The 67,228-nt window shown below is 41.7% G+C and overlaps 1 protein-coding gene across 2 annotated transcripts; it reads left to right on the forward strand.

The window, feature by feature from the left end:
* Positions 1-32,073: 32,073 nt before the first annotated feature.
* Positions 32,074-58,193, forward strand: YBX3 (Y-box binding protein 3). Of its 2 annotated transcripts, XM_069585675.1 has the most exons (10): positions 32,115-32,830; positions 36,644-36,707; positions 37,730-37,763; positions 40,550-40,639; positions 42,626-42,748; positions 45,702-45,905; positions 51,463-51,560; positions 54,678-54,849; positions 55,689-55,788; positions 57,623-58,193. In XM_069585675.1, the coding sequence occupies exons 1-9, from the start codon at positions 32,551-32,553 to the stop codon at positions 55,752-55,754; spliced, it is 1,131 nt and encodes a 376-aa protein (XP_069441776.1). In that variant the 5' UTR covers positions 32,115-32,550; the 3' UTR covers positions 55,755-55,788; positions 57,623-58,193. The 2 variants fall into 2 exon arrangements, with proteins under 2 accessions (XP_069441777.1, XP_069441776.1); XM_069585676.1 differs by lacking the exon at positions 45,702-45,905 and having other exon boundaries at positions 32,074-32,830.
* Positions 58,194-67,228: the final 9,035 nt, after the last annotated feature.

The following is a 67,228-nucleotide window of genomic DNA, read 5'->3' on the forward strand; positions in this document are numbered from 1 at the left end:
ATAACTATCAAACCATAATTTGGGACATAGATTTCAATGATTTTTCAAAATACTTAAAGATCAAAATTAGAAAATTCTGAATTTAAACATACAATATCTGTACCTCAACCTGCCCATTTCAAGAATGGATTGTAAAAATTAAAATGTACTTTGACCATAGATCAAATAGCAATACACTTAACACGACAAAAGTTTCATTTAAATTTGACATACAGAAAGATGTCTGACTGAAGGTGGAATTACTGACTAAAGTTGGAGTCATTTACAACAAACGCATCTTTCCTGGAAAATGATCTTTAAATAATAAGATGGATCTAACTATTTAATATCTTGATTAGAACCAAGTTAGTGAAAAAAATGTAAGTGACACTCTTAGGTTGTTAGCAACCAACACTTATTTTATTTAGTAAAAGGAAAAGGAAAGGTACCAATTCATTACAAATGTGCAGTACTATCAGAAGCTAAGTTAAATGCAGTTTATACTCTATTTTAGTGATTTTCAAACTGTAACACACTTCAGAATTGCTTGGATTTCTTCTTAAAACAAGAAAGGCTGTCTGCACCTCCTTCTCCAGTTTCTGATTCTTTAAGTTGGTCTAGGGTCTATACTTTATAATTTGCATTTCTAAAAGTTCCCAGATGGTTGTTACTCTTTGAAACAGGGTTACTCTTTGAAACCTCCTGCTCTAAACTCAAGAGTGAAGAACCATTTCTTCTCCTTTCCCTTCTCCTTTCTTTTCTTTTTGTTGCCTTCTTCCTTCCTTTCTTTCTTGTGTATTTTTTGGTGTATGTGAAAACATGTAAGTTTTCCTCCCTTAGCACATTTCACCCATCCAATAATGCTGTGTGTCTGACTCTCTGTCTGACTTCATTTAGTATGATAACCTCTGGGTCCAACCATGTTGCTACAAATGGCATTATTTCACTCTTTTTTATGGCTGAGTAGTATTTCATTATGTATATATATACCACTTCTTTTTTTTAATGTGCTAATTCATCTGCTGACTTTTTTTAAAAAGTCAAAACCTTGTTGGCTGACCTAATTAGGGAAGACTAAGATGTGGGGAAATTTTGTTTTCATAACCTAGTCTCCATCTTTTTCCCACTTTGCTTGAATAATTTTTTAGTCCTTCTGCTATTAGATTCTCCTCCTGGGGTAGGAGTGGGAATCTGATCCTGAACTTTTATAGCACCGTTGCTCATCTTCTCTGACTCTGCTTTATAAAGGAGTCTGTTTTGTAGTATAAGGTAGTCTGTGTTGTGTTGTCAATGATTTAAATGATAACAACCCTCCTCGGCTGTTTGATCATCTGCCTTTGAATTGTTCTTTTGATTTTTGTTTGTTTGTTTCACTCTTCATTTGATTTTGCTTGGGCACCTGTATATTGCTCCAGGAATTATGTCCCCAAATAATAATAGTAACTTATACCTTTACTGGGCTTCCCAGGTAGCTCAGCTGGTAAAGAATTCATCTGCAATGCAGGAGACCCCTGTTCAATTTCTGGGTCAGGAAGTTTCCCTGGAGAAGGGATAGCTACCCACTCCTGTATTCTTGGGCTTCCCTGGTAGCTCAGACAATAAAGCGTCTGCCTGAAATGTAGGAGACCTGGGTTCCATTCCTGGGTTGGGAAGATCTCCTGGATAAAGAAATGGTTACCCACTCCAGTATTCTAGCCTAGAGAATCCCCAAGGACAGAGGAGCCTGGCAGACTACAGTCCATGAGGTCACAAAGAGTCAGACATGACTGAGTGACTAAGCACACACACATACCTTGACTATCACGATGCTCACATGTAATATTGCATAAAGCTCTTTATTGCTTTTGGAAGGTAGATCTTCAGAACACCCCTGTACTCTACCCTTGATATTCAGAGACTGCTGTGCTGTGTGGAACAGAGATGCCCTATCATTACTAACTTAGTTTTATGAGGTTCTCCTAAGTTATTGAAGTCTTGTCACACTCTTTTACAAGCTACTCTCGGAACAATACTGAGAAATGGGTCAGCACTGTCATGACGTTTACCAGATTGGAAGAAGAGACCTCCATTTAAACGTTATTTTCTGATGGATTGACAACCAACAACAAAGTCTTTTTTATAAGCAGATTTTAGAATCTCTTTTGCCTTTTGGTCAAGAGCACTGTAACTGGCCAGAACACATTAATAAGATAATTTTTTTAGTATTTTTGGGGGCTCCAAGATCAATGCAGATGGTGACTGCAGCCATGAAATTAAAAGACGCTTACTCCTTGGAAGGAAAGTTATGACCAACCTAGATAGCATATTCAAAAGCAGAGACATTACTTTGCCACCTAAGGTCTGTCTAGTCAAGGCTATGGGTTTTCTAGTGGTCATGTATGGATGTTAGAGTTGGGCTGTGAAGAAAGCTGAGCACTGAAGAATTGATGCTTTTGAACTGTGGTGTTGGAGAAGACTCTTGAGAGTCCCTTGGACTGCAAGGAGATCCAACCAGTCCATTCTGAAGGAGATCAGCCCTAGGATATCTTTGGAAGGAATGATGCTGAAGCTGAAACTCCAGTACTTTGGCCACCTCATGTGAAGAGTTGACTCATTGGAAAAGACTCTGCTGCTGGGAGGGACTGGGGGCAGGAGGAGAAGGGGACGACAGAGGATGAGATGGCTGGGTGGCATCACTGACTCAATGGACGTGCGTCTGAGTGAACTCCGGGAGTTGGTGATGGACAGGGAGGCCTGGCGTGCTGCGATTCATGGGGTTGCAGGGGGCTGGACATGACTGAGGGACTGAACTGTACTGAACTGGACTGGAATTTACTTAAATCTCCACATAGATCACAGCTCAGACACATAGTAAGATGGATAAGTGACACAATATGCCAAATGTATCATGTGTTACTATTTATATTTATCTGCAATGTATTGTAGATTTTCATTTGGTGCTTGGACATGTTAAGATGCTCACATCATGCTCCTCTCCTCATCACTCTCACTTTGACCCCTTCCCCACCCTGCCCTGTGGCCATAATAATCATAATCAGTTACAAAGATGCCATAAGGTCTGTTTCTACACCGTCTCTTCCTTGGTGCGCCCTGAGGACCACTCCAAGCTCTCCTTGGTGATGTCTATCTCTGTGGTTTTTCCACAGCAGTTAATAGATGAATAAATTTTAAATTATTTTAAATATATTTGATTTTTAATGACAGAAAAATATATATGAGTGTGTGATATATATATACAAACATTGAAAATGTATATTAAAAACCAGAGAGGATAAAAAGCATGTCTTAAACATTATTTTAACTTTTTTTAGTAGATAACATTTCAAACATTCAGAAAGGTTGCAACTATAAGAAAAACACAAAACTAATCCATGTACTTTCACTCAGATTCACTTAATAACATTTTATGCCCATTTGCTTTGTAAATCTCTCTCTTTTTGCCTGAACTGTTTCAGGATAAATTACATACATCATGACCTTTTACCCCTAAACTTTTCAGAGTGTATTTCCTAAGAATCATGACAATCTATTAACATGACAATAACCACAGCACACTTATCAACTTTAGCATAAAGTCATTTAAATTTTATATTCATCCTCATCAATTCATTCAGTCTCATATTATTAATTCTTGTCCTGCTTGAATCAGTTTTTCCATTACAGTTCTGAAAGTTCTTACCCAATTCTGTGGCATGATCTTAAAGTACCAGAAACTGTATTATAGAGTTCTTGTCTGAATTTTTTCCATGATTCTCTGAAGATAAAGCATTTTTGCAAAAGGATAAAACAATAACTGTCTATAAATAACCAAAAGGCTTCTAAAATGGCTAAGTTCAAGATCTGATAGGAGTTCATTTGATAAGAAAATTCAGTTATTTTTATGGCATACAATAATTTAAGACAATAATTAGACAATGAGGGTACTGATATATTTCTCTGAACTTCAATTTCTGGAATACGTACCTATATCAGTAACTTACATCCATACACATATAATCTAAGATGTATTATCACTTCTTATTTGACAATGTTTCCCATGTCATTTAACATGCCAAATCCAAATAAACCTAATTAGTTTAGCATTTTCTTTACAGAGTGAGAGACAAACCTTTCGAGAATTTCCAGGGGCCGTCTGGGAAATCACAAAGTTAGTTTGAGGTCAAAAAGACTCCATTTAGATTTGATTTGGGAAGTCGTTAAAAAAAAAGACAGAAGATTGAATATGCAATTAAATAGGATCACAGGTCATGAAATAATACTTAATTACCTATTTAGTGAAAGTGACAATAGAAGATATTAAAGGCAAATATGGAAGGTTACATCGGAGAAGGCAATGGCATGCCTGGAAAAATCCTATGGGCGGAGGAGCCTCGTAGGCTGCAGTCCATGGGGTCGCTAAGAGTCAGACACGACTGAGCAACTTCACTTTCACTTTTCACTTTCATGCATTGGAGAAGGAAATGGCAACCCACTCCAGTATTCTTGCCTAGAGAATCCCAGGGATGGGGGAGCCTGGTGGGCTGCCGTCTATGGATTCGCACAGTCAGACACGGCTGAAGCGACTTAGCAGTAGCAGCAGTAACGTGCAAAGTTACATAGCGGTGAACAAAATTTAGCTTTTTTAGTATTGAGAAGACTCATTTTCTAAGGTAATCAAAGATCTAACAAAGATAACAAGAATCACAGGAAATTATTTTGTTAAAAACACAGAATCTTTGCTTTCCAGGCTAAGTATCCAAAAGGCAACAAAACAAAAACAAAAAGCTTTTAATATCTTTTAATCAGAGAAGATAGTCTACCAATAAAACTGCCTTTTTAACAGACAACGCTTTAATCGCTCAGTAACCCCTTGGGCTGTAGCCTGCCAGGCTCCTCTGTTCGTGAGATTTCCCAGGCAAGAATACTAGAGTGGGTTGCTTCATTCCCTTCTCCAGGGGATCTTCCCGACCCAGGGATCAAACCCAGGTCTCCTGCATTGCAGGCAGATTCTTTACCATCTGAACCAGGGAAGCCCAGAAACAAAAACGTATACTAATTTTGTACCCGTGTACTTTTGATATTTTGACCAGTACTTTGGCTACCTTATGTGAAAAGCTGTCTCATTGGAAAAGATGCTAATGCTGGGAAAGATTGAAGGCAAAAGGAGAAGGGGGCAGCGAAGGATGAGATGGTTAGATAGCATCACCAACTCAATTGGTATGAATTTGAACAAACTCTAGAAGTTAGTGGAGGACAGAGAAGCCTGGCATGCTGCAGCCCATGGGGTCACAAAGAGTCAGACACGATTTAGCAACAAAACAACTTTTGATATTAAGGCTCATTCTTTAAAAACATAATTCCAATCATAGCCAGGTTTACCACACATAAAATTCATTTCCAGGATTCCTTTCCCACAAACCTTCTATGAAGTTTTTTCTATGCATTTACGTTTTGTCCTATATTGTCCTTTCTTTTCTCTAATAACCAGTCATTCTACTTCTGAACAAAATTTCTTCCTTTTTCTCTTAAAAAAGTTCATTCTTCTTAGCTTTCCTTATTCTAAAAACGTTCTACTTTCCTTACCACTTTTTGTTCTTAATATTTTTATTCATTTGGCTACACCAAGTCTTAGCTGTGGCATGTGGGGTCTCTAGTTGCGGCATGTGAACTCTTCATTGAGGCATGTGGATTCTAATTCCCGGGCCAGGGATCAGACCTGGGCCCTCTGCATTGGAAGTGTGGAGTCTTAGCTCCTGGACCACCAGGGAAATACCTCCTGACTTACTTTTTATACACAGTTGTTTTCTTTCACTATTATTACTTCTAGTATTTTTAATTAAATGTATCAATGAGCATTCTTAACCCTTAGAAACCTTACTTTCTAGTGAAAACTGAAAGGTGAGCAATAATGGACTGGTTGTTACACCAGCATTCTGGGCACTGGCAAACTTATAAATACTGTTAATAAATTCTAGAAATGGAGTCTTTTCAGTAAACTTTTCAGTGTGGCAGATGTGTTTACTATTAGACCCAAACATCTTTAATTCTTCTATACTAAGAATCTCAAAGTAGATAAATGTATATTCAGTTTTTAACATTTCAGCGTTTAATTTGGAAAGGATCTAGATATTCAAAGACTATCCATCATTTAACTTAACTCAGTGTAACTATGGGCTTCCCGGGTGGCCCAGTGGGGAAAGAACCTGTCTGTAATGCAGGAGACACCAGAGATACGGGTTTGATTCCTGGGTGGGAAAGATCCCCTGGAGGAGGGCATAGGAACCCACTCCAGTATTCTTGCCTGGAGAATCCCATGAACAGAGGAGCCTGTCCATGGGTTCCGTGAGTCCATGAGGTCACAAAGAGTCGGACACGATTGAATTCACTGAGCACAGCACAGCACAGTATAACATTTCAAGCTAATGAAAATATTTTGGAAACTATCTTTAAGCAATTATGTTTAGATTACTCTGGAAAATTTCGCAAGACATTTAACAGCTAACCATCTTCTTTTTTGCTGACAATTCTGAAACGGTGATAACATAAGCTTTTTTGACTTTAATAAACTTGAGTAGGATGAAAGTTCTGTGTCTGCATTGTGATGTTGACAGCTCTGAGGACATGTTTGCTTAAACTAAATAAACAAAACTTAAAGTAGCTTTTATTTATTAACGATTATCCTTTATCGCTTGAATTTGAAAAACATTTGAGTACTTTCTATATTTCTGAGAGGACATATTTGATTTGTATAAGCACTTACTTTTCTCCAAGCTGATTAGATAGAGCTCCTTGACAAATTCATGTTGGCAAACCCTCTACAGGTAGAAAATTAATCTATCTATATCTATATAAATATATAAACACACAGAAGGATACAAAGATCTTGCAGCTTTAACTTTTAAATTTTAACCAGGAGACAGGTCCTTTTATTTTTTTTTTTCCAGATCAAGATCATCTCCCTGAAATTTGCATTTCAAACAGATGGCTCTGGATTCCTAGAGAAGACAGGGTCAAAATTTACACCTCAAAGGCACAAAGAAAAGACTTTTTCTCCAAGAAAGAGTTTTGTTTCCAATGTCCTGATCCTTTACAGTATCTGCAAGCTTCCTAAGATGAATGGGAAAGGTTTGGGGATTTTGTTTGTTTGTTTAATGGATTGGTGGGCTTTGAATTGTTTCTAGTGTTGCATTTCTATTATTGTAAAACAAAATACAGTTGTTTCTAATTCCTCAAAGAATTGGGTTGCAACCTGAAAGCTAGCAAGAGGCTGATTCAAACATTCAACTTGTTTCTTTATATCAGGGAGAAGGTTTCCAATAAAGATGGAAACCAAAAGAATCCTATGTTCTAGAGATGGAGCTGTGTGTCTTTGGACTGTTTTACTAAATCCTTTCACAATAATTTCAGGGTGTTTTCTTTCCTTCTGAATACATTGTTCCATTTTAGCTTGGGAAAGAAAACCTTAAAAAGTTTCTATCAAGCTCTGAATATCAGTTTCCATCATCTGATCATAAAGCTAATTTTATATTTCACATGATCATTTCATTGTTGATGTCCAGTATTAGTAACACATAAGACATCTACCACATTTTGAATCAGATTAGACAACACTGACGTAGATGCTGACGGACGATTCATCTTGTAAATTGATGATGCAAACTTACAGTATCAATAAGCACAGTACAGTACTATAGAAAAAATTTAAAAATTCTTTCAAATATCTTATTATCTGGTTTAGCCAGGACAGACACTAAATATTTCTGGCTGTAATGAACTTCTTAAAGTTTTTTTGTCCTTTTAAACCAAGGGCATACTCATAAAGTGACTCACAACCAAAACCAATAAGCCTTTTATGAATACAAGAGGTATCCTCAAAGAAGCCTGGAAAGTTACCTCTTCCAAGATCCAGAACCACTGCCAAGGATAACCAAAAGAAAGCAAAGGCTTAGACAATTCCCATGAGAGTGGGCTACGGTCAGTAGGATGCCACTGCAAGTGGGGTGCAATCCACATTTCTATCCAGCCATATTCTTGGGGCCCCAAGCCTGTTGGTTGAGCTGCCCCCACACACAAGAACTGACCACCTACCTCCCTCTCTTCCTCTTGACCAAGCACTACAGACAGAGATCCAGAGGACTGAGTTCGGAAAGAACTTTTGCCCCTTGTCAGCTTCTGCTGGTTTCCCTAGGATCCCATCTCCAGGCTCCAGAGTAAGTAGAGTTCCCTCTGAATGACCAGAAAGTGTATGAGAAGAAAAATACCACCCTTCTGGGTTCTTGGCTGAGAATCACTATTCTCTAGAGCACCTCATAAACAGATAAGCTTATCTAGGTTTAAAGTTTTCCACTGTGGCTGCTATAATTCAAGATTATCTTTCATAAGATTAACCTACTTATTCAAACAAACACAACTTCTGGACCAGTAATTTTTATTCGTAGAGTTAGCCAGAGACCCAGATGGAGGAGACCCAGATACTCTGGATTTGAAGGAACCCATTTTTTCTTCTTCCTCTTAAAAAAAAACAAACCAATATATATTTTTAAATTAATCTGAGGCCTCACACCTTGGAGGTGGGTAACTCTTCACCCAGATAACCCATGTAAGACAGTAGGCATTACGAGAGGGCATCAGAGGGCAGACACACTAAAACCACAATCACAGAAAACTAGTCAATCTAATCACATGGACTACCACCTTGTCTAACTCAATGAAACTAAGCCATGCCCTCTGGGGCAACCCAAGACGGGCGGGTCATGGTGGAGAGGTTTGACAGAATGTGGTCCACTGGAGAAGGGAATGGCAAACCACTTCAGTATTCTTGCCTTGAGAACCCCATGAACAGAGTGAAAAGGAAAAATGATAGGATACTGAAAGAGGAACTCCCCAGGTCAGTAGGTGTCCAATATGCTACTGGAGATCAGTGGAGAAATAACTCCAGAAAGAATGAAGGGATGGAGCTAAAGCAAAAACAATACCCAGTTGTGGATGTGACTGGTGATAGAAGCAAGGTCCAACACGACAAAGACCAATATTGCATAGGAACCTGGAATGTTAGGTCCATAAATGAAGGCAAATTGGAAGTGGTCAAACAGGAGATGGCAAGAGTGGACATCGACATTCTAGGAATCAGTGAACCAAAATGGACTGGAATGGGTGAATTTAACTCAGATGACCATTATATCTACTACTACGGGCAGGAATCCCTTAGAAGAAATGGAGTAGACATCATGGGCAACAAAAGAGTCCAAAATGCAGTACTTTGATGCAATCTCAAAAATGACAGAATGATCTCTGTTCATTTCCAAGGGAAACCACTCAATATTACAGTAATCCAAGTCTATGCCCCAATCAGTAATGCTGAAGAAGCTGAAGTTAAACTGTTCTATGAAGACCTACAAGACTTTCTAGAACTAACACCCAGAAAAGATGTCCTTTTCATTATAGGGGACTGGAATGCAAAAGTAGGAAGTAAGAAACATCTGGAGTAACAGGCAAATTTGGCCTTGGAATACGGAATGAAGCAAGGCTAAGGCTAATAGAGTTTTGACAAGAGAAGACAGTGGTCATAGCAAACACTCTCTTCCAACAACACAAGAGAAGGCTCTACACATGGATATCACCAGATGGTCAGCACTGAAATCAGCTTGATTATATTCTTTGCAGCCAAAGATGGAGAAGCTCTATACAGTCAGCAAAAACAAGACTGGGAGCTGACTGTGACTCAGATCATGAACTCCTTATTGCCAAATTCAGACTGAAATTGAAGAAAGTAGGGAAAACCACTAGACCATTCAGGTATGACCTAAATCAAATCCCTTACAATGATACAGTGGAAGTGAGAAATAGATTTAAGGGACTAGATCTGATAGATGGAGTGCCTGATGAACTATGGAATGAGGTTCGTGACACTGTACAGAAGACAGGGATCAAGATCATCCCCATGGAAAAGAAATGCAAAAAAGCAAGATGACTGTCTGGGGAGGCCTTACAAATAGCTATGAAAAGTAGAGAGGCGAAAAGCCAAGGAGAAAAGGAAAGATATAAGCATCTGAATGCAGAGTTCCAAAGAATAGCAAGGAGAGATAAGAAAGCCTTCCTCAGTGATCAATGCAAAGCAATAAACAAAAACAACAGAATGGGAAAGACTAGAGACCACTTCAAGAATATTAGAGATACCAAGGGAACATTTCATGCCAAGATGGGCTCGATTAAAGGACAGAAATGGTATGGACCTAACAGAAGCAGAAGATATTAAGAAGAGGTGGCAAGAATACACAGAAGAACTATACAAAAAAGAGCTTCACGACCAAAATAATCATGATGGTGTGATCACTCACCTAGAGCCAGACATCTTGGAATGTGAAGTCAAGTGGGCCTTAGAAAGCATCACTATGAACAAAGCTAGTGGAGGTGATGGACTGCCAGTTGAGCTCTTTCAAGTCCTGAAAGATGATGCTGTGAAAGTGCTGCACTCAATATACCAGAAAATTTGGAAAACTCACCAGTGGCCTCAGGACTGAAAAAGGGCAGTTTTCATTCCAATCCCAAAGAAAGGAAATACCAAAGATTGCTCAAACTACCACACAATTGCACTCATCTCATACGCTAGTAAAGTAATGCTCAACATTCTCCAAGCCAGGCTTCAGCAATACGTGACCGTGAACTTCCAGATGTTCAAGCTGGTTTTAGAACAGGCAGAGGAACCAGAGATCAAATTGCCAACATCCGCTGGATCATGGAAAATGCAAGAGAGTTCCAGAAAGAAAACATCTATTTCTGCTTTTTTGACTATGCCAAAGCCTTTGACTGTGTAGATCACAATAAACTGTGGAAAATTCTAAAAGAGATAGGAATACCAGACCACCTGACCTGCCTCTTGAGAAACCTATATGCAGGTCAGGAAGCAACAGTTAGAACTGGATATGGAACAGCAGACTGGTTCCAAATAGGAAAAGGAGTACGTCAAGGCTGTATATTGTCACCCTGCTTATTTAACTTATATGCAGAGTACATCATGAGAAACGCTGGGCTGGAGAAAGTGCAAGCTGGAATCATGATTGCCGGGAGAAATATCAATAACCTCAGATATGCAGATGACATGACCCTTATGGCAGAAAGGGAAGAGGAACTAAAAAGCCTCTTGATGAAAGTGAAAGAGGAGAGTGAAAAAGTTGACTTAAAGCTCAACATTCAGAAAACGAAGATCATGGCATCCGGTGCCATCACTTCATGGCAAATAGATGGGGAAACAGTGGAAACAGTGTCAGACTTTATTTTGGGGGACTCCAAAATCACTGCAGATGGTGATTGCAGCCATGGAATTAAAAGACGCTTACTCCTTGGAAGGAGAGTTATGACCAACCTTGTAGGTAGCATATTCAAAAGCAGAGACTTTACTTTGCTGACTAAGGTCCATCTAGTCAAGGCTATGGTTTTTCCAGTAGTCATGTATGGATGTGAGAGTTGGATTGTGAAGAAAGCTGAGTGCTGAAGATTTGATGCTTTTGAACTGTGGTGTTGGAGAAGACTCTTGAGAGTCCCTTGGACCGCAAGGAGATCCAACCAGTCCATTCTAAAGGAGATCAGCCCTGGGATCTCTTTGGAAGGAATGATGCTAAAGCTGAAACTCCAGTCCTTCGGCCACCGCATGCGAAGAGTTGACTCATGGGAAAAGACTCTGATGCTGGGAGGGATTGGGGGCAGGAGAAGAAGGGGACGACAGAGGATGAGATGGCTGGATGGCATCACTGACTCAATGGACATGAGTCTGAGTGAACTCCGGGAGATGGTGATGGACAGGGAAGCCTGGCGTGCTGTGATTCATGGGTCACAGAGTCGGACCTGAGTGATTGAACTAAACTGAACTGAGGCCTCACAGTGGACTCAGTCTGGTTTTAAACAGACTCAGTTCAACCCCGGACCCTGTCGGGTTTAAGCGGGAGCCAAGACAATTTCAGGCACAGACCAGTAAAAAGAAGGAGTCTGAGAGCCCATGATGCAGATGTCACAGAGCTCATGTATCTTGCATGGACCTGCCCACAGCCACTCTCATGTTAGTGGAGGTCACATTCAACGACACCTCTTCTTCTGGACTTAAAACCCGTTTACTCCACCTTCTAATGATCTAATTTCTGTGCCTATGAATCAAATAGCATTAGCTCTACGTGCTCAGAAAATGGGTTATTCTTTGTTACCAGGTAAGTTCTCTTCACTTACTGAGAAAGCAGGGAGTAGTGACTAACACACGCAATGAGCTCAGCACGTACCCATGCCTACTTGCTGCTCTTTGCTCCTGAGGGCTATTGTAGGTGTGTGTGGGGATGGCGGCCTCCTTCAGATCCCACAACTGACATCAGAACTGTTAAAAGATACACTGAGGTAGATTAAAAATGTTCAGAGTTTATTTGGCAAAATTCAATTCAAATTGGGCAGTGCTAAACCAGAAATGGTTAGGACTCTCCACCTACAGGAGCTGGGGGAAAAACTTTTACAGAGAAGACCTGGAAACAAAGCAAGGAAACTGATTGGCTGTAGCTTTAGAGGTTGCCTTATCAGAAAAGCTTAGGTGGCTGTTTGTGATTGGCTATGTTAGGTTTTAATTTCTTAATCTTGAGGCTCTTCAGGCTTAAGTTTTGGTTTGCTTACATTTATTTGTTGTTATTCAGTCACTGAATCATGTCCAACTCTTTTCCACCCCAAGGACTGCAGCATTCTAGGTTTCCCTGTCCTTCACTGTCTCCCGGAGTTTGCTCAAGCTCATGTCCATTGAGTCAGTGATGCCATCCAACCATCTCATCCTCTGTCACTCCTTTCTCTTCCTGCCTTCAATCTTTCTATGCATCAGGGTTTTTTCCAGTGAGTCGGCTCTTTGCATCAGGTGGCCAAAATATTGAAGCTTTAGCTTCCATAAGGCATGAAAGCCACTTCAGTCTAATGGTCTGTGTATTTAGGGACCTTAAGGGGCTTAAGCAGAAACATAGGGTCGACTGGTGGGAATGATGTGAGTTGCCCACCTGTCAAATCTTCAGCTAGGCCTCTTCATCCTTAGAGGCACCACCTTCTTCCTTTTGCTCTACCCCTTGGATCAGAGTCTCACGCTCATCCATGTTTGGGGGAAGAATGAGAAGGTGGTATATTCTTCCCTGTCCTTTATTCACCCTTGACCTTCACCCATTACCTGGTGAAGGATTAGACTGTAGTTCCCTCCCTTTACAAATACCAGTTTATTTATTATTTTCTAAAAACCATTTCCCAAATAAAGCATAGAAAGTTCTCCAGTGATGAGCACTTACCTGGTAACAACAAATAACCCATCTTCTGAGCAGACTTGTAGAGCTAATGCTATTTGATTCATAGGCAGAAATTAGATCACTAAAGGGTTGAGTTAAGGGGCAGTAAGACAAGAAAAAGAGGTGCCAATTGCACGTGATCTCCACTAAGATGAGAGCGGTCCCTTTGGTGTTCCCTTGAGAACTTCAAAGCCTATGTTAGGTTTTTCATCACAAGCATTCATTGGGAGCTCAGTCATGGAAGGTTGATCTTCCTCAAAAGCCTGATGAAAGAAAACCAATCGTATTGCTACCCCCCTGAACTGTAAACGTGTGTGTGTGTATGCTCAGCCGCTCAGGCCTGTCTCTTTGAAACCTCAGGCTCCCCTGTCCATGAAATTTTCCAGACAAGATGCTGGAGTGGGTTGCCATTTTCTACTCCAGGGGATCTTCCTGACCCAGGGATCAAACACACATCTCTTGCAACTCTTGCATTAGCAGGCAGATTCTTCACCACTGTGCCACCTGGGAAGCACAAAGTAAAGTAAACAGCTGTCCTGTAAAATGTGTCCTTTCTGGTGAGGAGGAGGATAGACAAACATTCACTGAATACTTTACCTGTGACAGGTATTACTCTAACACTTGTGTACCCTATCTTGTTTAATCATCACAACAGCCTTATAAAAGCAGTGCTACTCTTAACCCCGTTTTATAGAAAAGGGAACTGAAGCTTGCAGATGTGAACTTTCTCAAGGTTGCGCAGCCTGTAAGATTGAAATTCCAGCAAATATGGCTCCAGATTTCCATTCTTTAAAAAAAAAAAAATTGCATTATACTTGACTTACAATACCAGTTTATGGTGTACAACATAGGAGTTCAATATTATAGATTATGAATCATGCAAAGTTACTGTAATGTTATTGAATATGTCCCCTGTGCTGCATATTACATACAGATATGGACTGCTTTACAAATTTGTGCATCATTTTTGTGTAGGACCCATGCTAATCTTTGTTGTTTAGTCACTAAGTGTTGTCTGACTCTTTTGTGACTCCATAGACTGTAGCTTGCCAGGCTCTTCTGTAAATGGAATTTCCCAGGAAAAAATACAGAGTTGGTTGCCATTTCCTTCTCCAGGGGATATTTCTGACCCAGGGACCAAATCCAGGTTTCTGCATTGCAGTTGGATTCTTTACCATTGAGCCACCAGGGAAGTCCAATCCTCTCTGTATCGTACATATGCTGCCTAAGTGAGCAACAAACCTCCATCCTTAATACCAAAAATGCTGGAATGTTAGTCTCATTGTTGGGTCCAGTGTCTTTTAAGTGGATGCCTTTGGCCACCATATAGATGGCAGGTTAAAATCAATGACAGTTTGGTGGGAGCACCAGTTTCACTCCTTATAGAAGCTGGTTCTCAGGGAGAACTGGAGAAAGATATCTGCCCCTAGTTCTCTGCAACTTTGGAAAGTGCCTGACACTCGGAGATTTTAACTGTCATGCTAACTATCTATCTACTCTCGCATTTGCCTCTGCTGTGCTCAGTCGTGCCTTATTCTTTGCGACCCCAAGAACTGTAACCCACCAGGCTGCTTTGTCCATGGAATTTTCCAGGCAAGAATATTGGAGTGGGTTGCCATTTCCTCCTCCAGAGGATCTTCCTGACCTAGAGACTGAACCTGCATTTCTTGCATCTCCTTCATTGGCTGGTGGATTCTTTACCTTTAGTGCCACCTGGGAAGCCCATTCTTACATGATTTGGACCAATCAACTGAAAAGTACCCATATTCCCGAAATTTCCCTCCCTGTTGTGGAAGAAACCAACTGCTTCTTCTTCCCCCTTTTCACCAGCTTCCTGATTTGGGGGAAGTTTGGAAAGGAATTGAACTCAATAAGGCTAAGCTTTGTGCAGGGAATGATGCTCATCTTTGCTTGTGCCCACGTCTGTGTTGAGTCATTTCCTCTCTTCCCCAGGCTCTTAGGGAAGACTCCTCTGTAATAAAGTCTCTCCTCTAAACTCCCTTATCATAAACATAGGCAGCTTTCCCTAACTTTCTGGTGACACTCTAGGAGGTTTACCTACCACATTCTCAGAATTTAAGTCCCTGGAACCAGCTATCTAGCTTCCCTAGTGGCTGATGCAGTAAAGAATCTGCCTGCAGTGCAAGAGATACGAGTTCTATCCCTGGGTAAGAAAGATCCCCTGGAGAAGGAAATGGCGACCAACTCCAGTATTCTTGCCTGGAGAATCCCATGGACAGAGGAACCGTGGGGTTCCTACAGTCCATGGGGTCACAAAGAGTAGGGCACAACTCAGCGTCTAACACACACACACAAAACCAGCTCTCAAGCACCTTCAACCACAGCCACTGAAACATTTTACTTGACACCATAAGTGTCTTCATCAGGGTGACATCCTCAGACATTCCATAGATAATGTTCATTTTCTCAGCTCCCTGTCATCTCAATATTAGCTGTATTGAAGGTGGTGGTGGTGATTGACTCAATAAGTCGTGTTCCACTCTTTTGAACCCATGGGCTGTAGCCTGCTAGGCTCCTTTGTCCATGAGATTCTCCAGGCAAGAGTACTGGAGTGGGTTACCATTTCCTTCTCCAGGGGATCTTCCTGACCAAGGAAGACTCAGGGAATTTAACCCTGGTCTACTGCACTGCTGGCAGATTCTTTACAGACTGAGCTATGAGGGCTTCCCTGGTGGCTCACCCGGTAAAGAATGTGGGAGACCTGGGTTCAATTCCTGGGTTGGGAAGATTCCCTGGAGAAAGGAGTGGCTACCCATTCCGGTATTCTGGCCTGGAGAATTCCATGGACTGTATCCAAGGTAGATACAGGTAGAAAAGAGAAAGAAAGGTCTTTTCTCTTGGGATTAAAACTGTATCTCCTAAAAACATTCTCAGTGGCTGATAATCACAACCTAACTGGTCTTTTTCTAGCTCTGTTTCATCCATTTCAATATGTTAAGCCACACCTCTGATGCCATGTCTAGGTCTGGAGAATAATTTTTACCTTGTGTTCTGAATTTTGACCACACTGTTCCTCTATCTGTGAGAAGTGGCTTAATTTTTAATAACTCATTCTGAAATGAGTGTCTTATATACACACCCCACTAAAACATTTTCTCCAAACAATTATTGAGCAATGTTGCATTTACCCCAGGTTCCTTCATCTCCTTCTGGACAATCTTATATGTAGAATTATGCAGTAATTTTCAATTCTGTGTCATCACAGTGCACTAGACACAAATTACTAGGGTCTTCTGAGAGTGCACACCTAACTGTACATGAGAGTCCTAACCAGGTTGATTAATCATCCTATTTGCCTTGGGTAGAATCATGTCACAGGATGTGGAGCTTTCAATGCTAAAATCTCAAAATGATTTGGCTTTAGTGGTAGGAGTTATAATCTACCCATGACTCTGATGTAGACTGCATAAGGAATTTTGGTAATTCTAATTTTAAAAAAAGCATATGATATAAGGGTTACAAAGTCACACACTCTTGTGTGAAAAAGTAAAGCCACATAATGCATTAGTCAGGGTCCTGGCAAGAAAAAGATACCATGATAAAAGGTAATTAACTGAGGAGGATTTAGCAAAGATACTACTTGGGAACTATACTCAATATTTTGTAATAACCTATAAGGAGAAAGAATCCGAAAAAATGAGGGAGCTTCCAAAAATCATGAGTTAGAGGGGCCAAGGAGAAGAAATGGTTGCTAGAACCCAACCCAGGGAGAGCAACTAGAAGAAATGGCCCTCAGACATGATCTGCTGTCTTCAGTGAAGGGACCCCGTCAGCCCCTAGGGAAGGATCCTTGGAAATAAATATCTCAATTTATTCTCCTCTGTTTCTCTGATCTCCTGCCAGTGCCTCCCAATGGCTGAACACAACTGGAATCCAGAGGTCAAAGAAGTCTGTAGAAGCCATCGATAAAGGCATGAGAAAGGTGGTGCTTAGTCGCTCAGTTGTGTCAAGACCCTTATTACATACAGCAAAGCTTATTCATGCTTTCTGCTGAGATGAGCCTTGCCCAGGCTTGTGAGAATGCCCAAGTCTGGTGGTCCTGTGGCTCTATGCCACAGTGTCCACAGGAGTCTCTAGCAGAGTCGAGAATGCCAAAGAACATGGTGCGTGGTGGTGGTGCCTGTGTGCCCAGTCGTGTTCGACTCTTTGCAATCCCGTGGACCGTAGCCCCTCAGGCTCCTCTGTCCATGGGATACTCCAGGCAAGAATACTGGAGTGGGTTGCCATTTCCTCCTCCAGGGGATCTTCCGGACCCAGGGATCAAACCCACGTCTCTTATGTCTCTTGCATTGGCCAGCGGATTTTTATTTTATTTTATTTTTTACCACTGTGCCACTTGGAAGCCTGCCAAGGAACATGATGCAATCCAAATGTGCCCACTACACAGACAACCCCACTTGATGGAGTGCCCTAGGGGGCACTAGAGGGAGCAGGTTGAGGTCCCAGTCACTCACAGTAACCTAACATCCCTCTCCCAGGCTTGAGAATCTTCTTTCCTTGGCTTCTGCTTTTGCACATCTCTTTACAAAGACTAGCTCTTCTCCCCTTATGTTTCAAAATACTCAAGAATATTATCTTTAGCCAGTTTGAATTTTCATGATAGAAAGAGAGGTCTTGGATCAGCTTCTGTCTTTGGTCCTATAGAGCTAACAGCCAAAATCTTGGCTTTCTTTTTGGAATAAGGCAAAAGAAAATCCCAGAAACTGACCCAGTTCTTCAGAATTCTCCCTGATTCTTTTATTGCAGTGTAAATAAATGCAACTTAATTTACATAAATCAAATTCAAAATTTAAATGGTGTTGGGGTACTATAGCAGAAGGGGAGACTGAGATTAATCCTAGCACATAAGACAGAAACAAGAAAACAGTATACTAAAAAATAGAAAACTGGTGTATAAAAAGACAGAAGAAGAGCCATAGTCTCGTCCTTTATTTCACTCCTGTGTACCTTTTCCTCTTCCTCACTTTGTGCCATGAACCTAAGTCTTTAAGTTGGATAGAAATGGATGGATCTGAGAAGATAAAGGTAAGAAAATGGTGATAAGGCTCCCTCTACAATTTTCAAACAAACTCACATCTCTGAACGAATGCTAGATAACTCTCTAGTGCTAGTGGCTTCACACACTATGTGTGGAAAAGGGTCCGAGGAAGCATCAAGGCAGATTTGAGAAGATGCTCTTGGCTTTGGACTTTGAAACCCCTGACTCTGAAGCTCTGTTCTGTGATCTACCAGCTTTATGACCCTAGACAAGTCACATAACCACTCTAAGTTTTGGTTTCCTCATCTTTAAAATTAGGATCATGAAACTTAATCTTGCAGAACTGATGTAAGGGTTAGAAATAATAGCTGTGAGGCCCCTGTTTAGTATCTAGACCACGATAGCTGCCAGATAAGTGATGCCTCCTTTTAATATTTAAGTAACTGTGTGTCACCCTCAATACTACAGAAAATAACAAATGAGAGAAAGATCCAAGAATTTGATGGATTCAAACATGAACTGGACTAGAGGTAAGGACAAATGAAATTAAAAGAATGGCAACTGGAAAGGGTCAAGTGAAGAGAATAAGAAGTCTCTACCTAGGAGCTATTTTCTCTCTCTCTAGTTTTTGTTTGAGAGGAGGTTGGGAGGGATCCTCTGATAGCAAAACTTACTCTCAATAGGAGTTTGGCCCCCACCTGGAGGCAAAGGCATCAGTAATCCCAATCAAGCATTTTCTTGACAGACTTCTGTTTCAAACACCGCTGTGGCCTACTTCTGTAGGCATGTACAGCTTGCTTAAGAGTTTCAGCCAAAAAGGAGGTCAGGAAAGGGCCAGCTAATCTTGAGGGATGAGAATGCACTGAGATCAGAAATTAAGGCTAAGGTGTGCCCAGTTATACCTGTTGAGCAGCCACAGTAAGTCTCCCCAAGCTACAAAGGGAAGTCGCGAATTGAGTTGAGTGATGAATTGACATGAGTATTCCCATCCAGAGCAGACTCTTGCTCCAGTCAAATCCAGGTACTAAAGTACCAGTTAGGACCATCCCTCTGGTGGTGTGGAGAAAACAGAAGCCTTCTACACTGTTGGTGGGAATGCAAAATGGTACAACCATTATGGAGAACAGTATGGAGGTTCCTTAAAAAACTAAAAATAGACCTACTGTATGATCCAGTAATCCCACCCGTGGGCATATATCTGGAGAAAACCATGATTGAAAAGATACATGCGCATTCATTGCTGCATTATTCCCAACATGGAAGCAACCCAAACGTCCATTGACAGAGGAGCAGATAAAGAAGGTGTAACATATATATATATATACACAATGGAATATTGTTGCTATTTCGTCACTAAGTTGTCTCTTTGTGACCCCGTGAGCTGTGTACCGTCTTTTCTATCCATGGGATTTCCTAGGCAAGAATACTGGAGTAGGTTGCCATTTCCTTTTCCAAAGGATCTTCCCAACTCAGGGATTGAACTTGAGTCTCCTGCATTGGCACGTGGATTCTCTCACCACTGAGTCATGAGGGAAGCCTATGATGGAATATCACTCAACCATAAAAAGGATGAAATTATGCCATTTGCAGCAAAGTGGATAGATCTAAAGATTGTCATACTGAGTAAAGTATGTCAGACAGAGAAAGACAAATAACATATCAGTTCAGTTCAGTCATTCAGTCGTGTCCGACCCTGTGCGACCCCATGAACCGCAGCATACCAGGCCTCCCTGTCCATCACCAACTGCCAGAGTCTACCTAAACCCATGTCCATTGAGTCGGTGATGCCATCCAACCAACTCATCCTCTGTCATCCCCTTCTCCTCCTGCCCTCAATCTTTCCCAGCATCAGGGTCTTTTCCAATGAGTCAGCTCTTCACATCAGGTGGCCAGAGTATTGGAGTTTCAGCTTCAACATCAGTCCTTCCAATGAATATTCAGGACTGATTTCCTTTAGGATGGACTGGTTGAATCTCCTTGCAGTCCAAGGGACTCTCAAGAGTCTTCTCCAACACCACAGTTCAAAAGCATCAATTCTTCAGCACTCAGCTTTCTTGATAGTCCAACTCTCACTTCCATACATGACTACTGGAAAAACCATAGCCTGGCCTAGACAGACCTTTGTTGGCAAAGTAATGTCTCTGCTTTTGAATATGCTGTCTAGGTTGGTCCTAACTTTCCTTCCAAGGAGTAAGTGTCTTTTACTTTCATGGCTGCAATCACCATCTGCAATGGTTTTAGAGCCCCCCCCCCCCCAAATAAAGTCAGCCGCTGTTACCACTGTTTCCCCTGTTTCCCCATCTATTTGCCATGAAGTGATGGGACCAGATACCATGATCTTAGTTTTCTGAATGTTGAGCTTTAAGCCAACTTTTTCACTCTTCTCTTTCACTTTCATCAAGAGGCTCTTTAGTTCTTATTCACTTTCTGCCATAAGGGTAACATATGATGCCATCTATATAAGAATCTAAAAATAAATGGTACAAATGAACTTATTGACCAGGTGGGAAGGGGGGAGGGATAAATCGGGAAATTGGGATTGATATATACATACTACTATATATAAAATAGATAACTGGAAACTCTACTCAATAACCTGTAATCACCTATATGGGAAAATAATCTTAAAAAAGTGGATATATACATGTATAACTAACTCACTTTGCTATACAGCAGAAACTAACACAACATTATAAATCAACTAGGCTCCAATAAAAATTATTTTTAAAAATCCCTCTGGGTTTTATACAAGACTTCATCCAACCACCAAAAAACAACAACCTGCCTGTAAAGACTGACTTTAGAACCTTTCCAAGCAGGGCTGCTTCAAAGTAATTTGTCTCATGATTGAATTTATCACCACCTAACAGTTAGATGTTATTAAATTGAGATCCTTCTTGGTAAACTTAACATGGGTTCTTTTAGTTTACTTCCATTAAAGAAATGAAATAGCTTGCTAGCATTATTATACACTAATAAAATTAAAAGAGAATGACTTTCTTCTATTTTCTTAGGCTCTGACACACCTTCTCAATCTTTTTAAATGGCAGGTTTTATACTTTAGCTTTAGGACAATATTTCATTTTATTACAGTTACAGATTATGGAACTTGAATCTGTTTCTATATAACAAATATTGATACATCATGAAATTAAAAGGCGCTTACCCCGTGGAAGGAAAGTTATGACCAACCTAGATAGCATATTGAAAAGCAGAGACATTACTTTGCCAACAAAAGTCCATCTAGTCAAGGCTATGGTTTTTCCAGTGGTCACGTGTGGATGTGAGAGTTGGACTGTGAAGAAAGCTGAGTGCCGAAGAATTGATGCTTTTGAACTGTGGTGTTGGAGCAGGCTCTTGAGAGTCCCTTGGACTGCAAGGAGATCCAACCAGTCCATTCTAAAGATCAGTCCTGGGTGTTCTTTGGAAGGACTGACACTAAAGCTGAAACTACAATACTTTGGCCACCTCATGCGAAGAGTTGATTCACTGAAAAAGACCCTGATGCTGGGAGGGATTGAGGGCAGGAGAAGAAGGGGACGACAGAGGATGAGAATGCTGGATGGCATCACAGACTTGATGGACATGAATTTGGGTAAACTCTGGGAGTTGGTGATGGACAAGGAGGCCTGGAGTGCTGCAATTTATGGGGTCGCAAAGAATCGGACACAACTGAGCGACTGAACTGAACTATGGTAATTTTTGCATATATATGTATATATATTATATATGTATATATGTGTCTTTGTATATATATATGTATACATATATTTTTCTCAACATTATACCCTTGTCATACAGAAGTCCCTTGAAGGGACTTGACTAATTTTTCTCTCTTGAAATCTTATTAGGAACTAGTTTCTTCCTTACCTTCCCAAATTATTTTATTCTCAGTTTCTCCCCTAAAGTCATGATCTGAGCCACAGTCAGCTCCTGGCTATGGAATTCTCAAGGCAAGAATACTGAATGGTTTTCCATTCCCTTCTTCAGTGGACCACATCACGATTATACAGTGGAAGTGACAAATAGATTCAAGGGATTAGATCTGCTAAACTGAGTGCTTGAAGAACTATGGACAGAGGTTCATGACGTTGTATAGGAGTCAGTGATCAAGACCATCTCCAAGAGAAAGAAATGCAAAAAGGCAAAATGGTTGTCTGAGGCCTTACAAATAGCTGAGAAAAGAAGAGAAGCTGAAGGCAACGGAGAAAAGGAAAGAGATACCCATCTGAATGCAAAGTTCCAAAGAACAGTAAGTAGAGATAAGAAAGCCTTCTTCAGGGGTCAATGCAAAGAAATAGAGGAAAACAACAGAATAGGAAGGACTAGAGATCTCTTTAAGAAAATTATTGATACCAAGGGAACATTTCATGCAAATATGGGCACAATAAAGGACAGAAATGGTATGGACCTAACAGAAGCAGAAGATATTAAGAAGAGGTGGCAACAATACACAGAACTGTACAAAAAAGATCTTCATGACCCAGATAACAATGATGATGTGATCACTCACCTAGAACCAGACATCCTGGAATGTGAAGTCAAGTGGGCCTTAGAAAGTATCACTATGAACAAAGCTAGTGTAAGTGATGGAATTCCAGCTAAGCTATTTCAAATCCTAAAAGGTGATGCTGTAAAAGTGCTGCACTCAATATGCCAGCAAATTTGGAAAATTTAGCAGTGGCCACAGGACTGGAAAAGGTCAGTTTTCATTCCAATACCAAAGAAAGGCTATGCCAGACAATACTCAAACTATGAAACAATTGCACTCATCTCACACACTAGCAAAGTAATGTTCAAAATTCTCCAAGCCAGGCTTCAACAGTGTGTGAACCGAGAACTTCCAGATATTCAAGCTGGATTTAGAAAGGCAGAGGAACCAGAGATCAAATTGCCAACATCAGCTGCATCATCGAAAAAGCAAGAGAGTTCCAGAAAAACATCTACTTTTACTTTATTGACTATGCCAAAGCCTTTAACTGTGTGGGTCACAACAAACTATGGAAAATTCTTCAAGAGATGGGAATACCAGACCACCAGACCTGCCTCCTGAGAAGTATGTATGCAGGTCAAGAAGTAACAGTTAGAACTGGACATGAAACAGCAGATTCGTTCTGTATCAGTTCAGTTCAGCTGCTCAGTTGTGTCCGACTCTGCGACTCCACGAATCACAGCACGCCAGGCCTCCCTATTCATCACCAACTCCCGGAGTTCACTAAGATTCGTGTCCATCGAGTCAATGACGCTATCCAGCCATCTCATCCTCTGTTGTCCCCTTCTCCCCCTGCCCCAAATCCCTCCCAGCATCAGAGTCTTTTCCAAAGAGTCAACTCTTCACATGAGGTGGCCAAAGTACTGCAACTTCAGCTTTAGCATCATTCCTTCCAAAGAAATCCCAGGGTTGATCTCCTTCAGAATGGACTGGTTGGATCTCCTTGCAGTCCAAGGGACTCTCAAGAGTCTTCTCCAACACCACAATTCAAAAGCATCAATTCTTCGGCACTCAGCTTTCTTCACAGTCCAACTCTCACATCCATACATGACTACTGGAAAAACCATAGCCTTGACTAGACAGATCTTAGTCGGCAAAGTAATGTCTCTGCTTTTGAATATGCTATCTAGGTTGGTCATAACTTTTCTTCCAAGGAGTAAGCGTCTTTTAATTTCATGGCTGCAGTCACCATCTGCAGTGATTTTGGAGCCCATAAAAATAAAGTCTGACACTGTTTCCACTGTTTCCCCATCTATTTCCCATGAAGTGATGGGACCAGATGTCATGATCTTCATTTTCTGAATGTTGAGCTTTAAGCCAATTTTTTCACTCTCCTCTTTCACTTTCATCAAGGGGCTTTTTAGTTCCTCTTCACTTTCTGCCATAAGAGTGGTGTTGTCTGCATATCTGAGGTTATTGATATTTCTCCCAGCAATCTTCCGAATCAGGAAAGGGGTACCTTAAATCTGTATATTGTCACCCTGTTTATTTAGCTTATATGCAGAATACATCATGTGAAATGCTGGCCTGGATAAAGCACAAGCTGGAATCCAAAATGCTAGGAGAAGTATCAATAACCTCAGATACTCAGATGATACCACCCTTATAGCAGAAAGCCAAGAAGAATTAAAGAACCTCTTGATGAAAGTGAAAGAGGAGAGGGAAAAAGTTGGCTTAAAACTCAGCGTAGATGTCCATCAGCAGATGAATGGATAAGAAAGCTGTGGTACATGTACACAATGCAGTATTACTCAGCCATTAAAAAGAATACATTTGAATTAGTTCTAATGAGGTGGATGAAACTGGAGCCGATTATACAGAGTGAAGTAAGCCAGAAAGAAAAACACCAATACAGTATACTAACACATATATATGGAATTTAGAAAGATGATAACAATAACCCTGTATGTGAGACAGCAAAAGAGACACAGATACATAGAACAGTCTTTTGGACTCTGTGGGAGAGGGAGAGGGTGGGATGATTTGGGTGAATGGCATTGAAATACGTATAATATCATATAAGAAACGAATCGCCAGTCTAGGTTCGATGCAGGATACAGGATTCTTGGGGCTGGTGCACTGGGATGATCCAGAGAGATGGTATGGGGAGGGAGGTGGGAGGGGGGTTCAGGATTGGGAACACGTGCACACCTGTGGCAGATTCATGTTGATGTATGGCAAAATCAATACAGTATTGTAAAGTAAAATAAATAAATAAATAAATAAATTTTTAAAAAGAAAAAAAAAAAAACCCTCAACATTCAGAAAACTAAGATCATGGCATCCCGTCCCATCATTTCATGGCAAATAGATGAGGAAACAATGGACACAGTGACAGACTTTATTTGGGGGGGTTCCAAAAATCACTGCAGATGGTGACTGCAGTCATAAAATTAAAATATGCTTGCTACTTGGAAGAAAAGTTATGATTGTCCTAGACAGCATATTAAAAAGCAGAGACATTACTTTGCCAAGAAAGGTCAGTCTAATCAAAGCTATGGTTTTCCAGTTGTCATGTATGGATGTGAGAGTTGGACTAGAAAGAAAGCTGAGCACTGAAGAATGGATGCTTTTGAACTGTGGTGTTGAAGAAGATTCTTGAGAGTCCTTTGGACAGCAAGGAGATCCAACCATTTCATCCTAAAGGATATCAGTCCCAAATATTCATTGGAAGAACTGATGCTGAAGCTGAAGCTCCAATACTTTGACCACCTGATGTGAAGAACTGACTCATTGGAAAAGACCCTGATGCTGGAAAAGATTGAGGGCAGGAGGAAAAGGGGACAACAGAGGATGAGATGGTTGGATGGCATCACCAACACAATGGACATGAGTTTGAGAAAGCTCCGGGTGTTGGTGATACACAAGCAAACCTAATATGCTGCAGTCCATGGGGTAACAAAGTTGGACATGACTGAGTGACTGAACTGATACTGATACCCTAAAATTGCCATGTTGGGGAAGTACCAAAATCAAACTAAGCAGATGTCACTAGAAAAAGAGTACTAAATGGATTATAATGTGAGCAATTAGGTATGTTAATAATAAAGATAAAATAGAAGTCTGACTTAGGAGAAGATTTCAGATTAAAGAGGAGTGCAGAAAGAATTTTGAAGAGCAAAAATTGAAAGAGATCTATTGGCAGTTTTTCCTTTTTTCTTTTGCTCATTGAATATTTATTTCCCAGAGTTATCATCTCCACCAAAAAAACATAAGCTATTAGAGTTTCTAGACAAGAATTTAGACTAGATATCCCATGAAATTTAATTCCTAAACAAGTGAGGATATAAAGGGAAGTAATGAAGAGATGAAAATAAACAGAGAAAGATGAAAACGGGAGAAAAGCTAGACAGAAGTAGTATGTAGAAAAAGACAGAAGGAAACTTTTTCAGGAAAAGGAGAATATGTTGTATTAATTGTTTCAGAGAGTTAGTTTCAAAATGCTAGAAAATAAAATTGCACACAGCCTCTTGGTTTCCTATCCAGGACTCCTAATTGAGAAGACATGAACATCTTCCAGTGCCCAGAGGGCCCTGCTCAGTTTTCTGTTGCTGAGGTGAGATCAGAGTGGTTACAGGTTTCTCTGAATTTTTCTTACATTTTACCAGATTCCAATCACTGTGTACTTTATCAAAGAGGAGAGTTGAAATACCTTTACTCTCACCAGACCAGGGGATTTTTTCAACCAGAATTATATACGCTGTAGAAAGAGAACTGGATGGAGTATAAGGAGACTCAGGTTTGGGTTCTAGCTTTGCCATTAAGTGAGTTTGAGAAAGCTGGTTAATCTCTCTGAGTCTCACTTGTAAAATGGATGGAGTTGTGTAACTGGTAAAATTTCTTTACAGTTCTTATTTATCTATCAGATGATTTTTTCAAGTTCTTCAACCAAAAGTATACCAATTTGCTAGTCTTTAGAGAAACACTAGGAACAGCTAAATAGTGTAGGAAAAAACAATGGAAACAAAATCAACACAATGAAGTCTTTTAGAAACTGGAACTTTTATATAAAATCAAGGATGCTAAACTAATCAGATGTTTTAAAACCTGCTTTTTATTTAGAGTTATCAAGAATTGCTTCTCCCCTCTCAATAATCTTAGATCTAGAAGTGCAACAGTTTCCAAATCCTAAATCCAGTTTCCCATAGGAGAGAGTTAAGCCGCTATCAATCTCACATCTATTCTTAGTTCTCGTAAAGAAAATGAAGAAAGCCACAATATATCTTTACTTTGTTATACCCATATACATTAAAGTTAAAGAAGGAGAGTGTATTTTGTAGAGGCAGTGGTGACATGGGATGGATACTATAATTTTACTTACACACTTTAGAACTTATGACTACCATACAGACTTATGGTTCATGTAAGTCCTCTGGGATACATCATAAGGAAGCTCAAGTGAGTGTTATAGGTAGCATCATCTTAATGGGTTACCACAGACTGATTCTGTAGGACCAGGACATTTTCCATGATGGGCTGCTGGAGAATGATCAGGCTAAACTTCCAGCTGTCTAGAGGACTTGTGTAACTCTTCTAGAGGCAATAGAGTAGCCACTAGCCACATTGAACACTTTAGATGTGGCAAGTACAAATTGAGACATAATGTAAGTTTAAAATATACACCAGAGTTTGAAGATAGTACCACAAGATAAAAAGAAAATATATCATTAATAATTTTATATGTATTAAATGTTGGAATGATAATATGTATTTTGGATATATTGGGTTAAGTGAAATGTATTAAAATTAATTTAATCTGTTTATTTTTATGTGTTGTGGCTGCCAGAAAGCTTCAAATTACATATGTGGCTCATACTTGGGGCTCAAATTATATTTCAGTTGGACAGTACTGGTCTAGACCATAAGCTCCATGACTACATGGCCAATCTGGTTTTAATTTGCATGGTATCCTTGGCACCTAATGTGACTAATCAATACATGCATTAAATGCATTAATGGTGGATGACAGACTTATAATCAGGGCACCCATTCCCATGAACATTGCTTGAGAAAATGAAAACATTTGCTCTCTTATTCGCCTACTTTTAAAAACCATTTTTAACTTTTTATTTTATATTGGAGTACAGTTAATTAACAATGTGATAATTTCACGTGTAATAATTTCACTTTCATAGCGAAGTGTCCTCTACATTTTTATGCCAAATTTTGTATTGATTTATTAATCAATGGGTGTTGATTAATTAATACTTCACACTTTCCAGTTTTAGATATGCTCATATAGCAGTGCTTCCATATCTAAACTTTAGTCTCTTGAAGGGTTTGTTGTTGTTGTTCAGTCACCTAGTCATGTCCAACTCTGTGATCCCATGGACTGCAGCAAGACAGGCCTCTCTGTCCCTCACCACCTCCCAAAGCTTGTCCAAGTTCACGTCAATTGTTTCGGTGATGCCATCCAGTCATCCCATCCTCTGACACCCTCTTCTCTTTTTTGCCCTCAATCTTTCCCAGCATCACGGACTTTTCTGATCAGTCAGTTGTTCACATCAGATGACCAAAATACTGGAGTTTCAGCTTCGGCATTAGTCCTCCCAACAAGTATTCAGGGTTGATTTCCCTTGAGATTGACCGATTTAATCTCCTTGCTGTCCAAGGGACTCTCAGGAGTCTTCTCCAGCACCACAACTCAAAGGCATCAATTCTTAAGCAGTCAACCTTCTTTATGGTCCTGCTCTCATGTGACCACTGGAGAAGACCATTGCTTGACTATGTGGACTTTGTCGGCAGAATAATGTCTCTGCTTTTCAACGTTGTCTAGATTTGTCATAACTTTCCTGCCAAGAAGCAAATGTCTTCTGATTTCATGGCTGCAGTCATCATCCGCAGTGATTTTAGAGCCCAAGAAGAGGTTTAAACTCTCCTTCATCTCTTTAGTCAATTAGCTGCACTGTCTTCCTTAGGGTGATGTGCTGGGTGGTCTCTTGTCAACTCAGCATCATCCTCAAGCCCCCTGAAAGGCAGGACATTTCCCAGAATCTCTGGAAACTCTCCATGAGAGGCACTCATTTAATATTTAGAGGGCAGAAGAAGATACCTCCCCCCACCCCCAGTCAGTTACAGAAAGACTTATGAGCAGGTGGAGGTGCAAAGCTGCTTAAACTTCTTGAGAAATCCCAGCATCTCCTTTGCCGACTGAGATAACTGGTACAGGTGGACTCGTGATGAAGCTAATGAAGTTTAAACTTCAGGGCTCTTTTCTTGCATGGGCTCTTTCTAAGACTCTGGAAGTGGCTAGCAATTTTGTGTTCATACTTTCATTTATTTATTCTCAGAGATAGCTCTCTAAATCATGTAAACTTTAAGTCTCATGAAACCTGGCTCTAGCCCAGAGAGTTTGGGGGCCTCCCAGAGATCCTGTGACTCCGGCGGTCTCAGGAAACCTTTTGAGAAGCACCGCATTGGTGGGGCTGGAGTCTGAGATCCGCCATGGAATCCTCTGACTTTCTCTCCTACAGCCCTTCCAGCAGTTGTGGATGCACTAACTCCCTTCAAATTATAAAACACTAAATCTCTAGCTTTTAATGACTTTTTTAGGGGGAAAGAGTAAAATAAATATATTAAAATACAAAAATAAATAAATAAATAAAACAGAGTGCCTGTTGTCTTCATGACCAAACCATTCATAGCTTAAAAATGATTGCTGTCAAACAATTAGATTATGATTCTCTTTCATTGTTCCACTTAATCTCAAATATCAGACATGATGTTTTCTTTTGGTGTAAATGATAGTGAAAAAAAATGATTTCACATGAAAAAAAACACAATGTAAGCTTCATATTGATCAACATTAGATACTCATAGTGTAGCACTTGACACATAGTGTGTAGTTCAGTAAGTATGTGCTAATGAGCGAGCACACGAGTTCATGAGTAAATGAAGAAATGGAAGACTCCATGTGCGTCTACATCAAAGTTGCTCTCTTGTTATGATTATTAAAACAACACAGATCATGTTTGCTCTAATTAATTCTCTCTAGATTTATTTAGCACAGTACCAAGAACTCCCAGCTGCTCACCTCTTTTTTCGGATGAAAATGATGGGTAGTTTTGGGAGCCATTCCAGCACAAAATTCTAGGAAATCCCAGGATGCATCTGTAATTATTTTAGGGTCTTCCAGAGGTTGCAGACCACACCTGATAGTTATGAATTATTTTCCAACGGTAGATATACATATACATATATATATATAATATTTTAAGGATTTGACTATTAGATCATTTTCCCCCCTTGCAATCCAGTTCTGCATAGCAGTGATAATCATCTTGTTAGATAAGAAAGTCAATGGCCAGTCCTCACCAGAACGAAATCATGCATATTATCTAATTGTAATTAAGACTCACTCTTTAAAATTAAGAAATAATTTAATCACACTTAGAATTGGATCAGCAATTTTTTTTAACACATCTACATATAGATAACATCACTGTATGGTCCATATTGTAGTCCAACTAAAATATGAATCTAGCATTTACATCTTTATAATTTTAAAAATATAGGTGAGTTACATCGAAAAGTCAAATATTCCATATTTTGCTTTTTTTCCTGTCAAGTTTAACTTTTATGTTTTTTCATGGATGGAGTAAGAAAGTAATAAGGCAGGATCAGTTCAGTTCAGTTGCTTAGTCGTGTCCGACTCTCTGCGACCCCATGAATCGCAGTACGCCAGGCCTCCCTGTCCATCACCAACTCCTGTAGTTCACTCAGACTCAGGTCCATCAAGTCAGTGATGCCATCCAGCCATCTCATACTCTGTTGACCCCTTCTCCTCCTGCCCCCAATCCCTCCCAGCATCAGAGTCTTTTCCAATAAGTCAACTCTTCGCATGAGGTGGCCAAAGTACTTGAGTTTCAGCTTCAACATCATTCCCTCCAAAGAAATCCCAGGGCTGATCTCCTTCAGAATGGGACTGGTTGGATCTCCTTGCAGTCCAAGGGACTCTCAAGAGTCTTCTCCAACACCACAGTTCAAAAGCATCAATTCTTCGGTGCTCAGCCTTCTTCACAGTCCAACTCTCACATCCATACATGACCACAGGAAAAACCATAGCCTTGACTAGACAGACCTTAGTCAGCAAAATAATGTTTCTGCTTTTGAATATGCTATCTAGGTTGGTCAGGATAGTTTTATAATTATTGACAATGAATGTGCTGATAAGCAACTGAGTTTGGAAAGTGTGGTCTTTTGTTTTCATTTAGTAAACATTTCCTGTGTTCTACTTTACTGCTAGGTACTCTGCTAACCAGTGGAAACTGCAATAAGGAATTATACTTGGTTGCTAGCCTCCTTATGTAGCCATATGATACACAATTCCCAGGGGAGGGGAGAAGGTAAGTAGTTTAGGAGAATGGAGAACAAAAGGAGATTTTGTTGGACCAGACAATGGAGTTACATATGATAATCCCATCTACTTTCCAGGGTACCTTGGAGAAACCCTCATAAAGGAGGAAATTGACTCTGGAATATTGAATGTCTAATCCAAGTTGACTCCATTAATTAAGGGCAGCACTCGAGTGTATACCTAGGGCTGTCTGGACCCTGGAGGCAAAGAACACCTAAGAGCCCTGTATTCCAATGGTTCTTGAGTACAGGCCGTTTGGCCTGTGTTTCGCATAATCCAGTTCCATTCTCTTAAGATCAGGTGGACTCCTTAAACTGAAAATATCGTTTATTGAGTGATCTGCTTCTCTGTGGCCCTCCTCTTAGCCCTCGAGGCTAAGAGGGCTCGACTGCTTAAGTTTTCACTAGCTGGCAGAGGCAGTTCGAGCAGAAAGTGGGGTGTGGATTTAGTCTTCTCCCTCCAAGCTTAGCATTATTCTATGCATATTAACAGCTTGCTGTTTGTTGTCCTGTGTGTGCCTAGTCTCTGAGTCGTGTCCGACTCTTTGCGACCAGGCTCCTCTGTCCATGGGGATTCTCCAGGCAAGAATACTGGAGTAGGTTACCATGCCCTCCTCCAGGGTATCTTCCCAGCCCAGGGAGAGAACCCTTGTCTCCCGCACTGCAGGTAGATTCTTTACCGCCTGAGCCACCAGGTAAGCCCTTACATTGCTGTAAACTGACGTTTACATGAATTCACCGAGGGCTGGACTTCAATTTCCTCACCTGAGGCTCATAGACAAGTCATCCATAACTTCTCTTTCAGGAAGAAGTAGCCAAACAGCCTGAAGACGGCATTATTCCAGTTCTTCACTGCTGTATCAGAAACAGTGTATGGTGCTTCAGAAATGTTGAACGGTTTCACTAGAAAGGACTTAAAAGCGTGCATTTGGGGAGAGAGAAGCGCCGCGTCTCTTGGATGCCCCAGTGTGCCCCTCCTGGAAGACGTGGCGAGGCAGGGGAGCCCTGCGGCCCCTGCTCCAACCAAGCGGGGCTGCAGCGCGCGCTGCGCGGAAAACTCCGGAGCAGCGGGCCAAGCCCCGGCGCACCCTTGCTTTCCTTCCCTGCGCCCCATCCCGGCTCGAGCGGCGAGGGGGCGGGAAAAAGGGCAGCGGGCGCCTTTAAATGCTAATGAAGTCGATGCCCCAACTCCGGAGCCAACCCTCCCAACCCTTTCCCCTCCCCGGGCCCGCGCGCCGCCTAGAAGAACTCGTGCGGGGCCATTTTTGGGGCAGTAAGACCGAGCGCGGAGCCCCGGAGCGAGCGCGCAGCCCAAGAGCGCGAGCCGCCTCCGCCGCGAGACACCCCCACCCAGCCCGGCCTCCGGGAGAGCGAGCCCCCGGCCGCCGCGCCCCCCAGCCGCGCCAACCGCCGACCAACCGCCACCGAGGTGCCCGAGGGACAGCGGAGGAGGCGGCATGAGCGAGGCGGGCGAGGCCACCAGCACCACCAGCACCGCCGCCGCCGCTCCCAGCAGCAGCGCCCCCATCACCACCGCCGCCGCCCTCCCGCAGGCTCCGGCGGAGGCGGCCCCCCAGGACCCTGCGCCCAAGAGCCCGGCGGGCGGCGGCGCTCCCCCGGCCCCGGCCCCGGCCGCCCTGGTCTCGGGCAACCCCGGTGGGGACGCGGCCCCGGGCACCGCGGCCCCCGCCTCTTCGGCCGCCGTGGGCAGCGAGGACGCGGAGAAGAAAGTTCTCGGTGAGTCAGGCGGGGAGGATCGGGGGGAGGGGGGGTGGCCGCTCCGGGCTGGGGCCCGGGCCGCCGAGCACGTGTGGGCAACTCCAGCCGCCTGTCTGGGCGGCATGGATCAGGGTCCCCGGGGACGTGGGGTTCCCCCCGACCCTGGGGCGGGCGGCCGCCCATCCCGCAGGCGCTGCCGGACCAAGGCGCGGCGCTCCCGGCCGCCCGAGCGCTCCTGGGTTCGCAAGTTGGGGGTCTTAACTGGGGGTACCCTAGGAGGGCGCTGTCGCGCAGTCCCGTGGCGACGCATCCCTAGGTGCGGAGGGGAAAGAAGCGGCAGTCGGGAAAGAGGATCCAGGGTGGGATGGAAGTGGATGTAGGGATGGGACAGGCACCCACGTGGCATGGGAACTTTGGAGTCCTCGCATACGATCTGGGCGAGGAGAGCATTTCCTTGGAGGGAAGAGGAAGGCGCTCGGAGCAGACAGGGCACGGGTGGGGGAGTTGGTGGTGGTGGAAAGTCTTCTTGCTGGGAAGGCTCAGGTGTCCGTCCCAGACGCCCTTCTCACGGGGGCGCGGGAACGAGGCCAGGCTTCTGTCGGCCACATGCTGGCCGAAGGGTGTTGCAATCCTTCTCCGGGGAAACTTGGGTCTCGGTCCCGCGTCCCCCTCCCTCGCCCTGCCCGCTGCTGCAAGAACCACTTGGTGTTTACCAATCACACTCGTCTTCCCGGATTGTGGGAAAGCGCTTGGTGCAGCAGCTGAAAAAACTTGGTCGGAAGTGAGGAGATGACGTTAGTTCGCAGCCTCGTTATCTTGGGGACTTGTAGCTTAGGAAGGGGAGTCGGAAGAGGAGATGTTCAGGTCCCGGGGGCAGAACGTTACAAAAGGATGTCTGTAGTTATTGTTGGTTTTGTCACGTATCTCAGCGTCCTCATTCAGTAACGTTAACGCCCTGTGTGAGGCCTAGGCAGTGGGTGGGGAATAAGGTCTCTAAAGGGTGTGTGCTGTGTATCTCATTCCCCCCCTTTTTTTTTTTTCTTAACCAGGGAAGGTTAAGAGATGGTGTAAGATGCTTCTGAGAAATTTTCAGTATTTTGCATGGGGCATGTTTGCTTTCTGTGAGCCTTGCCTGCCCAATTTTCTAGGAAGAAAATTTTATAAGCAGAAACTTGGAGGAATCATGTGAAGAAAGTTTAATAGGATCCCATTTTTTCTGCCTTGAGAGGCCTGTGTTCATTTTTTTTTTTTTTTTAGGGTTAGATTTTACTCAGTTACTGTCAAATGAGCTGCTAAATGTAACATGTGCCGGTTAAGAAACAAAATAGCCTTCATTTCTCTAGGCTAAAAGTTGCTCCAGTCTAGTTCAGGTTGTATTGTGATATTGTTTTCAACAAGTGTTTCTTGGAACACTTCCCATGCCAAATGTCAAGAGAGACAACCTTGGTTTATCCGAAGCAGTGTTAGGATATGTTCTTAATTTGATTTATTTTCATATAAAGGAAATTTCTGTTTTTCACTGGATCCCTGTATCTCTCTTGAATCTAAACTGAATTTTAAACTGCCATAGATATCTTTAAAGATGAAGGAACTAGATAAATTAATTTACTCAGCCACCAACTGCTCTGACAGTCCCAGCACATCCCTGGTGGTGAGGTTGTAGGTTTGGGGTCTTTTCGCTGTCATTCCCAAATCTCAGCAACAAGGACAGCCTTCTGCCTGACATTTCAACGCTGTCTCTGTCCAGTATGTTCTGCCATCTCCTGTCCTTAGCCAAGCAGACACATGGTGCCTACAATGTGCCAGGTGCAGTGCTGACTGAAATGGAATTCTGGTTTGGGATTCTCGCATTCTAGTTCTTAGAAGTGGTTCTAAACTTCAGCGTATAGCCGCAGGCCAGGGGAAGTAGTTGATATGACTGAAGGAAAACTTAATGAACCTCATGGAAGCTTGTTGGTTGTCCTCCTTTCCCCATCCAGCTCTGTGTATGCGAAGTGAGTTTATGGGCTTAAACCAAGAAGAATGGATGACTGTGTTTGGCCTTGTGAGGTCACTGGAAATTTTTGTGAAATTAGGAAATTTTTAAAAACTAAAGTGGGAATAAAAATAACCTTCCACCTGGATTGAAGTTATCCTTGAAAATCACTTTCATCTTTCTCTTTATTAGTGTTGCTTTTCTAATCACAATTATGCCTTTGACAGTGCCTGTAGACATTAACTATATGAAAATGAATCAAAAAGAGTTCCTACCTTTATATTTTCCTTATGTTTTTCTAGTTCATTAATTTTGGGGCAAATGAGACAAAAAGCATATCATCTGAAATAATGTGAGATATAAAAGCATATGATCGATCAAAACCAGTCTTCTGTGTACATTTAGATCTAAAATATATATATATATATTTGCCTCTTTGCCCTGTTGCTCTAATTAAAATGCCCTAAAACCGAACGAATTAATAGTTTAGTCTCTTTATTGGAGAGAGATCTTCCTTAGTTGGCATAAGAATTGCAGATTGCTCAGTAAATGGTGTGCCAAATGACTTTGAAGGCAAAAGAGTTTTTTGTGTTTTCTTTTTACAAATAGAGCTAAATAAACTACTTCCCCAAGTATATTCATGTAGCAAAACTCAGAACTAACCCTGCCCACAGCGAAGTAAGCTCTAATTACTGTTTTCTTCTTGAATTTAAAAGCTGAATCTTTATTATTTTTCCTTGGAAATTAAAAATATTGTTTGTGGTTAATTGTTACTTTTATTCTCTCCTAAGCTTTATTCTTTTTTAAAGATACTCTATTGCCACATTTCTTGTCTCACTGAGTTTTGATAATTGTTTTATGCTTTTCCTGAATTTAGACCTGGGCATTTCATAGAGGTACTGGATTTGGTATTTACAGTTGATTCAGAGGAGTCATCCAAAATCATAAATGGCTAAAATAAACATAAATCTGTGAAGTACAGGTTCCATGACCATACTATTGGTTTAGATTTCTTCTCTTGAGTTCTGTTAAGATCTTACATTGTACAGAAATGGTCCTGTCACAGGGGCGAGTAGAGTCAGCAATCACATTGCGAGGGTTATAAGAAAATGCTGATAAGAATTTGGTTTATAGGAGAAACCAAAATCAGTTTGGTTTGATTCCCACCAAATGAAGAGAGCAGGATAAACGATGAAACAGAATCCCAAACTCATCGCAGGTTTGAAAAGGCCTGTTGCGTCATGTCTCGGGGCGGTAAGAACAGAACTGGCCTGAGCCCGCCTCACTTCTATTATTACTCTGGACTCCTCTGATGGGCCCCCATCTGGCATCAAGACAAGTTTCTTCAGGTCTCTGTAGATCAGCTATTAACAAGGAGCTACTTTTTCACTATGTGGAGTTTGCCGACTGTTTCAGAGTGTGAAAGTGATGTCAGGTCTCAGGGCTCACCTTGCTCATGTGTCTGTAGTCACTTTCATCGAGAGCTGCTTTCAGCACTTGGAACATTTTTCTGCTGTAAAACTTTACAGAGCATGTTTTCATTTTTCCCCTTAAACATTGTTTCCCAATTTTAATCACTGCAGAATCATATAGACTTATGACAACACCTTATCTCAGAACTTCACTGAAACATTTCCCAAGGAAGAAAAGTTCAGTCTTCTGAAGAGTAGTTCCCTGTGACAACCTGTGACAACTTCACTTCCTCCATTTTCTTCTCTCGATAAACTCTAAAGTTAAGCTTTTAATGGTTTCCTCAGGTATATTTAGGCTTTAAATAATGCTATCAAGACCTTTGTGGTATGAGCTTTATCTCTTTGTAGGTCAGATACTAATTTATCTGCTTAATCCTATTTTAGCCACCAAAGTCCTTGGCACTGTCAAATGGTTCAACGTCAGAAATGGATATGGATTTATAAATCGGTATGTGTGTGTATCTCTGCGTGTTTTATTTAAATATGTCCTCATGCTGTGGCACCTGCTGTTGGTGTCTTTTCCCATACTTTATTAATGGTTTGTGTAAGTTTTCAGATTTCCGAGCTGTGTAAATACTCTCATTTCTAAGCTGCTGATCATTTACCATTAATTGCAATGCATTTCTAAAACACAGATAAATAACTTATTTTATATAATCTAGTCATTAAAAGAAAAAACAGTGGCAGTGGGGACAATAGAGAAAGGGGAAGGGCCTTAAGATAATTGAGTGGGTATCCACAATTTCACAGATGGAGCAGTGGAATCCTAGACTGGTTAAGCAACTTTCCTCAGGTCACACAACTAGTGAGTAATTGAGCTGGATCTGTAACCCAGGTCTGGTCCAAGTCCTGTGTAGAAACCACAGTGTTTTCTTTAAACCATGGTAACTTCTAAGCATATAGCAATGAGAACACAGCTGCAAGCGGTGAGGGTGTTCTGATGTTTTTATATGATACCATCATTTTCTCTAGCCCTCCTAGCTAGGACCCCGCCTTCTTAAAAAAAAGAAAAATTCCTCTAATTTCTTCCTTGTATGTTTTGGTGGGCAGTGGGGGTGTGGTGGGGGTTTAGGGTAGGGTGGTGGTGGAGGGGGGGTTGTTTTAGGTTTCAGTGTAAGGGGAGCCTAGTTCACAGCTGTGCCCTGTCCTTTTAACTGTCTTGCTTTGCTTTTGCTGGGAGGGAAACCTCGGGCTCTGGTTACATACCATGTGATTTAGAGAGAGATGAGAGGAAACGGGTGTTTCGGTAGGTTGACTCTGTGTGCATGAAGCTAGGCACCATTGTCATATGGAAGAGTAAGGTGGGTCCCTTTTGGGTTTAGAAGTTTTTAAGGAGGACTGACTTGAGGCATCTGAGTTTAGAGGACAGACAGACATCTATGTTGTGTTTTGAAGTCCTAGGCTGTAAACTATTGTACGTTTTCCCACTTACCTAGTTCTTTTAACTGTGAGCTTTTTGTCTTCCAACAGAAATGACACCAAAGAAGATGTATTTGTACATCAGGTAAGAGGGACGATAACTGTGATGTTTGCTCTCTGAGGAGAGGGGTGTCTGTAATCTGCTATTATTATCCCTTTCCCAAAGTGAAGCCCTGCACATTGCTGTTCTGCTTGAAACTCCTCCTGGGGTTTTATTTTGGCAAGAGGGCCCAGTTCCACATTTTAAGATTAGCACTTAAGCTCTTCTCGTCCATCACATTAACTGTTTTCAGACAGTTTTATTTTTTGAGCTTAATGAAGTAATAATCAGACCACATGCTAATTTTTAGAGCCTTAGAGTCTTCAGCTAAAGCACTTCTATTTCCATCTTAGCAGCCTGTGCACCTGACTGTGTTTCCTCCTTGTGTTTGGCTGGGCCTCACCTTACCTTCGCCTGGGTGGGTACTGGTTAAATCCTCCATCAGAGCAACTTGAACTTGGGTAAATAGCACAGCGAAGCAGATGGCTGGAGTGTGTGTATCCAAAACATGGGGGCTTTCCAGGAGGCTCAGGGGTAAAGAATCCACCTGCCAATGCAAGAGACTCGGGTTCAATCCCTGGGTGGGGAGGATCCCTTGGAGAAAGAAATGGCAACCCACTTCAGTATTCTTGCCTGGGAAATCCCGTGAGCAGAGGAGCCTGGTGGGCTACGGTCCGTGGGATACAGAAGAGTTGGACACGACTTAGCGACTGAGCACAAGCAAGATCCAAGACATAAGGAGACTCCAGCTCCCAGGCTAGTCCCCTCCTCTGTCCTGCTTAGCACATGTCCAGGTCAAATAGGCCTGTAGTCCCCTGTATTCAAAGGAGATGTAGAAAAAGTGTAAAATACAGAAAACACGGACTTCTCTGTACAGGAAGCTCAGTCTTTTTCTACATTATTGACCTAAGATGTTATTCTGTATCCTGGACTTTCTTGGCAAAAGAGATTAAAAGCATGACATGCACTTAGTTTTCTTTTTGTGTGGTTAATTTTCAGTGAATTGTCTCACATATGTGTGGTTCTTAGTGGATAACAACAGAGAAGTACAGAGACAGGTACCAATACCAGCACATTCACCTCCAGGGCTCTGTCAAGCGTCTGGTTTTCTGTTTCCTGCTGTTTAGGATCCTCTGCACCATGGGGTAGAGTTTGGTGACTGGAGAGAGTGCTATGTCAGAAGAAGTGATCCCGTTGTGGTTTCTATCAGTTGTATTCCAGTTGTGCCGGGGTAACTGGAGTGGATTACTTTGTTCAGACACAATGACTTTTAAAGTCAGAACAGACCTAAAGGGAGTGTTGCTTATAACACCTAGGGAGTAATAGAGATTTTTGGGCTAAGAATTCTGCCTTCTGGTGACTGATGGCGTAAAGGGACCTCACAAGGTTCTGTGCCAGTGGCCAGCCTCACTGGCCTGTGAGTGTGTGAACTGATTCCAGCCCCCCGTGAGGCTGGGCGGTGAGTCACCTCGGTGTGCTGAGGCTTGCCCAGTTTAACAGGAAAAAGAGAACGAGCCGGTAGGGAGGGGCTGTTTTTGGACTGGCTGAATGTTCAGGCGGCCTGTGTGTATATCCTGTCCTGAACTGCCTTTTTCCTCTGTGGGTGAGGTCTCTGCCCTACTGGCTCATTCTTTTTTTTTTTTTTCCCTCCCTCCTACTCAGAGTAAGGGAAGGGCTAGATTACACATGCCTAATCGCTTTATAAAATAAGGCTGACCTAGTTCCACAGAAACCCAGAGCCCCTTTAACTGTTTAGAGATACCAGCTGACAAAATGGAATTCATTACAGGAATTATTTTCTTCCCTCCATTGATTGAAAAAGAGAAGCCTGTTTATAAGCAGGTATTTAGGTGCCTATGTTCACTGCAGGATACCATCATTAACCTTTCAATGTTATTTATCAGAAAGTGCACAGGGATGAGCTGACATGTGAATGATGTGATGAGAAAAATTTCAGTAAATATCACACAGTTATAGTACAGGGGTATACACTTCCCCTACTCACCCGCCTCCTTCCCCTAGGCTGTATTTTTATAAACTCAAATAAATCACTTATCAGCCTCCAGTTGGTTTCCTCATCTGTAAAATGGGAGAGGAGAAGGTTGTCAGCAGTGTTTTGTTCTTGAGGTATTTTCAGATATTGTCAGAAATATTTATCCCCCCTTGGATTTTTAAAATTTCTTTTGAGGTTAGCGGTTTCTCTTGTTCACTGAAATCTCTATCCCCATATTTCTGTGTTTATGTGCATGTGTAAGATTTTATGGAGGTGTCCCCCGTCCCGCAGCCCCCACAATGATGGAAAATAGAGTCTGACCCAAGACACTTCATCGTGTGAGGAAACGCATCTATCCAGTAACACAATTAGTTCATCAGTATAACTGCACTTTCTGTTTAACCCACCTACCAAGATGAATTTTGAAGGATAACATGAAATCAAGAAAATAATGTGGAACATAGTTGTATAGTGTTTTTTTGTTTTGTTGTTCTTGTTTTAGAGATTCAGGTTAGTTGGGAGAATAGCATAGAATAGAATAGTGGTAAAGAACCCGCCTGCCCATGCAGGAGACACAGGTTCCATCCCTGGGTCAGGAAGGTGCCTAGAGGAGGAAATCACTACCCACTCCAGTATTCTTTCCTGGGAAACACCATGGATAGAGGAGCGTTGTGCACTGCAGTTCATGAGATCGCAAAGAGTCGGACATGACTTAGCGACTAAACAACAACGTTAGATTAACGATTTCTTCAGTGGAGCCAGTAAACTTGAAAGGGGTGAACTCTGTGGCCAACTGTGACCTATACTTCATTCAGAATGTTTTTTTTAATCTTGACAGACTGCCATCAAGAAAAATAACCCACGGAAATACCTGCGCAGTGTAGGAGATGGAGAAACCGTAGAGTTTGATGTGGTTGAAGGAGAGAAGGTGAGAGGAGATTGTGGTTGGGTATCCAGGGTGCTGGCAATATTTTCTCGCATAGTAAATGGTCTCTCAGTCCTTTATGAGTTAACAGTACTTTGGATTTTTACTATGACAGAAAGAAGCAATTCTTTAAGTAAAAGTGTTTCTGATTATTGACTATCATATGCATTGTTTGATGCAGTATAGAAGGATATTTTAATTTCCATTTTAATAAATGATGAACCCTATTTAAATCATGGAAGGAAAAGCTAATTTCTGAAGATTTAAAATGACAAATCTTATTTTGGTACCAAATGTGTTTTCAAGTGAAATTTAAAATTAAAACAGGGCTTTCCTGGTGGCTTGGTGCTAAAGAATCCACCTGCCAGTGCAGGAAACATGGGTTCGATCTCTGATCTGGGAAGATCCCATATGCTGCAGAGAAACTGGACCTGTGCACCACAGCTATTGAGCCTGTACTCTAGAGCCCTGGAGCTGAAACTGCTGAAGCTGCACACCCTCCTAGAGCGCATACCCTACAGCAAGAGAAGCCACAGCAACAAGAAGCCCATGTACAACTAGAGCTTAGTCGCTGCTTGCTGCAACTAGAGAAAGCTCACGCACAGTGATGAAGATCCAAGGCAGCCAGAAATAAATACATAAATAAAATTTTTAAAATTAAGGTAGTTTTTTAGTATTAAAAATTGATAAAAGCTATTTTGGGGTGAAAGATACCTTTTTGTTTTAAGAATAAAATCAAATATAATCATTATGTTTTCTCTTTGGCTTGGATTTTGAAAAGCCAGAGGCATCTTGACAGACTGTATAACCGCTATCTTCAGATGAAGACTAACCCAGGAAGCTAAAAGGATCATTTTGATGTGCATCAACAGGTTTTTAATGCTGTGATATGTTTAATTCTAATATTAGTAATGTCTTTTATGCTTTTTTAATTGTAAGCTGACTAGTTCACTTCCAGATGATTGATCTGATATACATACCATTCATTCTGTAGTTCCTGTTCTTAGCAACTCTCAAACTGTTTCCTGTTTTAAAAGAGAAACACTTTATTTCATCTCATATAAAAATTTAAGTGACCTTTACCAATGTGATCCCAGAGTATCTTGCAGATCTTCCAGAGTTCCAAGTTATCTACGAGCAAATGCAGACCTGTAATGGTCCCTAATGTCCCATCCAACTATCAAAATTTTATCTAGCCAGGTTAATTTTACCTCTGTGTATTTTCAGCATGTGAGGTTATACAAATGGACATAGAGTGGGGTTTCACTGTTTTGAATCTCCTTTTCCCGAACTTTTTATATTTTTGAAGCATTACTTTATCCGCTTGTCCGTAGAGAATCTGAAGGCTATGTCTGTTTTGACAATAAGATCTGAAGAGGGACTACTTTTGTGGACACTGTATGAAAGCAGGAGCTGAGTCAGCAGCCCTTCATTCCTGCCATTGCCACTGGGAGGAATTTCTCTCTCACTAGCTCAGTGCTGGACAGACCACGTGAGCCCATGAGTGGATTCTCTTGGTACCTCACAGAGTAACAGGTTTCCGTATTTTCTAGGAAGAGAACATTATCTCAGTTATTTCCAGTGAAGAATATTCTTCCTGGTCTAGCATTCCTTTGCTCCAGTTGCTTTATATTTGCCAGTTTTGCATTTCTTAAAGAAATATATATACATATTGCTCTTGAATCAAGAGAGCAGAGGTTGTGGAAGCACGCAAGCTGTATAGACATCCATTATTTTTTTAACTTTTTACTTTATATTGCAGCATAGTTGATAAACAGTGTTGTGTCAGGCGTCATGCTGTATACATTTAAATCAGGACATCAAGCATCTTGCTCACCTTATTAAAACGAGGGTGTGTTTTTGAGGTCACCTGTAGGAACTTCTAGTACCTCCTGCCAGTCTTAAACCCTCTGGCTGTCTAAGGCGGTGCTTTCGGTCGTGTGGCTTCTTTCTGACTCGAAGGCCGTCTTTGCTTTCTTCCTTTCTCAGGGTGCAGAAGCAGCCAACGTGACCGGCCCGGATGGCGTTCCAGTGGAAGGGAGCCGATATGCTGCTGACCGGCGCCGCTACAGACGCGGCTACTATGGCCGGCGCCGTGGACCGCCCCGCAATGTACGTTGTCTCCTTCATCATCAGTGACCCAAGAAATGTGCACATCTAAAATTAAGTGTGTATGTTTGAAGCACATAAAAGCTGTATCTTCTGCTGGAAACACAGTGATTTTTTTGGATGGGAAATTTTTCATGTTCAGAATTCATCCCCACTGGGCTTATGCGACATTTTTGCCATTCAGCAGTTTTATCCGTTTGTTTGCATTTGGCTGCAAGTAACAGCCATTTAATTATCATGTAACAAGAAGGCTTAACTTGGGCCATGCCAAGGTTGTCAAAAAGGTTTTTTCTTCTTTTGGCTCCTTTATCGGCCAGAACCGAACCATGTGACATCCACTGGGTGGGGTAGGGAGAAGGGGCCTGGGATTTCTGTGATTGGCTTACATCTGGTGTTCATCCCTTGGCGCTGACCCTGTTTATTTCTAAAGTCAGCCTTTCCTTGGCAAGGAATAGTGAGGAACAGCTCTGGAGTAAGTGATGGACAGTGCTGGCCACAGAAATATTAAGTGATTTGCCTCAATTATGTAACTTTTATTTAGGATAGCATTTCCCATTATTTCAAAGTTAAGCAACAATTAAGTCTGAATTTTTAGTCCTGTAGATTGGTACCAATCTAAGTGAAAGGGTTTACAACCAAGTCTGGCTGCAGGAGGCTCAGTTTAAAGTATTCTTGAGGCATCCAACTTGTGGTCATGAGGACCCTCTTAGATGTGAGTCATTTTTTAATGTTTCTAGAATTAGTACCCGGGATTGGTACTCTGGAATAAAACTCAAGATGCTTTGTGAACACAGGATTGTGGCTATGTGCGTCATCCAGGGAAAACTTTTGAAAAAAGTCTCACCAGAATGAAGTATTTGCAGACTGAGAATGGTTTATATTTCTACACTTTGATAGAATAGTATGTTTCTGCTTACCTAAATGTTTCCTCTCTTCATTGTGTCATCTTAAATATGCAGCCCAAATTGGTTTTTATCAGATTCCATGTGGTATCTTGTTTTTCTTCCTGTATTTCTCTTACCCATGTTTTGCTTATCCTGTTTAATTTTTAATAATAAACTGTGTCAGAAACAGTAGGAATAGGCTACCATAGCATCTACTACGTCATGTTAACTCTTTCAGGTTCACCAGATTCACGGAACACTAGTTGTAATTGTTTTGATTTCTAGGTTACCTCAGAAGTACAAGTGGTAAAAAGCCTTTAGTGAAAAATTTTCCTTCAAAGACGTTTCTCCTCAGCTCGAAATTCTGAAGTCATGTGTGTGACGTTTAGAAACAAAATTATCAAAATTCTGAAAATCAACATAAATGAAGGTTTTCTGTTGTGATGTCTTCTAGGTCCTGACAGCTTCCTGAGTGTGTTTGGCAATGGTGGTGCCATTGTTGTTATTTTGTAAAACTAATCTTAATGAAAGATTTGGCTATAGAAAACTCAGATACAGAGAAACCTAAAGAGAAAATTTATAGTTTATTTAGTCACACTATTTGGCAGAACATTTTCTATGCTAATATGCCTTTAAATCATTGGAGACTGTATCTGATATAGATTTTATAAAGTATAGAGTTACTTGGATTTTCTGAAATTAGACTAGTTGAGGCTATGCTTGAAGCTTTTCCTCTTTGAGAATTTTGTTGCTCATGTGGGCTTGGTTTTCTGGAGAGTTCTAAATCTTAAATACTCTCACCCCCAACATCAGTCATTTAATTTTCTTCATTCTAAGTTTGTTCATTTTTTAAAAGCTATAGTTACTTTACTTAAGACTACCTTTGGCATTGCAATTCCCCTTTAAAGTAAGATTTGAAATAATTCTTTAAGGGATGTTTAGCTGTTTGCTTATATTTTTTGATATAAAATGTTAGTATGTGAAATGGTAGTTTAAATACAGGGAAAAGATAAAATGAATCAATAATTCCTTGTGTTAATAAAGTTTGTTATATTCAGAAACTGTATTTATTACTTGCTACTATGTATTAAAGTGCAATTAAAACTTTATTCCTAAACAAATAAAGAGAGGTATGCCATAAGTCAGTGGTTCTCAAACCTTCTGGTTTTTGGACCCATTTATATGCTTAATTATGGGATGCCAGAGTTTTTATGTATATTTATATCTATTAATACTTACTGTATTGGAAAGTAAAGCAGAATTTAAAAGATTTGATTTATTTTAAAATAAGCTATTACTTGAAATACAAATAACTTTTTTTTAATGAAAGCTAATTTTTAATTGAATGAGAAGAGTGGTGTTGCTTTAGGTTTTTGCCAATCACTGATGTTGGTTTAATAAAAGACAGCTGGTTTCTTACAGCTCCTTCTGCCTTGGTGCTGTGAGGGACCATGTGTCACTGTAGCTTCTGGGAGATCCAACCCCCCTCCTGCCCCCAACTCAGGAGAGAATGAGATGGGAAAAGACAGCATCCTGCCAGCCTTATGAGAATAGTTTGACCTTGATGACCCCCTAAGAAGGATTTCAGAGACCCTCATCCACACTTTGAGAACCCAACCACTCCAGGAAGCAAACCACTTAGGACCAACCACAAAATATACAAAACATATTTTTCTTTACTTTGCCCCAGTAGATGACCAATGTTGGGGAGACACATTTGGTGGAGCCAAATATTCTAAACTGTGTAAATGTTTTTTGGGTGGTTAGTCAACTGATACTGACTAATTCTAACTAGATGCGAACTAAATTCTTTAGCGATTAATTGCACTTGCTTTTCTGCTTCTTGGTATTTTATCTGCATAGATCTGCTTTAATGTTAATGTAGCTTATCTCAGGTCATCACCTGATGATCCGGGGTAAATGCATTTTTGTCGATATACTAGAAGGGATCGTTCCTTCGGGGGAGAATTTTTTGTTTGTTTGTTTGTTTCGTTGATACTCAGCCTAAATGGTATTCTTTGCTTCTTTCCCTGCCGACACCTCTCTGAACCTCTGTTTCTTTGCTTCGCTAGTACGCTGGGGAGGAGGAGGAGGAAGGGAGCGGCAGCAGTGAAGGACTGGAGGCCCCCGCCGCTGCCGGGCAGTTCTCTGGGGCCCGGAGTCAGCCGCGCCGCCCCCAGTACCGCCCCCAGTACCGGCGGCGCTTCCCGCCTTACCACGTGGGACAGACCTTTGACCGCCGCTCCCGGGTCTTCCCCCATCCCAGCAGAATGCAGGTAAACCAGCACCTGGGACTTCTCTCCGGCAGTCCTCACCCCTCCGTCCTTCCTCTGCCTACTCTTCCTCCTCCTCTTCCAATACCAGCGGCCGGAAATCAAACCTTGCTTTTGGCTTCTCGATGCTGACGCTACTTAACCCAAGCAGACTAGTCTGCTCTTTGAGACTGGTCCTTCTAGTCTCATTTCTAAAGGCACGACCACATGAGCCTTGAGCCTTGCCTATACCCAGGGACCCTGGTGGACAAGGTACAGTCTCAAGTTTATAGAAAAAATGAAAGACATAAAGTAGGGACAGGTGAGGGTGTCTAAGGAGCTGAACTCTGAAGTCAGTCAGGCCTGAGTTTGAGTCTTATCTCTGCTACTTACTGTGAGCTTATGAGATTAACTTGTCCATCCCTTAAATTCGGACAATTGCCTCCACCTTGGGGCTGTGATGATAAAGTCCAAGATAGACTGTAGTGTGTGACAACTCAGGGTGGAGGGTGTCTATAAAGTCCTTAATTTAGATGAGATAATGTTGATGATTAAGAAAACCTCTTATGAAAGTGGAGATGATTGTCTTTTTTTTCATTTTTAATGCAAAATACTGATACAACTATTGTGAACTTGACTTGTAGTTAATAAGCCTTTCACCAACTTTGCAGTTCCCAGGAAACTTGGAAATCTTGGGAGAGGACCTCATTTTTGGTACCTCTAGCTTACACCTTCTTCCTCTTAGTGTCCTTGGTTTTTGTTTGTCCACTGAGTGTTTTGACTGAACATTGTGTCCAGTCTGTTCTTTGCTGCCCTTTTCCTATCTATCATGCATGACTGTGTTCTTCCTACATTGCTTCTTGTTTTTTTCTCCCCTTCTACTCTTTAACAGCTGTCCCTGACAAATGTGCTAAAAATAGCAAGTAGCCTTACGTATATGGAGAGATTGGGTACATGAGGCATAGTAGGTTTCTTTAGGGCAGCAGCCTGGGCCTCTAGGAAATGAGGACAGGAAGAGTCAGGGAGACTATGACACACATTTATTTTTAGGGAGTCAGTAGTGCCTTCCTAAAATAATCCTCCTTCATGTTTAGCATATACATATGTAGCATATTTTTTTGAGTATATGATGAGTATCTTCAATATTGGTTGAAAGAAAAGTATACTTCACCTTAGGAATAGGAGGTTCAGAGCAAAGGGATTCTGCGTGCCATGCAGAAAAGCAGGTTGAAAACTAATTTTGAAAATGTGTGCATATTCGGGCAACTGCATTTTAGTTGTCTCCGAAGGACAGATGCTGAAGCTGAAACTCCAATACTTTGGCCACCTGGTGCAAAGAGTTGACTCATTGGAAAAGACTCTGATGCTAGGAGGGATTGGGGGCAGGAAGAGAAGGGGACGACAGAGGATGAGATGGCTGGATGGCATCACTGACTTGATGGACATGAGTTTGGGTGAACTCCTGGAGTTAGTGATGGACAGGGAGGCCTGGCATGCTGCAAATTCATGGGGTTGCAAGGAGTCGGACACGACTGAGCGACTGAACTGAACTGAACTGTGTACCGAGGATGTCATAAAGCGTGATATAGCTGTGTCCAAATGACTTCCCTTTTTCAAAGATAATAATTCTCGATATTTGGCAAATAAGTCATGGCGGTTACTGAGCTGATATCAACTGTTTGTCATCTCCAAGAAGAGAATTATATGACAGAGGAAAAGGAGCAGCATTGTTTGGCCTCCACTAAGAGACAGATGTTTGAAATCAGTTCTTAGTTTTCCCTACAGCTTTATGGAATTGGCAGCTGTGTCTATATTTTTGTTGTTGTTATTACAAGTGAAGGGATTTGAGTAGTTTAAGAAATCAGCAACTTTTACCTAAGGTTGCATGGTAGTAGACGTTGGTTTAAACTGGGTCTGTCCAGTCTCCTCCTGTTCTGTCATTCTAGTACGTATTCATCCTTTATATATGTTCCTTTCTGTTTCTGTGTGTGTGTGTTTGAATCGAAGTTCCTGAAGAAGTAGTAGCTTTGCTTGTTCAGAGAAGTAAGGGAGACTCATGTGGTTGAGATGTTATGGGTGAATAGAGGGGTAAGAGGTTAGATTTAGGTGGCATCAAGGCATATTAGGCATGCCTACTGTAGACCATAATAAGAATTGTTGACCTATCCTCAGTGTGATGAAAAGCTAGTTGAGGGATCTAAACAGGGGAGGAAACATATTTGAGAAATCACCGGACAGTTTAAGGAGGCTGGACCACAGAAGGCAGCAGCAGAATTAGGGAGACCAGCTCCGTCATTTGCCCTATGGAGGGGCAGTCAGGGCAGGAATTAAGAGTGCTATCAGTGGAGGTGTGAGGAGTGGCCACATTTAGGAAGCGACAGCATCTGATGATGGAGTGAACGTGTGGTGTTAGGAATAAACGATACCTTGGGAAGGAAGACCAGGTTTGGGCAGAGACACAGAAGGCATTTGGAGATCTTCTGGACACATTAAATATCACCTCCAAGGGGAGAGAAGTCAACTTGGCAGAAAAATAAAAGAGGCAAGAGGTAGAGAGTGGCTTGAGTTAAGAAGGTGTGATTTTAGCAGAGGTGGGAGACAGTCTTTGAGGGTGTTTCAAAAGTGACCTAAAAGAGGCAAGGGAACAAGGCGTTCACACACCAGGAAAGGCATGAAGGGTGGAGGGAATGGCAAGTACGATACAAAGGCCAAAGGGAGCCTGGAGGGTAGGTGTAGGTAGGTGTAGGTAGGTGTAGGTAGGTGTAGGTGGTAGGTGTAGGTAGGTGTAGGTAGGTAGGTAGTAGTAGTAGTAGTAGGTAGTAGTAGTAGTAGTAGGTAGTAGTAGTAGGTAGTAGGTGTAGGTAGGTGTAGGTGTAGGTAGGTGTAGGTAGGTAGGTGTAGGTAGGTAGGTAGCCGTGGCTGGTGGAGGATGTGGGGTCAGGGCAAGGTTTTTGTTTGATTTGATTATGTTTTTACATTGAATTCTCTCCTGGCCTCCCTTCCTTCACCAACAACCTAAAGTCATTTGGTGGGCAGATCAAATATGCCATACATATACACACATCACACACATGTAACTTACAGTGTATGTATGTGTAGGTAGGTGTAGGACTGTAGGTGCACCTGTGGGGACATCAAAACATAGGTAAAGGCCTGGGCCAGGGAGAGAGGGACAGATACAACGAGGATAGGTAGAAAACTGAGCCAAGGACTGAGTTTCGGATTAAGCAGTTAAGGTTAGGGAGACAAGGAGTCTGGTAGAGGACAATGGGAAGGAGCAGATGGGGAGAGAACGTCCTGGAAGGAAGTGCTGTGTTAAGTGCTATTGAGGAAGGGAGGAAGGGAGACTGAGGCTAGGTTAGTAGGTTTGGTAACTTGGAGGTTAGTGGTATGTGAGGACAAAAGTCTCTGAATTCAAGAAAGAGCAAAGTGGAGGTATTATAGTCCCCTTTGAGGAGGTGTCTGTGCTGGCAGAGGGGGTCTTCTGCCTCTGTATGTATGTATGTTGTAGAGGAGCTCAGAGAAATGGGGCCGTGGCTGGTGGAGGATGTGGGGTCAGGGCAAGGTTTTTGTTTGATTTGATTATGTTTTTACATTGAATTCTCTCCTGGCCTCCCTTCCTTCACCAACAACCTAAAGTCATTTGGTGGGCAGATCAAATATGCCATACATATACACACATCACACACATGTAACTTACAGTGTATGTATGTGTGGTATGTATTTGTGTTTGTGTATTATTTCTGCCTACTGAAATGGCCTCAGATCAGTGACACCTTAATAGCACTGAGCATGCCTGGCCCCCAATTTTTCATTTGTGATATTACCATTTTCCAATAAAAAATAGAAGCCCTTTTGGAGAACCGGCCAATTTCAGAGCCAGGCCAGAGAAAGTACAATATGAGCCTAGAACATCTTGTTGTGCCAGAAAACAAGGAAGTGCTCAAAGAATGCTGGAGTCACATCCAGAGGACACAAGCCAGCTGGACAGGGCTCCATCTCATTGGCCAGTAATGATAGTAACAGATTACAGCTCATTGAATAAAGTAGAAAACCAGGAGTTTTCTATATAAGATATTAACAAATATAAAAGTTTACAGATGTAAACAAATATATTGAATTTGATGAAGAATGAAACATTTACTGGCTTTTGAAAGTACTTTTGTCACAAAATCCTCATACATTGCAAAGGGGAAAAGCGTAAACTTCCCCCGGGGTTCTTCTCAGAGTGAACACTGTCAGTAACAGTAGGAATTAAGTAGGAATTGACACCATACGCCGGCCAACAGGATGCAGTGAGAAAAATCCAGAGCACTGTTGTGGCTTCTCTTCCAAGGATGTGTAATTCAATCATGTGGAGACCCTAAACAACCCCGAATGAGGAGTATTTTGCAAAATAACTGCCTTGTAACATTTGAAAGTATCAAGATCATGAAAGGCAAGTAAAGACTGGAGAACTGTTCCAGTTACAGAGACAACTAAATTCAAGGCATGGCTCTAAGTGAGTCTTTTTATTGTAAATGACATTATTGGGACAACTGAGGAAATCAAATGGAGTCTGAGGTTTCAAGTCTATACTCTCAACCGCCCTGTTACTTTGTGATAATTTAAAGAACACAGTTGGAAAAGGTGGATGTTATTTCAGCATGTTTATATGCCTGGATGGAGCTGATGGAGGAGAGGAGGATTGAGAGTTCAAGTGCCCTCATAGGCCAGAGAGAAGGGTTGGCTTTGTCTGTGGGCATGGACCACTTAATCAGTTGAATGAGAGAAGAAAAAGCACATGTAGGTGTAGGCTGGTAGATTTGATGGCGAAAGAATATAGAGATTCCTCTTTGATTGGTTCTCTTTTCTTAGTGAAATATGGAGAAGGAAGGGATATTACCTTTGAGTGGGTAAAAGCAGATTGAGATGTGTCTGTATTATGAAGAAATTCAGAGATTTTGGATGGGTTGGTTGGTTAGTTTTTTGTTCTTTCTTCCTCTGGAAGTTCTGTAATAATTCCCCCAGCTTCAAATAAATTTTTCAAGGAAGTATTTTTTATTATTTATTGTTATACTTCAATTAAATATGCAAACAGATAAAAGGAAAAAAAATTAAAAAAAAAAAAGGAATCAGAGGTAAAGGTGTGGTTAAAAGGTGTGGGGTGACCTTTGGATGCAGAAACCATTACTGTATCAAAGGGGTACCCCGTTGGTAGAATGAGTGGGTCTGAGTTTGAAATTCTCAGACCCACTGAGGATTCTCATTGCTCTAACGTAGTATATCATTCCATTTCCTTTTGCAATAAAGGTTTCCTTTCAGGAGACAAATGGGACCTTTTAACATGTTTAATGTTGTAAAATAAATTTAGTTGCACTGGGATCAGGAAAAGACCGTCTAGTGGGACTGAGTCTGTCTTTCTTTCCTATCATTCACGCCCATTTAATCAGTACATGGTTCACTGATAGGAGATTCCCCAGCTTTGTAAATGAAGCCTTTTATTTTTTTCCTTTAAAAGTTTTTTTCAATGCAACTGTGTGCTGTGTCTCTCATATCCTGCGTTCTGACACTCACTTCAGCTCTCCTTGCCTCCCTCCAGGCCGGTGAGATTGGTGAGATGAAGGATGGGGTCCCAGAAGGAGCGCAACTTCAGGGACCAGTCCATCAGAATCCAACTTACCGCGCAAGGTACCGGAGGTAGGTGATGTCGCCTGCTGACTAATGACCAACTGAAGAACTTGCCAGTGACAGTAAGGCGGTTGGGGTTGTTGCAGGTCTGTTTGTTTTGGATTTATTATGTAATGAGGAGATGTGACTGCTTTGACCATATGTCCAAGGTTTGGTGGGGCTCTGCAGTACATATATTTTTAGATGGCTATGTGTCATTTCCCCTGTTCCGTAACAACTAAAATTTCTAGTTATCCCTCTACCAAAGCATGCTTTGTTTCTGATAACTTTCACATGATGTAAATTCATACTTAATTTTTATTTTATTATATTTAATGAGATGAGAGCAACAGAAATTAACTGATATGTTATTCAGTGGTAGCTCTACAAATGAAGGAAGAATTGGCTGCCAGCACGCATTTGTGATACAGTAAGTCCCCTACATGCCAGTGAGTTCTGTTCCAAGAGCATGCTTGTAAGTCCAGCATGCTTCGTTCATAAGTCGTAAAAAGTTAGCCTAGGTACCCACCTAACACAATCAGCTAGACAGTACTGTTCTATAATAGGTTTATAATAGTTTTCATGCAAATAACGTGTACATAAAAAACAAGTAATTTATTTACAGGGCAGCAGTGGAGAAACAGACATAGAGAATAGACTTATGGACATGGGAAGAGAGGAGGAGAGGGTGAGATGGATGAAAAGAGTGACATGGAAACTTACATTACCACATGTAAAACAGATAGCCAATGGGAATTTGCTGTATGGCTCAGGAAACTCAAACAGGGGTTCTGTATCAACCTAGAGGGTTGGGATGGGGAGGGAGATGAGAGGGAGGTTCAAAAAAGAAGGGATATATGTATACCTATGGCTGATGCATGTTGAGGTTTGACAGAAAACAACAAAATTCTGTAAAGCAATTATCCTTCAATAAAAAATTTTTAAAAAATTAAAAAAACACTTTTAATCTTATATTACAGTACCTTGAAAGTACAGTAGTCCAGTCAGTACAACAGCTGGCACACACGGGCTGGCAAGAAGTGACCAGTGACCAGGCAAGAAGAGTTACTGACTGGAGGAGGGAGAGGAGGTGGGATTTGGTGGAACTGAAGGACCATCAGCAACAGGAGATGGGGGGCAAGCACATTCGAGTCTTTGAAAGTTTGCAGCTCATAGGGGATTTGCCAGACTGAATGTTCTGATAATGAAGCGGTCTAATGCAGGGGTTGAATCAACTAACTGCAGATCCAGGTGTCTGTGTTTAAATTCCCACCCTACGACTAGCAGCTCATCTGTAGCTGTATGTGTCTCCTTCTCATAAGTTTCAGGACTCCTCTTAGACGGAGTCACCAGGTTTATAAAATGGACAATAAGGAATATTCCACAGTTGTCAGTAAGGTTAGATGTACTCTAAGGCATTTAAGATAATCAGAATGTTGCCTGATAGATAGTAAGCCCTTGATAAATTGATTATTACTACTACCGAGGATTTTAAGAGTAGTGAAAGGAGTGTTGTTTTATTTCTGCTTTATCCCTTGTGAAAACTGAACTGGCTAGACTCCCCAAGATTCATTATAAGCTTTTTATATTGTAGGCTCCCTGTTCCTTTGCCCTGTCCTTGAAGAGCTTCATTCATGAATGATGTCCATACCCCCTTGAAGTTTGGCAGAATGGGATTATTGACGGGAGAGTAAGGACATTACTGGAGCTCTCCTGATTGGCAGCATTCTACATTCTTTTTTCTCACAGGATTCCTTGTAATTTTAGATGCTGTCATTCTAATGATTCACTACTAATGACTTTGGAAATAAAAGAAGCTTCGTAAAAATGTCTTAAGGAAAACAGGAAAAAGATCCTGTGGGTCCCAGTTTTGTCAGTCTCTCGCTGTGTGTGACCTTGGGAAGGTTGTATTCAACCTTTTTGACCTATAAAAGCAGCAATTCAATGTGATTCAACCAAATACTCACCTTTAAGCCTCTTGGTTTTCTCACTCTAAATCTTAAACTCACAGAATTAGCCTTGAAATTAAATGAGATAATTAACATGCAAGCATAGAGCACAGGCCTCAGCACACAATGACTAATGTTAGTTTTCTTGCTGTGTCGAATCCCCTTAGCCTCCACGTCTTCAAGGCAGGCTGCCCACAGAGGGCAGATACCAGGCACTTCTCTTAATTTTTGCACCCACAGTGCCTGGTAGGACCAGAACCTATGTTCTATAGGTGTTTGTTCGCTGCAAATAGTGTTCAAATGAAGGAGGAAAATGATTGAATTTTTTAAATCTCATCATCCTTTTGTTCCATTTGCCACATTCAGTTCAGTTCAGTCGCTCAGTCGTGTCCTACTCTTTGCGACCCCATGCATCGCAGCACGCCAGGCCTCCCTGTCCATCACCAACTCATGTTGGTGATGAGTTTACTCAAACTCATGTCCATCGAGTTGGTGATGCCATCCAGCCATCTCATCCTCTGTCATCCCCTTCTCCTCCTGCCCTCAATCCCTCCCAGCATCAGGGTTTTTTCCAGTGAGTCAGTTCTTCGCATGAAGTGGCCAAAGTACTGGAGTTTGAGCTTCAGCATCAGTCCTTCTAATAAACACTCACGACTTATCTCCTTCAGAATGGACTGGTTGGATCTCCTTGCAGTCCAAGGGACTCTCAAGAGTCTTCTCCAGCACTGCAGTTCAAAAGCATCAATTCTCTGGTGCTCAGCTTTCTTCACAGTCCAACTCTCACATCCATACATGACCACTGGAAAAACCATAGCCTTGACCAGATGGACCTTTGTTGGCAAAGTAATGTCTCTGCTTTTTAATATGCTGTCTAGGTTGGTCATAACTTTCCTTCCAAGGAGTAAGCGTCTTTTAATTTCATGGCTACAGTCACCATCTGCAGTGATTTTGAAGCCCCCCAAAAATAAAGTCTGACACTGTTTCCACTGTTTCCCCATCTATTTGCCATGAAGTGATGGGACCAGATGCCATGATCTTAGTTTTCTGAATGTTGAGCTTTAAGCCAACTTTTTCACTCTAGCCTTGCATAATTCTAGGAGTAAGTCTTGATCCCTTGACGTTTTAAACCTTTAAAGACAAAACCTGCTGTTCTCGAAGGCCCTTTCCAATTGCACATGTTCTCTTTTCTCTGCTCCAGGGGCCCTCCTCGCCCACGACCTGCCCCAGCTGTCGGAGAGGCTGAAGATAAGGAGAATCAACAAGCGGCCAGTGGTCCAAACCAGCCACCTGCTCGCCGTGGATACCAGCGCCCCTACAACTATCGGCGTCGCCCCCGTCCCCCTAACGCTCCTTCACAGGATGGCAAAGAGGTGAGGCCAGCTAGTCAGAGGGCACGCTACCAGACTACCCTGGACCATGTCAGCCTTTAGTATTCCCTCCTAAGAGTGGTTTCATAGTCTGGAAACTGAGGCCAAAAAATATGTATCATATATGTATCTTTATGTATAATAACATTTTCATAAAGGTATGTAATGCCTTGCCCATATCGTAAACCAGATATTTGCATTCAACCAATTAACACTCTAGTCAGAACAGTTCAGTTCAGTTCAGTCGCTCAGTCGTGTCCGACTCTTTGCGACCCCATGAATCGCAGCACGCCAGGCCTCCCTGTCCATCACCAACTCCCAGAGTTCACTCAGACTCACGTCCATCGAGTCAGTGATGCCATCCAGCCATCTCATCCTCTGTTGTCTCCTTCTCCTCCTGCCCCCAATCCCTCCCAGCATCAGAGTCTTTCCCAATGAGTCAACTCTTTGCATGAGGTGGCCAAAGTACTGGAGTTTCAGCTTTAGTATCATTCCTTCCAAAGAAATCCCAGGGCTGATCTCCTTCAGAATGGACTGGTTAAAGCTCTCCAAACAAAGGACAGCGTTTATAGAGAGGAACCTGCCTCTCAGCATGTGTTGAAAGTAACTGTGTATTTTTTATGACTCTCAGCTGTGAAGAGTGATGGTATTTAGTTGCCGTTTGGAAGCCATTCTTCGGTGATTCTAACTTTGACTCCAACTTTAAGAGTAGTTAAGAATTTGCACAGTGATTTACCTCTGCAGGCAGGAAGATCCCTACTTGTGAGACCTTTCAGTCTTGAACTCTCCACTGCTGTGGACATTGGTTCATTTCCGGTTTGTGGTTTTATTGTGTGTTTCAGACCAAGGCAGGTGAAGCACCATCTGAGAACCCCGCTCCAGCTCCTGAGCAGAGCAGTGCAGAGTAACAGCCGGCTCCCCAGGCACCTTCACCATCTGCAGGTAGGCGGCGCATGCGGAACTGACGTTCTCTTTAAACAGCGCTGATTTCTCAGCGGTAGCACAGAGCAGTCTAACCCTGCAGTTCATCTGGGCCAGCCTCTTACCTGCATCAGGATTCTGAGAAAGAGATGTTTCGGTGGTGAAATATCTCTGAAGCTGATCTTATTTTGCTTGGTTTTGGAGACATAAATGTGCAGACAGAGTTAATGAGTGTCAAAGTCATTTTTCTAGATAAACAGTTGTCAACTATTAACACCGTGGAAAGATTTTTTGAAAGTTTTACTTTTGTGACCCCTAGTGGCCAGTTTGATAATTTTAAAGTGCCTGCGTGCTTGCTCTGTGGCTTCAGACTCTTTGGACTAGCCTGCCAGGCTCCTCTATCCATGCAGTTTCCCAGGCAAGAAACTGGAGTGGGTTGCCATTTTGTTCTCCAGGGGATCTTCCCAACCCTGGGATCAAACCTGCATCTCCTGCTTGACAGGCGAATTCTTTACCACTGAGCCACCAGGAAGCCCAATGCGCCTGACAAGGCTTCATTTTAATAACAGAAGACTGATCTGTGGAACAAACAGGAATTATTTTTTCCTTCCCATTTCCCTTTGATAGCCAGCATTATTTATGTGTAGTGCTTGAGAGCGCTTGGGTTTATATGTCCAGTGCAGGATCTGCTCCTCATTCGCTTGAATGCTCTTGAGCAGTTTATTTATCCTCTGCTACAGTTCTGTCTGCTGCGGGTAAAATAGGGATATTGACTGGTCTGGGTATTACAAAGACAGACATAGTGATATCACACGTATGAACTACCGAAGCAGGGTGTGACGAAGAATAACCTCTCCATAAAGTTAGCTTGTTTTTCTTCATTATTACTTCCTGCTTTTTTTCTGTCTTCTTGCTAAAAATCTTGGAAATTGTATTTGTATAGGTAGAAATATACTGGAAAGACTGATTGAGCTAGTCTTAAAAGACTATATAAGCCATAGTTGGTTTCATTCTGGGTTTTTCATCTAATAAATCCTGAGAATTTGATTTTTTAGTATTTCTTGGTTGTTGCCCTTTTCATGAAATAAATAGGGAAGTAGCTTTTAGTTAAAAGGGTTTTAAGCTTATAGTAGTAGTGTTATTTTTTCAAAAAATTAATATTTCATAAAATTTTAAGATCATTTAAAGTTTCTACATTTTAAATACCATCTGCTTTTATATGCAGAGGTTTGGATTTAAATTAGCTTTTCACAAGATAGACAAGTGCTATGCTGAAAATATTCTGTTTTACCTCTGGGTAACATGAGCAATTTATCATAGAAATAAATTCCATATTCAGAGTTGCTTGAAATAATTGACAGGATTATATATTAATCATTTGGCCATAACCATTTAGTAACATTATTTCTAGGTATTGTTCCAAAGGAAATAATCCAAAATATAGGGGGAAAATTTCTATTATAATCTAGTATTGGAGAAGTGGTTAAATATTGAGATATACCTATGTTAGGAGATACTGTGTAACCACTAAACTGATTATGAAGAATTATCAATGTTATAGTATCATTATTTGAAAAGGCTCCATGATGATAATTTTATTTTTTATAATTTTACAGAATTTTTACCATTATGCACTGTGTTCTTATTTATAAAAATGTTTTATTAGAAAGTTTCCATTAAATTCATGTTTCAGTTTACAAATCTCTAAAAGGTACACATGGAAGATTTTGTTTTGAGCTTTTGAGTTCAAATTATTTTTTGAACTGCATAAAAAACAGGTAATTTTTGCCTTTTTATTCTTTAACCCTTGGTCATCTTGTCACCCTTTAATAAGTCTGATGTGAATATTTTCCAGGTGACTTAATTAATGACCATTCAAAAAATAAAGCAAAAAGCAGACCACGACCTTACGAACACCAAAGAAACGTCCAAGCAATAAAGTGGAAGATTAATAACCAAGATGTGGACATTAGAATGTTGACTACACTTCTTTACAAAACAGACAACTACACGAGGAAAACATCAGCCATTTTTTCCAGCAGCTGAGATCCTGGGAATGCCTGCATATTACAAGAGAGTGACCTCCCCAGTTTCAGCAGCCACTAGGTTTATATTTTTTTCTCCTGGTTTTTACTGTTTTGGTAATACGAATTGAAAGAAGAATTATTAATACCGCATGGGGAGACCCCTCCCAACCAAAGAAATCTGAAATATATAGTAAATGCTTTTTTTTTTTTTCCTTTTCTGTTCATTTTGGATGCTGGTGCTAAACTTCCAAGTGTCATGATTTAAAAAAGAAATTTTATTCCCTTCTTATTTATTTCTAGGATAAGGGGAGGGTAACATTTTGCTTTCTTATGTAACTCTCTTGGAAAATGTGCAGTACAAAGTTCCGCAAAAATAAAATTTTTACCCTTGAAAGGAAAGATGTATAACTGGAGAATGTTTTTCTGAGCACATGTTTTTGTCTTTTTTCCTTACTTCATTCACTGAATTGTAAGCTCAAAGCCAAGTGTACAGGTGGATTTGTGCTATTTAATAAATGTAGGGGCCTGAGCTGAGAGCAGAAGAAATGGGATTCTTTGGAGAATGAACAGGTTCACATGTGAACTCAGCTCTAAGCATGCTTGGTGCTCTCAGCTCCTGAGTCATCCTTGTTGAGGTGGTTGATGACATTTCAGTTAACAACTTCCTTTAAATTATTGAAGGGGTTAGTAGTCCTAACATCTTTGAACTTGTAACTGTAACAGCTTGGCTTTCCACACCAACTGCTGTGTCCTAATTGTCTACCTGTGTCTTTCGGAAAAGAGGAAGGGCTCCTCTTTGCAGCCGCACTACAGATTTCTTCCCCCAGGGAGTAGATGGCGCCCCCAAGTGGAGAAACACTACAGCGCTGCTGCTGCTGCTGCTGCTAAGTTGCTTCAGTCGTGTCCGACTCTGTGTGACCCCATAGACAGCAGCCCACCAGGCTCCCTCGTCCCTGGGATTCTCCAGGCAAGAACACTGGAGTGAGCTGCCATTTCCTTCTCCAATGCATGAAAGTGAAAAGTGAAGTGAAGTTGCTCAGTTGTGTCCGACTCTTCGCGACCCCATGGACTGTAGCCTACCAGGCTCCCTGTCCATGGGATTTCCCAGGCAAGAGCACAGCACTGCAGTACACGTCAATTCTATGTAGTCACTTCTCAGATCCGCTGTGCCTATCAAATGATTTATTCCTTAAATCAGGTACCTCCTGAGTCTGGGTTTGAGTCATCCACTGTTCTAGAGGCACAAACCCACAAAAGACCCACTGAGTTTGTGTGTTAGTGAAGTTTTCTGTTATTGGGTACTGAAGGTTCCCAAAAACTGCAGTTATAAACACTTTATCATTCTAACACCCTTACCTCTAAACACCATCCATCAGGGTTATAGCCATTCTAGAGAAAAAAAAAAGTAACAAATGCAAAGAATTGGAGGAAAAAGTCTAAACTTCAGTAGTGTGTATAACTATAGCCCTAAAACACACTGGTTGGTGGTACAGAAGACAAGAAAAACTGGATGTGATATAAGGATGGGCCTACATTCTTTTACAGCACAAAATTAGGGAGTTGAATTTCTTTCCCAAGAGATATGTGGTGCCTGGGTGGAAGCACAGCTAGAGATTAAATCAGAGGCTGTCATACCGCAATTAACAAATTAGCTATGATTGGTATTAACTTGCAGCTCCAGAGTTTTCCCTGTTTGAAACCGCACCTACTGGGAAAGTAGCCTACCCAGCTCAAAATATTTGAGTACCCACTCTGCCGAGTGATGCCAGGTTTCTTCACGAATGAATTGCATCCACATCATTGAGGTTCCCGGGCTTATTACACAGATGCAGTTTTCAAAAGTACTTTTGCCGTTAGGGGAGTAAAGAGATGTATTTGTAAAGACTAATACTTAGAGATTTTGAAGTAATAACGTTCTCTGAATCTTAGAATTTTACACATTAAATCCCAGAGTAGGACTCGGTTGTGGTTGAAAAGAGGAAAACATCTCTTAACTTTGTGTGTTAGTTGCTCAGTCTTGTCCGACTTTCACCCCATGGACTATAGCCCACCAGGCTCTTCTGCCTATGGAATTCTCCAGACAAGAATACTGGAGTGGGCTGCTGTTTCCTTCTCCAGGGGATCTTCCTGACCCAAGGATCGAACCCAGGTCTCTTGTACTTCAGGCAGGTTCTTTGCCATCTGAGCCTCCAGGGAAGTCTGTGAATCTTAGAAGTGAAGCGAAGTCACTCAGTCGTGTCCAACTCTTTGCGACCCATGGACTGTAGCCTACCAGGCTCCTCGGTCCATGGAATTCTCCAGGCAAGAATACTGGAGTGGGTTGCCATTTCCTTCTCCAGGGGATCTTCCTGACCCAGGGCTTGAACCTGGGTCCCCTGCATTGTAGGCAGACGCTTTACCATCTGAGCTACCAATCTTAGAACTGACACACTAATCATTTTATATAGGCATCATATATATATATATATATATGTACTAGGTAATATATATGTATATATAGGCATCAGTGTCTTAATAGGAAAAGTCTAGAAAGGAAGCAGGTGCTGATAGAAGTCTCTGAAAACCGGGTGATCTTGCCAGAGGAAGTGGTAAAGACTTTATCACCTTTGTGATTTCCCCAGGTTGAAAGCATTTCATTTTAGCTGATAAGCTAGGTCCAGAATCATCCTGATTTTCAGGATGGGAGATGGGTACTTCCAAGGGAACTGAAACCCACGTGGGTAACGAGCTCTCCCCTGTTCCTGTAGTGTGGAAAGTATTCCTTTAAGAAGGGTATGGTGTGGAAACATGTAATGATGTGGAAGCGTGAGATGAAAAATGGCATTAACATGTCTGCGTTCCTCAGGGTAGTTAGTTCTAGCTGCTGTAACATAACCATCTTACATTTCAGTGGCTTACTATTACACATTTTCTTCTTAAGGACGAGTTTGGTTGGGTGGCTTCCCTGGACAATTTTCCTCCCAGTGGCTTTTTTTTTTTTACCAGCTGAGCCACAAGGGAAGCCTTTCCCAGTGGCTTCTTAAAGGAATAACATCTCTTCCTGTGCTATGGGTCTGCTGTCCTAATACCTAGTTTCAGCTTGTCCTGCTATCAGCCAGCCAGTAGATGGAGCTGTCTCCTGGGCTACAGTCTTCATTGTTCTGAAGAATTAGAACGAAAGGTCAGTACAAATTAGATACTAGCGAAGGGGCAGGGGTTCCACGCAATCAAGCACAAATTTTGGCAGAGGGTTGCTGCTAATCACGAGCAGCAAGTGTCTCAATGATTTCAGCGCTTTTCTAGATAACAGAAGATGCAAGAAACTGGGCTCATAAAATCATCTGAAAATATCTAACTATGTGAGTCCTGTTTGCTAGTTTTTTCCAGAGCATGGAGAGCCTCATTCCTGGTCTCCACCCTGTACTCCTTTCAGGTGTGTGGAAGGTCAGGGGACTGCTGTGGTCAGGGGCTTCTTCCTTGTAGAGCCAGATGGTGAGACAGATTTTGGCTGGCAACATCTACTGTTCTTTCAGGGCTTCCCAGGTGGCTCAGTGGTAAAGAATCTGTCTGCCAGTATAGGGGATGCAGATTTGATCCCTGGGTCAGGAAGATCCCCTGGAGGATGAAACGGCAACCCACTCGAGTGTTTTTGCCTGAAAAGTCCCATAGATAGAGAAGCCTGGTGGGCTACAGTCCATGGGGTCACAAGGAGTTGGACAAGACTGAGCAACTGAGCGTGCACCTGCCGTTCTTTCAGTGCCTGTGTGTGTTAGCCGCATCTGACTCTTTGTGACCCCATGGACTATATAGCCTGCTAGGCTCCTCTGTCCATGGAATTTTCCAGGCAAGGATACAGGAGTGTGTTGCCATTTCCCCCTCCAGGGGATCTTCTTGACCCAGGGATTGAACCAGGTATTCTGCATTGCAGGTGGATGCTTTACTGACTGAACTACTAGGGAAGCCCTTCTTCCAATGCCCAAGACACTTCACTTAGGTGTGAGGCATCGCCACAGCGAGTCTCTTGCCAACTCTATTTATAGCTTCCATCAGCATTGTTCTGCTTGCACGTGCCATGCAAATCTTCTCCATAAGCCTCAGGGCCTATGCGGCTGTGTGCTGCCCCCTGCTGCCCTTCAGTGATGAAGATGGATTGTTTTCAGATAAAGTTGGAAGAATCCATTTGCCTCACTTTTCTGCTAACTTTCCCTGAAACAGCTCCAAAGCAATGTTTGGAGCTATGTCTAGCAATGTCTATAGATAGACCCAAGGTCTATGAGAGCATTTTTACCTTTTTTTTTTTTTTCCTGTTTTGTAAAATGACTCTTTACAGTTGTATTCACAGTTGCCTTTCCTTTGGCTAAGTTATGAGGTCTTGGCCAAAGGACACAGACACAGGACTGAACATTGATCTATTTTCATTGGATAAAGCCTTCTTGCTCTCTTTCCTTATAATTTTCTAGGGCTTTCTCCCTGTCTCATGTAAATAGATTTCAGGAGGTCCATCCCACCAGTCTTCAAACTGGAATTCCTCAGTCACAGAATCAGACAGAATACACTAAATGACATGTGCATGAGTGCTGTTATAGGAATTTAGAAGATGTTATAGGAATTTAGAAGATGTTATAGGAATTGTAGAGATGTGTATGGACTAAACTGCAGAATGAAGAAGCCCCTGGTGTATATTGCAGTGTGACTTCCCATTGTTCAATACTTCAGTTCAGTTCAGCCACTCAGTAGTGTCTGACTCTTTGCAACCCTGTGGACTGCAGCATGCCAGGCTTCCCTGTCCACCCCAAACTCCCGGTGCTTGCTCAAACGCATGTCGATCGAGTCAGTGATGCCATCCAACCATCTCATCCTTGGTGGTCCCCTTCTCTTCCTGCCTTCAGTCTTGCCCAGCATTAGGATCTTCTCCAATGAGTCAGTTCTTTGCATCAAGCGGCCAAAGTATTGGAGGTTCAGCTTCAGCATCAGTCTTTCCAATGAATATTCAGGACTGATTTCCTTTAGGATTGCCTGGTTGGATCTCCTTGAAGTTGAAGGGCTCTCAAGAGTCCTTTCCAACACCACAGTTCAAAAGCATCAATTCTTTGGCCCTCAGCTTTCTTTATGGTCCAACTCTCACATCCATATGTGACTACTGGAAAAACCATACTTTTGACTAGACAGATCTTTGTCAGCAAAGTAATGTCTCTGCTTTTTAATAAGCTGTCTAGATTGGTCACAGCTTTTCTTCTAAGGAGCAAGTGTCTCTTAATTTTATGCCTGCAGCCACCATCTTTGGTGATTCTGGAGCCCAAGAAAATAAATCTGTCACTGTTTTCATTGTTTCCCCATCTATTTGCCAGGAAGGGATAGGACCAGATCCAATGATCTTGGTGTTTTGAATACTGAGTTTTAAGCCAGCTTTTTCTCTCTCCTCTTTCACTTTCATCAAGAGGTTCTTTAGTTCCTCTTTACTTTCTGCCATAAGGGTGGTATTATCTGCATATCTGAGGTTATTGATATTTCTCCCAGTAATCCTGATTCCAGCTTATGCTTCCTCCAGCCCAGTATTTCTTATGATGTACTCTGCACACAAGCTAAATAAGTAGAGTGAGAATATACAGTCTTGACGTACTCCTTTTCCAATTTGGAACCAGTCTGTTGTTCCATGTCCAGTTCTAACTGTTGCTTCCTGACCTGCATACAGGTTTCTCAAGAGGCAGGTAAGGTGGTCTGGTATTCCCATCTTTTGAAGAATTTTCCACAGTTTGATGTGATCTATACAGTCAAAGGCTTTGGTGTAGTCAATAAAGCAGAAGTAGATGTTTTTCTGGAACTCTCTTGCTTTTTCGATGATCCAGTGGATGTTGGCAATTTGATCTCTGATTCCTCTGCCTTTTCTAAATCCAGCTTGAACATCTGGAAGTTCTTGGTTTATATACTGTTGAAGCCTGGCTTGGAGAATTTTGAGCATTACTTTGCTAGCGTGTGAGATGAGTGCAATTGTGAAGTAGTTTGAACGTTCTTTGGCATTGCCTTTCTTTGGGATTGGAATGAAAACTGACCTTTTCCAGTCCTGTGGCCACTGCTGAGTTTTCCAAATTTGCTGGCATATTGAGTGCAGCACTTTCACAGCATCATCTTTTAGGATTTGAAACAGCTCAACTGGAATCCTATTACTTCCACTTTGTTTGTAGTGATGCTTCTTTTTTATTTATTTATTTATTTTTACTTTACAATACTGTATTGGTTTTGTCATACATTGACATGAATCTGCCACGGGTGTACATGAGTTCCCAATCCTGAAGCCCCCTCCCACCACCCTCCCCATATCCTCTCTCTGGGTCATCCCAGTGCACCAGCCCCAAGCATCCTGTATCCTGTATCGAACCTAGACTGGGGATTCATTTCTTACATGATAGTATACATGTTTCAATGCCGTTCTCCCAAATCATCCCACCCTCTCACTCTCCCACAGAATCCAAAAGTCTGTTCTATACATCTGTGTCTCTTTTGCTATCTCACATACAGGGTTATCATTACCATCTTTCTAAATTCCTTATATATGTGTTAGTATACTGTATTGGTGCTTTTCTTTCTGGCTTACTTCACTCTGTATAATCGGCTCCAGTTTCATCCATCTCATTAGAACTGATTCAAATGTATTCTTTTTAATGGCTGAGTAATACTCAATAGTGTATATGTACCACAGCTTCCTTATCCATTCATCTGCTGATGGACATCTAGGTTGCTTCCATGTCCTGGCTATTATAAACAATGCTGTGATGAACACTGGGGTACACGTGTCTCTTTCAATTCTGGTTTCCTCGGTGTGTATGCCCAGCAGTGGCATAAGGCAATAAACTATGGAAAATTCTGAGAGAGGTGGGAATACCAGACCACCAGACCTGCCTCTTGAGAAACCTGTATGCAGGTCAGGAAGCAACAGTTAGAACTGGACATGGAACAACAGAGTGGTTCCAAATAGGAAAAGGAGTACGTCAAAGCTGTATATTGTCACCCTGCTTATTTAACTTATATTCAGAGTACATCATGAGAAATGCTGGACTGGAAAAAACACAATCTGGAATCAAGATTGCCGGGAGAAATATCAATAAACTCAAATATGAAGATGACACCACCCTTATGGCAGAATGTGAAGAGGAACTAAAAAGCCTTTTGATGAAAGTGAAAGAGGAGAGTGAAAAAGTTGGCTTAAACCTCAACATTCAGAAAACGAAGATCATGGCATCTGGTCCCATCACTTCATGGGAAATAGATGGAGAAACAGAGGAAACAGTGTCAGACTTTATTTCTATGGGCTCCAAAATCACTGCAGATGGTGACTGCAGCCATGAAATTAAAAGACGCTTACTCCTTGGAAGAAAAGTTATGACCAACCTAGATAGTATATTCAAAAGCAGAGACATTACTTTGCCAACTAAGTTTCGTCTAATCAAGGCTATGGTTTTTCCAGTAGTCATGTATGGATGTGAGAGTTGGACTGTGAAGAAGGGTGAGCGCCAAAGAATTGATGCTTTTGAACTGTGGTGCTGGAGAAGACTCTTGAGAGTCCCTTGGACTGCAAGGAGATCCAACCAGTCCATTCTGAAGGAGATCAGCCCTGGGATTTCTTTGGAAGGAATGATGCTAAAGCTGAAACTCCAGTACTCTGGCCACCTCATGTGAAGAGTTGACTCATTGGAAAAAACTTTGATGCTGGGAGGGATTGGGGGCAGGAGGAGAAGGGGACAACCGAGGATGAGATGGCTGGATGGCATCACTGACTCGATGAACGTGAGTCTGAGTGAACTCCGGGAATTGGTGATGGACAGAAGGCCTGGTGTGCTGTGATTCATGGGGTCATAAAGAGTCGGACACGACTGAGCAACTGAACTGAACTGAACTGAAGGAAGTTCTATTTCCAGTTTTTTTGAGGAATCTCCACACTGTTCTCCATAGTGGCTGTACTAGTTTGCATTCTCACCAACAGTGTAAGAGGGCTCTCTTTTCTCCACACCCTCTCCAGCATTTATTGCTTGTAGACATTAGGATCACAGCCATTCTGACTGGTGTGAAATGCTACCTCATTGTGGTCTTGATTTGCATTTCTCTGATAATGAGTGATGTTCAGCATCTTTTCATGTGTTTGTTAGCCATCTGTATGTCTTCTTTGAAGAAATGCCTATTTAGTTCTTTGGCCCATTTTTTGATTGGGTCGTTTATTTTTCTGGAATAGAGCTGCTTATGTTGCTTGTATATTTTTGAGATTAGTTGTTTGTCAGTTGCTTCAGTTGCTATTATTTTTTAGTGATGCTTCTTAAGGCCCACTTGACTTCACATTCCAGGAAGGTGAGTGATCACACCATCATGCTTATCTGGGTCATGCAGATCTTTTTTGTATAGTTCGTCTCTATATTCTTGCCACCTCTTCTATCTTCTGCTTCTGTTAGGTCCATACCATTTCTGTCCTTTATTGTGTCCATCTTTGCATGAAATGTTCCCTTGGTATCAATAATTTTCTTGAAGAGATCTCTAATCTTTCCCATTCTATTATTTTCCCCTATTTCTTTGCATTGACCACTGAGGAAGGCCTTCTTGTTTCTCCTTGCTATTCTTTGGAACTCTGCATTCAGACAGATATTTCTTTCCTTTTCTCCTTTTCCTTTTACTTCTCTTCTTTTCTCAGCTGTTTGTAAGGCCTCTTCAGACAACCATTTTACCTTTTTGCATTTCTTTTTCTTGGGGATGGTCTTGATCACTACCTCCTGTCACAAATGTCACAAACCTCCATCCATAGATCCTCAGGCACTCTGTCTATCAGATCTAATCCCTTGAATTTATTTCTCACTTCCACTGTACAATCAATCATAAGGGATTTGATTTAGGTCATACCTGAGTAGTTGGGGAGTTGGACTATGAAGAAAGCTGAGCACTGAAGAATTGATGCTTTTGAACTTCAGTGTTGGAGAAGACTCTTGAGAGTCCCTTGGACTGCAAGGAGATCCAACCAGTCCATTCTAAAGGAGATCAGTCCTGGATGTTCTTTAAAAGGAATGATGCTAAAGCTGAAACTCCAGTCCTTTGGCCACCTCATGCGAAGAGTTAACTCATTGGAAAAGACTCTGATGCTGGCAAGGATTGGGGGCAGGAGAAGGGGATGACAGAGGATGAGATGGCTGGATGGCATCACCCACTAGATGGGCGTGAGTCTGAGTGAACTCCAGGAGTTGGTGATGGACAGGGAGGCCTGGCCTGCTGCAATTGATGGGGTCACAAAGAGTCAGACACGACTGAGCAACTGAACTGAACTGAACTGAACTGAGTAGTGATTTTCCCTACTTTCTTCAATTTAAGTCTGAATTTAGCAATAAGGAGTTCATGATCAGAGCCACAGGCAGTTCCTAGCATTGTTTTTGCTGACTGAATAGAGCTTCTCCATCTTCAACTGCAAAGAATATAAGCAATCT

The sequence above is a fragment of the Ovis canadensis genome, chromosome 3 (genome assembly GCF_042477335.2).
Source record: "Ovis canadensis isolate MfBH-ARS-UI-01 breed Bighorn chromosome 3, ARS-UI_OviCan_v2, whole genome shotgun sequence".
In the NCBI taxonomy this organism is placed as follows: domain Eukaryota; kingdom Metazoa; phylum Chordata; class Mammalia; order Artiodactyla; family Bovidae; genus Ovis; species Ovis canadensis.

Bases quoted from the DNA above. Each gene is read 5' to 3' on its own strand.
- YBX3 (XM_069585675.1), top strand. From the start codon at position 32,551: ATGAGCGAGGCGGGCGAGGCCACCAGCACCACCAGCACCGCCGCCGCC. The intron at 36,708-37,729 runs GTATGTGTGTGT...GTCTTCCAACAG, and splicing joins GGATATGGATTTATAAATCG to AAATGACACCAAAGAAGATG. The intron at 51,561-54,677 runs GTAGGTGATGTC...TCTCTGCTCCAG, and splicing joins TACCGCGCAAGGTACCGGAG to GGGCCCTCCTCGCCCACGAC.